This window comes from Medicago sativa, chromosome 1 (genome assembly GCF_051527215.1).
Source record: "Medicago sativa cultivar Bolivia chromosome 1, Bolivia_mono, whole genome shotgun sequence".
In the NCBI taxonomy this organism is placed as follows: domain Eukaryota; kingdom Viridiplantae; phylum Streptophyta; class Magnoliopsida; order Fabales; family Fabaceae; genus Medicago; species Medicago sativa.
In genome coordinates, this window is record NC_140749.1 from 1,490,418 (window position 1) to 1,562,506 (window position 72,089).

Sequence of the window (72,089 nt, forward strand, 5' to 3'; positions counted from 1 at the left end):
GCCGAAATTTTAGAGAATGCAAAAATATCCCATGGAAGTCGTAGTTATGTTGTTTACCTATCCAACGAATTGTCACATGCTAAGATTCAATACAAATCGGCCACTTTATGGCCTTCCTAGTAAAAAAGGGTCGAAAACGAGTAATGTCCTAAATTAACGAGGAGATTTTCTTAACCTCCATTTTGGCCAAATTTTTAGAGAATGCAAAAATATACCTTGGAAGTCGTAGCTATGTTGTTTACTTATCCAACAAATTGTCACATGCTAAGATTCAATACAAACCGGCCACATTATGGCCTTCCTAGTAAAAAATGGTATAAAACGAGTAATGTCTTAAATTAACGAGGAGATTTTCTTAACCTCCATTTTGGCCGAAATTTTAGAGAATGCAAAAATATCCCATGGAAGTCGTAGTTATGTTGTTTACCTATCCAACGAATTGTCACATGCTAAGATTCAATACAAACCGGCCACATTATGGCCTTCCTAGTAAAAAATGGTATAAAACGAGTAATGACCTAAATTAACGAGGAGATTTTCTTAACCTCCATTTTGGCCGAAATTTTAGAGAATGCAAAAATATCCCATGGAAGTCGTAGTTATGTTGTTTACCTATCCAACGAATTGTCAGATGCTAAGATTCAATACAAATCGGCCACTTTATGGCCTTCCTAGTAAAAAAGGGTCGAAAACGAGTAATGTCCTAAATTAACGAGGAGATTTTCTTAACTTCCATTTTGGCCAAATTTTTAGAGAATGCAAAAATATACCTTGGAAGTCGTAGCTATGTTGTTTACTTATCCAACAAATTGTCACATGCTAAGATTCAATACAAACCGGCCACATTATGGCCTTCCTAGTAAAAAATGGTATAAAACGAGTAATGTCTTAAATTAACGAGGAGATTTTCTTAACCTCCATTTTGGCCGAAATTTTAGAGAATGCAAAAATATCCCATGGAAGTCGTAGTTATGTTGTTTACCTATCCAACGAATTGTCACATGCTAAGATTCAATACAAATCGGCCACTTTATGGCCTTCCTAGTAAAAAAGGGTCGAAATCGAGTAATGTCCCCTCCATTTTGGCCGAAATTTTAGAGAATGCAAAAAGATCCCATGGAAGTCATAGTTATGTTGTTTACCTATCCAACGAATTGTCACATGCTAAGATTCAATACAAATCCGCCACTTTATGGCCTTCCTAGTAAAAAAGGGACGAAAACGAGTAATGTCCTAAATTAACGAGGAGATTTTCTTAACCTCCATTTTGGCCGTATTTTTAGAGAATGCAAAAATATCACATGGAAGTCGTAGTTATGTTGTTTACCTATCCAACGAATTGTCACATGCTAAGATTCAATACAAATCGGCCACTTTATGGCCTTGCTAGTAAAAAAGGGTCGACAACGAGTAATGTCCTAAATTAACGAGGAGATTTTCTTAACCTCCATTTTGGCCGAATTTTTAGAGAATGCAAAAATATACCATGGAAGTCGTAGCTTTGTTGTTTACCTATCCGACAAATTGTCACATGCTAAGATTCAATACAAACCGGCCACATTATGGCCTTCCTAGTAAAAAATGGTCGAAAACGAGTAATGTCCTTAATTAACGAGGAGATTTTCTTAACCTCCATTTTGGCCGAATTTTTAGAGAATGCAAAAATATACCTTGGAAGTCGTAGCTATGTTGTTTACTTATCCAACAAATTGTCACATGCTAAGATTCAATACAAACCGGCCACATTATGGCCTTCCTAGTAAAAAATGGTATAAAACGAGTAATGTCCTAAATTAACGAGGAGATTTTCTTAACCTCCATTTTGGCCGAATTTTTAGAGAATGCAAAAATATACCATGGAAGTCGTAGCTTTGTTGTTTACCTATCCAACAAATTGTCACATGCTAAGATTCAATACAAACCGGCCACATTATGGCCTTCCTAGTAAAAAATGGTCAAAAACGAGTAATGTCCTAAATTAACGAGGAGATTTTCTTAACCTCCATTTTGGCCGAATTTTTAGAGAATGCAAAAATATACCTTGGAAGTCGTAGCTATGTTGTTTACTTATCCAACAAATTGTCACATGCTAAGATTCAATACAAACCGGCCACATTATGGCCTTCCTAGTAAAAAATGGTATAAAACGAGTAATGTCCTAAATTAACGAGGAGATTTTCTTAACCTCCATTTTGGCCGAAATTTTAGAGAATGCAAAAATATCCCATGGAAGTCGTAGTTATGTTGTTTACCTATCCAACGAATTGTCACATGCTAAGATTCAATACAAATCGGCCACTTTATGGCCTTCCTAGTAAAAAAGGGTCGAAAACGAGTAATGTCCTAAATTAACGAGGAGATTTTCTTAACCTCCATTTTGGCCAAATTTTTAGAGAATGCAAAAATATACCTTGGAAGTCGTAGCTATGTTGTTTACTTATCCAACAAATTGTCACATGCTAAGATTCAATACAAACCGGCCACATTATGGCCTTCCTAGTAAAAAATGGTATAAAACGAGTAATGTCTTAAATTAACGAGGAGATTTTCTTAACCTCCATTTTGGCCGAAATTTTAGAGAATGCAAAAATATCCCATGGAAGTCGTAGTTATGTTGTTTACCTATCCAACGAATTGTCACATGCTAAGATTCAATACAAATCGGCCACTTTATGGCCTTCCTAGTAAAAAAGGGTCGAAAACGAGTAATGTCCCCTCCATTTTGGCCGAAATTTTAGAGAATGCAAAAAGATCCCATGGAAGTCATAGTTATGTTGTTTACCTATCCAACGAATTGTCACATGCTAAGATTCAATACAAATCGGCCACTTTATGGCCTTCCTAGTAAAAAAGGGTCGAAAACGAGTAATGTCCTAAATTAACGAGGAGATTTTCTTAACCTCCATTTTGGCCAAATTTTTAGAGAATGCAAAAATATACCATGGAAGTCGTAGCTATGTTGTTTACTTATCCAACAAATTGTCACATGCTAAGATTCAATACAAACCGGCCACATTATGGCCTTCCTAGTAAAAAATGGTATAAAACGAGTAATGTCCAAAATTAACGAGGAGATTTTCTTAACCTCCATTTTGGCCGAAATTTTAGAGAATGCAAAAATATCCCATGGAAGTCATAGTTATGTTGTTTACCTATCCAACGAATTGTCACATGCTAAGATTCAATACAAATCGGCCACTTTATGGCCTTCCTAGTAAAAAAGGGACGAAAACGAGTAATGTCCTAAATTAACGAGGAGATTTTGTTAACCTCCATTTTGGCCGAATTTTTAGAGAATGCAAAAATATCACATGGAAGTCATAGTTATGTTGTTTACCTATCCAACGAATTGTCACATGCTAAGATTCAATACAAATCGGCCACTTTATGGCCTTGCTAGTAAAAAAGGGTCGACAACGAGTAATGTCCTAAATTAACGAGGAGATTTTCTTAACCTCCATGTTGGCCAAATTTTTAGAGAATGCAAAAATATCCCATGGAAGTCGTAGTTATGTTGTTTACCTATCCAACGAATTGTCACATGCTAAGATTCAATGCAAATCGGCCACGTTATGGCCTTCCTAGTAAAAAAGGGTCGAAAACGAGTAATGTCCTAAATTAACGAGGAGATTTTCTTAACCTCCATTTTGGCCGAATTTTTAGAGAATGCAAAAATATACCTTGGAAGTCGTAGCTATGTTGTTTACTTATCCAACAAATTGTCACATGCTAAGATTCAATACAAACCGGCCACATTATGGCCTTCCTAGTAAAAAATGGTATAAAACGAGTAATGTCCTAAATTAACGAGGAGATTTTCTTAACCTCCATTTTGGCCGAATTTTTAGAGAATGCAAAAATATACCATGGAAGTCGTAGCTTTGTTGTTTACCTATCCAACAAATTGTCACATGCTAAGATTCAATACAAACCGGCCACATTATGGCCTTCCTAGTAAAAAATGGTCGAAAACGAGTAATGTCCTAAATTAACGAGGAGATTTTCTTAACCTCCATTTTGGCCGAATTTTTAGAGAATGCAAAAATATACCTTGGAAGTCGTAGCTATGTTGTTTACTTATCCAACAAATTGTCACATGCTAAGATTCAATACAAACCGGCCACATTATGGCCTTCCTAGTAAAAAATGGTATAAAACGAGTAATGTCCTAAATTAACGAGGAGATTTTCTTAACCTCCATTTTGGCCGAAATTTTAGAGAATGCAAAAATATCCCATGGAAGTCGTAGTTATGTTGTTTACCTATCCAACGAATTGTCACATGCTAAGATTCAATACAAATCGGCCACTTTATGGCCTTCCTAGTAAAAAAGGGTCGAAAACGAGTAATGTCCTAAATTAACGAGGAGATTTTCTTAACCTCCATTTTGGCCAAATTTTTAGAGAATGCAAAAATATACCTTGGAAGTCGTAGCTATGTTGTTTACTTATCCAACAAATTGTCACATGCTAAGATTCAATACAAACCGGCCACATTATGGCCTTCCTAGTAAAAAATGGTATAAAACGAGTAATGTCTTAAATTAACGAGGAGATTTTCTTAACCTCCATTTTGGCCGAAATTTTAGAGAATGCAAAAATATCCCATGGAAGTCGTAGTTATGTTGTTTACCTATCCAACGAATTGTCACATGCTAAGATTCAATACAAATCGGCCACTTTATGGCCTTCCTAGTAAAAAAGGGTCGAAAACGAGTAATGTCCCCTCCATTTTGGCCGAAATTTTAGAGAATGCAAAAAGATCCCATGGAAGTCATAGTTATGTTGTTTACCTATCCAACGAATTGTCACATGCTAAGATTCAATACAAATCGGCCACTTTATGGCCTTCCTAGTAAAAAAGGGTCGAAAACGAGTAATGTCCTAAATTAACGAGGAGATTTTCTTAACCTCCATTTTGGCCAAATTTTTAGAGAATGCAAAAATATACCATGGAAGTCGTAGCTATGTTGTTTACTTATCCAACAAATTGTCACATGCTAAGATTCAATACAAACCGGCCACATTATGGCCTTCCTAGTAAAAAATGGTATAAAACGAGTAATGTCCAAAATTAACGAGGAGATTTTCTTAACCTCCATTTTGGCCGAAATTTTAGAGAATGCAAAAATATCCCATGGAAGTCATAGTTATGTTGTTTACCTATCCAACGAATTGTCACATGCTAAGATTCAATACAAATCGGCCACTTTATGGCCTTCCTAGTAAAAAAGGGACGAAAACGAGTAATGTCCTAAATTAACGAGGAGATTTTGTTAACCTCCATTTTGGCCGAATTTTTAGAGAATGCAAAAATATCACATGGAAGTCATAGTTATGTTGTTTACCTATCCAACGAATTGTCACATGCTAAGATTCAATACAAATCGGCCACTTTATGGCCTTGCTAGTAAAAAAGGGTCGACAACGAGTAATGTCCTAAATTAACGAGGAGATTTTCTTAACCTCCATGTTGGCCAAATTTTTAGAGAATGCAAAAATATCCCATGGAAGTCGTAGTTATGTTGTTTACCTATCCAACGAATTGTCACATGCTAAGATTCAATGCAAATCGGCCACGTTATGGCCTTCCTAGTAAAAAAGGGTCGAAAACGAGTAATGTCCTAAATTAACGAGGAGATTTTCTTAACCTCCATTTTGGCCGAATTTTTAGAGAATGCAAAAATATACCTTGGAAGTCGTAGCTATGTTGTTTACTTATCCAACAAATTGTCACATGCTAAGATTCAATACAAACCGGCCACATTATGGCCTTCCTAGTAAAAAATGGTATAAAACGAGTAATGTCCTAAATTAACGAGGAGATTTTCTTAACCTCCATTTTGGCCGAAATTTTAGAGAATGCAAAAATATCCCATGGAAGTCGTAGTTATGTTGTTTACCTATCCAACGAATTGTCACATGCTAAGATTCAATACAAATCGGCCACTTTATGGCCTTCCTAGTAAAAAAGGGTCGAAAACGAGTAATGTCCTAAATTAACGAGGAGATTTTCTTAACCTCCATTTTGGCCAAATTTTTAGAGAATGCAAAAATATACCTTGGAAGTCGTAGCTATGTTTTTTACTTATCCAACAAATTGTCACATGCTAAGATTCAATACAAACCGGCCACATTATGGCCTTCCTAGTAAAAAATGGTATAAAACGAGTAATGTCTTAAATTAACGAGGAGATTTTCTTAACCTCCATTTTGGCCGAAATTTTAGAGAATGCAAAAATATCCCATGGAAGTCGTAGTTATGTTGTTTACCTATCCAACGAATTGTCACATGCTAAGATTCAATACAAATCGGCCACTTTATGGCCTTCCTAGTAAAAAAGGGTCGAAAACGAGTAATGTCCCCTCCATTTTGGCCGAAATTTTAGAGAATGCAAAAAGATCCCATGGAAGTCATAGTTATGTTGTTTACCTATCCAACGAATTGTCACATGCTAAGATTCAATACAAATCGGCCACTTTATGGCCTTCCTAGTAAAAAAGGGTCGAAAACGAGTAATGTCCTAAATTAACGAGGAGATTTTCTTAACCTCCATTTTGGCCAAATTTTTAGAGAATGCAAAAATATACCATGGAAGTCGTAGCTATGTTGTTTACTTATCCAACAAATTGTCACATGCTAAGATTCAATACAAACCGGCCACATTATGGCCTTCCTAGTAAAAAATGGTATAAAACGAGTAATGTCCAAAATTAACGAGGAGATTTTCTTAACCTCCATTTTGGCCGAAATTTTAGAGAATGCAAAAATATCCCATGGAAGTCATAGTTATGTTGTTTACCTATCCAACGAATTGTCACATGCTAAGATTCAATACAAATCGGCCACTTTATGGCCTTCCTAGTAAAAAAGGGACGAAAACGAGTAATGTCCTAAATTAACGAGGAGATTTTGTTAACCTCCATTTTGGCCGAATTTTTAGAGAATGCAAAAATATCACATGGAAGTCATAGTTATGTTGTTTACCTATCCAACGAATTGTCACATGCTAAGATTCAATACAAATCGGCCACTTTATGGCCTTGCTAGTAAAAAAGGGTCGACAACGAGTAATGTCCTAAATTAACGAGGAGATTTTCTTAACCTCCATGTTGGCCAAATTTTTAGAGAATGCAAAAATATCCCATGGAAGTCGTAGTTATGTTGTTTACCTATCCAACGAATTGTCACATGCTAAGATTCAATGCAAATCGGCCACGTTATGGCCTTCCTAGTAAAAAAGGGTCGAAAACGAGTAATGTCCTAAATTAACGAGGAGATTTTCTTAACCTCCATTTTGGCCGAATTTTTAGAGAATGCAAAAATATACCTTGGAAGTCGTAGCTATGTTGTTTACTTATCCAACAAATTGTCACATGCTAAGATTCAATACAAACCGGCCACATTATGGCCTTCCTAGTAAAAAATGGTATAAAACGAGTAATGTCCTAAATTAACGAGGAGATTTTCTTAACCTCCATTTTGGCCGAATTTTTAGAGAATGCAAAAATATACCATGGAAGTCGTAGCTTTGTTGTTTACCTATCCAACAAATTGTCACATGCTAAGATTCAATACAAACCGGCCACATTATGGCCTTCCTAGTAAAAAATGGTCGAAAACGAGTAATGTCCTAAATTAACGAGGAGATTTTCTTAACCTCCATTTTGGCCGAATTTTTAGAGAATGCAAAAATATACCTTGGAAGTCGTAGCTATGTTGTTTACTTATCCAACAAATTGTCACATGCTAAGATTCAATACAAACCGGCCACATTATGGCCTTCCTAGTAAAAAATGGTATAAAACGAGTAATGTCCTAAATTAACGAGGAGATTTTCTTAACCTCCATTTTGGCCGAAATTTTAGAGAATGCAAAAATATCTCATGGAAGTCGTAGTTATGTTGTTTACCTATCCAACGAATTGTCACATGCTAAGATTCAATACAAATCGGCCACTTTATGGCCTTCCTAGTAAAAAAGGGTCGAAAACGAGTAATGTCCTAAATTAACGAGGAGATTTTCTTAACCTCCATTTTGGCCAAATTTTTAGAGAATGCAAAAATATACCTTGGAAGTCGTAGCTATGTTGTTTACTTATCCAACAAATTGTCACATGCTAAGATTCAATACAAACCGGCCACATTATGGCCTTCCTAGTAAAAAATGGTATAAAACGAGTAATGTCTTAAATTAACGAGGAGATTTTCTTAACCTCCATTTTGGCCGAAATTTTAGAGAATGCAAAAATATCCCATGGAAGTCGTAGTTATGTTGTTTACCTATCCAACGAATTGTCACATGCTAAGATTCAATACAAATCGGCCACTTTATGGCCTTCCTAGTAAAAAAGGGTCGAAAACGAGTAATGTCCCCTCCATTTTGGCCGAAATTTTAGAGAATGCAAAAAGATCCCATGGAAGTCATAGTTATGTTGTTTACCTATCCAACGAATTGTCACATGCTAAGATTCAATACAAATCGGCCACTTTATGGCCTTCCTAGTAAAAAAGGGTCGAAAACGAGTAATGTCCTAAATTAACGAGGAGATTTTCTTAACCTCCATTTTGGCCAAATTTTTAGAGAATGCAAAAATATACCATGGAAGTCGTAGCTATGTTGTTTACTTATCCAACAAATTGTCACATGCTAAGATTCAATACAAACCGGCCACATTATGGCCTTCCTAGTAAAAAATGGTATAAAACGAGTAATGTCCAAAATTAACGAGGAGATTTTCTTAACCTCCATTTTGGCCGAAATTTTAGAGAATGCAAAAATATCCCATGGAAGTCATAGTTATGTTGTTTACCTATCCAACGAATTGTCACATGCTAAGATTCAATACAAATCGGCCACTTTATGGCCTTCCTAGTAAAAAAGGGACGAAAACGAGTAATGTCCTAAATTAACGAGGAGATTTTGTTAAGCTCCATTTTGGCCGAATTTTTAGAGAATGCAAAAATATCACATGGAAGTCATAGTTATGTTGTTTACCTATCCAACGAATTGTCACATGCTAAGATTCAATACAAATCGGCCACTTTATGGCCTTGCTAGTAAAAAAGGGTCGACAACGAGTAATGTCCTAAATTAACGAGGAGATTTTCTTAACCTCCATGTTGGCCAAATTTTTAGAGAATGCAAAAATATCCCATGGAAGTCGTAGTTATGTTGTTTACCTATCCAACGAATTGTCACATGCTAAGATTCAATGCAAATCGGCCACGTTATGGCCTTCCTAGTAAAAAAGGGTCGAAAACGAGTAATGTCCTAAATTAACGAGGAGATTTTCTTAACCTCCATTTTGGCCGAATTTTTAGAGAATGCAAAAATATACCTTGGAAGTCGTAGCTATGTTGTTTACTTATCCAACAAATTGTCACATGCTAAGATTCAATACATACCGGCCACATTATGGCCTTCCTAGTAAAAAATGGTATAAAACGAGTAATGTCCTAAATTAACGAGGAGATTTTCTTAACCTCCATTTTGGCCGAAATTTTAGAGAATGCAAAAATATCCCATGGAAGTCGTAGTTATGTTGTTTACCTATCCAACGAATTGTCACATGCTAAGATTCAATACAAATCAGCCACTTTATGGCCTTCCTAGTAAAAAAGGGTCGAAAACGAGTAATGTCCTAAATTAACGAGGAGATTTTCTTAACCTCCATTTTGGCCAAATTTTTAGAGAATGCAAAAATATACCTTGGAAGTCGTAGCTATGTTGTTTACTTATCCAACAAATTGTCACATGCTAAGATTCAATACAAACCGGCCACATTATGGCCTTCCTAGTAAAAAATGGTATAAAACGAGTAATGTCTTAAATTAACGAGGAGATTTTCTTAACCTCTATTTTGGCCGAAATTTTAGAGAATGCAAAAATATCCCATGGAAGTCGTAGTTATGTTGTTTACCTATCCAACGAATTGTCACATGCTAAGATTCAATACAAATCGGCCACTTTATGGCCTTCCTAGTAAAAAAGGGTCGAAAACGAGTAATGTCCCCTCCATTTTGGCCGAAATTTTAGAGAATGCAAAAAGATCCCATGGAAGTCATAGTTATGTTGTTTACCTATCCAACGAATTGTCACATGCTAAGATTCAATACAAATCGGCCACTTTATGGCCTTCCTAGTAAAAAAGGGTCGAAAACGAGTAATGTCCTAAATTAACGAGGAGATTTTCTTAACCTCCATTTTGGCCAAATTTTTAGAGAATGCAAAAATATACCATGGAAGTCGTAGCTATGTTGTTTACTTATCCAACAAATTGTCACATGCTAAGATTCAATACAAACCGGCCACATTATGGCCTTCCTAGTAAAAAATGGTATAAAACGAGTAATGTCCAAAGTTAACGAGGAGATTTTCTTAACCTCCATTTTGGCCGAAATTTTAGAGAATGCAAAAATATCCCATGGAAGTTATAGTTATGTTGTTTACCTATCCAACGAATTGTCACATGCTAAGATTCAATACAAATCGGCCACTTTATGGCCTTCCTAGTAAAAAAGGGACGAAAACGAGTAATGTCCTAAATTAACGAGGAGATTTTGTTAACCTCCATTTTGGCCGAATTTTTAGAGAATGCAAAAATATCACATGGAAGTCATAGTTATGTTGTTTACCTATCCAACGAATTGTCACATGCTAAGATTCAATACAAATCGGCCACTTTATGGCCTTGCTAGTAAAAAAGGGTCGACAACGAGTAATGTCCTAAATTAACGAGGAGATTTTCTTAACCTCCATGTTGGCCAAATTTTTAGAGAATGCAAAAATATCCCATGGAAGTCGTAGTTATGTTGTTTACCTATCCAACGAATTGTCACATGCTAAGATTCAATGCAAATCGGCCACGTTATGGCCTTCCTAGTAAAAAAGGGTCGAAAACGAGTAATGTCCTAAATTAACGAGGAGATTTTCTTAACCTCCATTTTGGCCGAATTTTTAGAGAATGCAAAAATATACCTTGGAAGTCGTAGCTATGTTGTTTACTTATCCAACAAATTGTCACATGCTAAGATTCAATACAAACCGGCCACATTATGGCCTTCCTAGTAAAAAATGGTATAAAACGAGTAATGTCCTAAATTAACGAGGAGATTTTCTTAACCTCCATTTTGGCCGAATTTTTAGAGAATGCAAAAATATACCATGGAAGTCGTAGCTTTGTTGTTTACCTATCCAACAAATTGTCACATGCTAAGATTCAATACAAACCGGCCACATTATGGCCTTCCTAGTAAAAAATGGTCGAAAACGAGTAATGTCCTAAATTAACGAGGAGATTTTCTTAACCTCCATTTTGGCCGAATTTTTAGAGAATGCAAAAATATACCTTGGAAGTCGTAGCTATGTTGTTTACTTATCCAACAAATTGTCACATGCTAAGATTCAATACAAACCGGCCACATTATGGCCTTCCTAGTAAAAAATGGTATAAAACGAGTAATGTCCTAAATTAACGAGGAGATTTTCTTAACCTCCATTTTGGCCGAAATTTTAGAGAATGCAAAAATATCCCATGGAAGTCGTAGTTATGTTGTTTACCTATCCAACGAATTGTCACATGCTAAGATTCAATACAAATCGGCCACTTTATGGCCTTCCTAGTAAAAAAGGGTCGAAAACGAGTAATGTCCTAAATTAACGAGGAGATTTTCTTAACCTCCATTTTGGCCAAATTTTTAGAGAATGCAAAAATATACCTTGGAAGTCGTAGCTATGTTGTTTACTTATCCAACAAATTGTCACATGCTAAGATTCAATACAAACCGGCCACATTATGGCCTTCCTAGTAAAAAATGGTATAAAACGAGTAATGTCTTAAATTAACGAGGAGATTTTCTTAACCTCCATTTTGGCCAAAATTTTAGAGAATGCAAAAATATCCCATGGAAGTCGTAGTTATGTTGTTTACCTATCCAACGAATTGTCACATGCTAAGATTCAATACAAATCGGCCACTTTATGGCCTTCCTAGTAAAAAAGGGTCGAAAACGAGTAATGTCCCCTCCATTTTGGCCGAAATTTTAGAGAATGCAAAAAGATCCCATGGAAGTCATAGTTATGTTGTTTACCTATCCAACGAATTGTCACATGCTAAGATTCAATACAAATCGGCCACTTTATGGCCTTCCTAGTAAAAAAGGGTCGAAAACGAGTAATGTCCTAAATTAACGAGGAGATTTTCTTAACCTCCATTTTGGCCAAATTTTTAGAGAATGCAAAAATATACCATGGAAGTCGTAGCTATGTTGTTTACTTATCCAACAAATTGTCACATGCTAAGATTCAATACAAACCGGCCACATTATGGCCTTCCTAGTAAAAAATGGTATAAAACGAGTAATGTCCAAAATTAACGAGGAGATTTTCTTAACCTCCATTTTGGCCGAAATTTTAGAGAATGCAAAAATATCCCATGGAAGTCATAGTTATGTTGTTTACCTATCCAACGAATTGTCACATGCTAAGATTCAATACAAATCGGCCACTTTATGGCCTTCCTAGTAAAAAAGGGACGAAAACGAGTAATGTCCTAAATTAACGAGGAGATTTTGTTAACCTCCATTTTGGCCGAATTTTTAGAGAATGCAAAAATATCACATGGAAGTCATAGTTATGTTGTTTACCTATCCAACGAATTGTCACATGCTAAGATTCAATACAAATCGGCCACTTTATGGCCTTGCTAGTAAAAAAGGGTCGACAACGAGTAATGTCCTAAATTAACGAGGAGATTTTCTTAACCTCCATGTTGGCCAAATTTTTAGAGAATGCAAAAATATCCCATGGAAGTCGTAGTTATGTTGTTTACCTATCCAACGAATTGTCACATGCTAAGATTCAATGCAAATCGGCCACGTTATGGCCTTCCTAGTAAAAAAGGGTCGAAAACGAGTAATGTCCTAAATTAACGAGGAGATTTTCTTAACCTCCATTTTGGCCGAATTTTTAGAGAATGCAAAAATATACCTTGGAAGTCGTAGCTATGTTGTTTACTTATCCAACAAATTGTCACATGCTAAGATTCAATACAAACCGGCCACATTATGGCCTTCCTAGTAAAAAATGGTATAAAACGAGTAATGTCCTAAATTAACGAGGAGATTTTCTTAACCTCCATTTTGGCCGAAATTTTAGAGAATGCAAAAATATCCCATGGAAGTCGTAGTTATGTTGTTTACCTATCCAACGAATTGTCACATGCTAAGATTCAATACAAATCGGCCACTTTATGGCCTTCCTAGCAAAAAAGGGTCGAAAACGAGTAATGTCCTAAATTAACGAGGAGATTTTCTTAACCTCCATTTTGGCCAAATTTTTAGAGAATGCAAAAATATACCTTGGAAGTCGTAGCTATGTTGTTTACTTATCCAACAAATTGTCACATGCTAAGATTCAATACAAACCGGCCACATTATGGCCTTCCTAGTAAAAAATGGTATAAAACGATTAATGTCTTAAATTAACGAGGAGATTTTCTTAACCTCCATTTTGGCCGAAATTTTAGAGAATGCAAAAATATCCCATGGAAGTCGTAGTTATGTTGTTTACCTATCCAACGAATTGTCACATGCTAAGATTCAATTCAAATCGGCCACTTTATGGCCTTCCTAGTAAAAAAGGGTCGAAACGAGTAATGTCCTAAATTAACGAGGAGATTTTCTTAACCTCCATTTTGGCCAAATTTTTAGAGAATGCAAAAATATACCTTGGAAGTCATAGCTATGTTGTTTACTTATCCAACAAATTGTCACATGCTAAGATTCAATACAAACCGGCCACATTATGGCCTTCCTAGTAAAAAATGGTATAAAACGAGTAATGTCCAAAATTAACGAGGAGATTTTCTTAACCTCCATTTTGGCCGAAATTTTAGAGAATGCAAAAATATCCCATGGAAGTCATAGTTATGTTGTTTACCTATCCAACGAATTGTCACATGCTAAGATTCAATACAAACCGGCCACATTATGGCCTTCCTAGTAAAAAATGGTCGAAAACGAGTAATGTCCTAAATTAACGAGGAGATTTTTTTAACCTCCATTTTGGCCGAATTTTTAGAGAATGCAAAAATATCACATGGAAGTCGTAGTTATGTTGTTTACCTATCCAATGAATTGTCACATGCTAAGATTCAATACAAATCGGCCACTTTATGGCCTTCCTAGTAAAAAAGGGTCGAAAACGAGTAATGTCCTAAATTAACGAGGAGATTTTCTTAACCTCCATTTTGGCCAAATTTTTAGAGAATGGAAAAATATACCTTGGAAGTCGTAGCTATGTTGTTTACTTATCCAACAAATTGTCACATGCTAAGATTCAATACAAACCGGCCACATTATGGCCTTCCTAGTAAAAAATGGTATAAAACGAGTAATGTCTTAAATTAACGAGGAGATTTTCTTAACCTCCATTTTGGCCGAAATTTTAGAGAATGCAAAAATATCCCATGGAAGTCGTAGTTATGTTGTTTACCTATCCAACGAATTGTCACATGCTAAGATTCAATACAAATCGGCCACTTTATGGCCTTCCTAGTAAAAAAGGGTCGAAAACGAGTAATGTCCCCTCCGTTTTGGCCGAAATTTTAGAGAATGCAAAAAGATCCCATGGAAGTCATAGTTATGTTGTTTACCTATCCAACGAATTGTCACATGCTAAGATTCAATACAAATCCGCCACTTTATGGCCTTCCTAGTAAAAAAGGGACGAAAACGAGTAATGTCCTAAATTAACGAGGAGATTTTCTTAACCTCCATTTTGGCCGAATTTTTAGAGAATGCAAAAATATCACATGGAAGTCGTAGTTATGTTGTTTACCTATCCAACGAATTGTCACATGCTAAGATTCAATACAAATCGGCCACTTTATGGCCTTGCTAGTAAAAAAGGGTCGACAACGAGTAATGTCCTAAATTAACGAGGAGATTTTCTTAACCTCCATTTTGGCCGAATTTTTAGAGAATGCAAAAATATACCATGGAAGTCGTAGCTTTGTTGTTTACCTATCCAACAAATTGTCACATGCTAAGATTCAATACAAACCGGCCACATTATGGCCTTCCTAGTAAAAAATGGTTGAAAACGAGTAATGTCCTAAATTAACGAGGAGATTTTCTTAACCTCCATTTTGGCCGAATTTTTAGAGAATGCAAAAATATACCTTGGAAGTCGTAGCTATGTTGTTTACTTATCCAACAAATTGTCACATGCTAAGATTCAATACAAACCGGCCACATTATGGCCCTCCTAGTAAAAAATGGTATAAAACGAGTAATGTCCTAAATTAACGAGGAGATTTTCTTAACCTCCATTTTGGCCGAATTTTTAGAGAATGCAAAAATATACCATGGAAGTCGTAGCTTTGTTGTTTACCTATCCAACAAATTGTCACATGCTAAGATTCAATACAAACCGGCCACATTATGGCCTTCCTAGTAAAAAATGGTCGAAAACGAGTAATGTCCTAAATTAACGAGGAGATTTTCTTAACCTCCATTTTGGCCGAATTTTTAGAGAATGCAAAAATATACCTTGGAAGTCGTAGCTATGTTGTTTACTTATCCAACAAATTGTCACATGCTAAGATTCAATACAAACCGGCCACATTATGGCCTTCCTAGTAAAAAATGGTATAAAACGAGTAATGTCCTAAATTAACGAGGAGATTTTCTTAACCTCCATTTTGGCCGAAATTTTAGAGAATGCAAAAATATCCCATGGAAGTCGTAGTTATGTTGTTTACCTATCCAACGAATTGTCACATGCTAAGATTCAATACAAATCGGCCACTTTATGGCCTTCCTAGTAAAAAAGGGTCGAAAACGAGTAATGTCCTAAATTAACGAGGAGATTTTCTTAACCTCCATTTTGGCCAAATTTTTAGAGAATGCAAAAATATACCTTGGAAGTCGTAGCTATGTTGTTTACTTATCCAACAAATTGTCACATGCTAAGATTCAATACAAACCGGCCACATTATGGCCTTCCTAGTAAAAAATGGTATAAAACGAGTAATGTCTTAAATTAACGAGGAGATTTTCTTAACCTCCATTTTGGCCGAAATTTTAGAGAATGCAAAAATATCCCATGGAAGTTGTAGTTATGTTGTTTACCTATCCAACGAATTGTCACATGCTAAGATTCAATACAAATCGGCCACTTTATGGCCTTCCTAGTAAAAAAGGGTCGAAAACGAGTAATGTCCCCTCCATTTTGGCCGAAATTTTAGAGAATGCAAAAAGATCCCATGGAAGTCATAGTTATGTTGTTTACCTATCCAACGAATTGTCACATGCTAAGATTCAATACAAATCCGCCACTTTATGGCCATCCTAGTAAAAAAGGGACGAAAACGAGTAATGTCCTAAATTAACGAGGAGATTTTCTTAACCTCCATTTTGGCCGAATTTTTAGAGAATGCAAAAATATCACATGGAAGTCGTAGTTATGTTGTTTACCTATCCAACGAATTGTCACATGCTAAGATTCAATACAAATCGGCCACTTTATGGCCTTGCTAGTAAAAAAGGGTCGACAACGAGTAATGTACTAAATTAACGAGGAGATTTTCTTAACCTCCATTTTGGCCGAAATTTTAGAGAATGCAAAAATATCCCATGGAAGTCGTAGTTATGTTGTTTACCTATCCAACGAATTGTCACATGCTAAGATTCAATACAAATCGGCCACTTTATGGCCTTCCTAGTAAAAAAGGGTCGAAAACGAGTAATGTCCCCTCCATTTTGGCCGAAATTTTAGAGAATGCAAAAAGATCCCATGGAAGTCATAGTTATGTTGTTTACCTATCCAACGAATTGTCACATGCTAAGATTCAATACAAATCCGCCACTTTATGGCCTTCCTAGTAAAAAAGGGACGAAAACGAGTAATGTCCTAAATTAACGAGGAGATTTTCTTAACCTCCATTTTGGCCGAATTTTTAGAGAATGCAAAAATATCACATGGAAGTCGTAGTTATGTTGTTTACCTATCCAACGAATTGTCACATGCTAAGATTCAATACAAATCGGCCACTTTATGGCCTTGCTAGTAAAAAAGGGTCGACAACGAGTAATGTACTAAATTAACGAGGAGATTTTCTTAACCTCCATTTTGGCCGAATTTTTAGAGAATGCAAAAATATACCATGGAAGTCGTAGCTTTGTTGTTTACCTATCCAACAAATTGTCACATGCTAAGATTCAATACAAACCGGCCACATTATGGCCTTCCTAGTAAAAAATGGTCGAAAACGAGTAATGTCCTAAATTAACGAGGAGATTTTCTTAACCTCCATTTTGGCCGAATTTTTAGAGAATGCAAAAATATACCTTGGAAGTCGTAGCTATGTTGTTTACTTATCCAACAAATTGTCACATGCTAAGATTCAATACAAACCGGCCACATTATGGCCTTCCTAGTAAAAAATGGTATAAAACGAGTAATGTCCTAAATTAACGAGGAAATTTTCTTAACCTCCATTTTGGCCGAAATTTTAGAGAATGCAAAAATATCCCATGGAAGTCGTAGTTATGTTGTTTACCTATCCAACGAATTGTCACATGCTAAGATTCAATACAAATCGGCCACTTTATGGCCTTCCTAGTAAAAAAGGGTCGAAAACGAGTAATGTCCTAAATTAACGAGGAGATTTTCTTAACCTCCATTTTGGCCAAATTTTTAGAGAATGCAAAAATATACCTTGGAAGTCGTAGCTATGTTGTTTACTTATCCAACAAATTGTCACATGCTAAGATTCAATACAAACCGGCCACATTATGGCCTTCCTAGTAAAAAATGGTATAAAACGATTAATGTCTTAAATTAACGAGGAGATTTTCTTAACCTCCATTTTGGCCGAAATTTTAGAGAATGCAAAAATATCCCATGGAAGTCGTAGTTATGTTGTTTACCTATCCAACGAATTGTCACATGCTAAGATTCAATTCAAATCGGCCACTTTATGGCCTTCCTAGTAAAAAAGGGTCGAAACGAGTAATGTCCTAAATTAACGAGGAGATTTTCTTAACCTCCATTTTGGCCAAATTTTTAGAGAATGCAATAATATACCTTGGAAGTCATAGCTATGTTGTTTACTTATCCAACAAATTGTCACATGCTAAGATTCAATACAAACCGGCCACATTATGGCCTTCCTAGTAAAAAATGGTATAAAACGAGTAATGTCCAAAATTAACGAGGAGATTTTCTTAACCTCCATTTTGGCCGAAATTTTAGAGAATGCAAAAATATCCCATGGAAGTCATAGTTATGTTGTTTACCTATCCAACGAATTGTCACATGCTAAGATTCAATACAAACCGGCCACATTATGGCCTTCCTAGTAAAAAATGGTCGAAAACGAGTAATGTCCTAAATTAACGAGGAGATTTTTTTAACCTCCATTTTGGCCGAATTTTTAGAGAATGCAAAAATATCACATGGAAGTCGTAGTTATGTTGTTTACCTATCCAACGAATTGTCACATGCTAAGATTCAATACAAATCGGCCACTTTATGGCCTTCCTAGTAAAAAAGGGTCGAAAACGAGTAATGTCCTAAATTAACGAGGAGATTTTCTTAACCTCCATTTTGGCCAAATTTTTAGAGAATGCAAAAATATACCTTGGAAGTCGTAGCTATGTTGTTTACTTATCCAACAAATTGTCACATGCTAAGATTCAATACAAACCGGCCACATTATGGCCTTCCTAGTAAAAAATGCTATAAAACGAGTAATGTCTTAAATTAACGAGGAGATTTTCTTAACCTCCATTTTGGCCGAAATTTTAGAGAATGCAAAAATATCCCATGGAAGTCGTAGTTATGTTGTTTACCTATCCAACGAATTGTCACATGCTAAGATTCAATACAAATCGGCCACTTTATGGCCTTCCTAGTAAAAAAGGGTCGAAAACGAGTAATGTCCCCTCCATTTTGGCCGAAATTTTAGAGAATGCAAAAAGATCCCATGGAAGTCATAGTTATGTTGTTTACCTATCCAACGAATTGTCACATGCTAAGATTCAATACAAATCCGCCACTTTATGGCCTTCCTAGTAAAAAAGGGACGAAAACGAGTAATGTCCTAAATTAACGAGGAGATTTTCTTAACCTCCATTTTGGCCGAATTTTTAGAGAATGCAAAAATATCACATGGAAGTCGTAGTTATGTTGTTTACCTATCCAACGAATTGTCACATGCTAAGATTCAATACAAATCGGCCACTTTATGGCCTTGCTAGTAAAAAAGGGTCGACAACGAGTAATGTCCTAAATTAACGAGGAGATTTTCTTAACCTCCATTTTGGCCGAATTTTTAGAGAATGCAAAAATATACCATGGAAGTCGTAGCTTTGTTGTTTACCTATCCAACAAATTGTCACATGCTAAGATTCAATACAAACCGGCCACATTATGGCCTTCCTAGTAAAAAATGGTCGAAAACGAGTAATGTCCTAAATTAACGAGGAGATTTTCTTAACCTCCATTTTGGCCGAATTTTTAGAGAATGCAAAAATATACCTTGGAAGTCGTAGCTATGTTGTTTACTTATCCAACAAATTGTCACATGCTAAGATTCAATACAAACCGGCCACATTATGGCCCTCCTAGTAAAAAATGGTATAAAACGAGTAATGTCCTAAATTAACGAGGAGATTTTCTTAACCTCCATTTTGGCCGAATTTTTAGAGAATGCAAAAATATACCATGGAAGTCTTAGCCTTGTTGTTTACCTATCCAACAAATTGTCACATGCTAAGACTCAATCAAACCGGCCACATTATGGCCCTCCTAGTAAAAAATGGTCGAAAACGAGTAATGTCCTAAATTAACGAGGAGATTTTCTTAACCTCCATTTTGGCCGAATTTTTAGAGAATGCAAAAATATACCTTGGAAGTCGTAGCTATGTTGTTTACTTATCCAACAAATTGTCACATGCTAAGATTCAATACAAACCGGCCACATTATGGCCTTCCTAGTAAAAAATGGTATAAAACGAGTAATGTCCTAAATTAACGAGGAGATTTTCTTAACCTCCATTTTGGCCGAAATTTTAGAGAATGCAAAAATATCCCATGGAAGTCGTAGTTATGTTGTTTACCTATCCAACGAATTGTCACATGCTAAGATTCAATACAAATCGGCCACTTTATGGCCTTCCTAGTAAAAAAGGGTCGAAAACGAGTAATGTCCTAAATTAACGAGGAGATTTTTTTAACCTCCATTTTGGCCAAATTTTTAGAGAATGCAAAAATATACCTTGGAAGTCGTAGCTATGTTGTTTACTTATCCAACAAATTGTCACATGCTAAGATTCAATACAAACCGGCCACATTATGGCCTTCCTAGTAAAAAATGGTATAAAACGAGTAATGTCTTAAATTAACGAGGAGATTTTCTTAACCTCCATTTTGGCCGAATTTTTAGAGAATGCAAAAATATACCTTGGAAGTCGTAGCTATGTTGTTTACTTATCGAACAAATTGTCACATGCTAAGATTCAATACAAACCGGCCACATTATGGCCCTCCTAGTAAAAAATGGTATAAAACGAGTAATGTCCTAAATTAACGAGGAGATTTTCTTAACCTCCATTTTGGCCGAATTTTTAGAGAATGCAAAAATATACCATGGAAGTCTTAGCCTTGTTGTTTACCTATCCAACAAATTGTCACATGCTAAGACTCAATACAAACCGGCCACATTATGGCCCTCCTAGTAAAAAATGGTCGAAAACGAGTAATGTCCTAAATTAACGAGGAGATTTTCTTAACCTCCATTTTGGCCGAATTTTTAGAGAATGCAAAAATATACCTTGGAAGTCGTAGCTATGTTGTTTACTTATCCAACAAATTGTCACATGCTAAGATTCAATACAAACCGGCCACATTATGGCCTTCCTAGTAAAAAATGGTATAAAACGAGTAATGTCCTAAATTAACGAGGAGATTTTCTTAACCTCCATTTTGGCCGAAATTTTAGAGAATGCAAAAATATCCCATGGAAGTCGTAGTTATGTTGTTTACCTATCCAACGAATTGTCACATGCTAAGATTCAATACAAATCGGCCACTTTATGGCCTTCCTAGTAAAAAAGGGTCGAAAACGAGTAATGTCCTAAATTAACGAGGAGATTTTTTTAACCTCCATTTTGGCCAAATTTTTAGAGAATGCAAAAATATACCTTGGAAGTCGTAGCTATGTTGTTTACTTATCCAACAAATTGTCACATGCTAAGATTCAATACAAACCGGCCACATTATGGCCTTCCTAGTAAAAAATGGTATAAAACGAGTAATGTCTTAAATTAACGAGGAGATTTTCTTCACCTCCATTTTGGCCGAAATTTTAGAGAATGCAAAAATATCCCATGGAAGTCGTAGTTATGTTGTTTACCTATCCAACGAATTGTCACATGCTAAGATTCAATACAAATCGGCCACTTTATGGCCTTCCTAGTAAAAAAGGGTCGAAAACGAGTAATGTCCCCTCCATTTTGGCCGAAATTTTAGAGAATGCAAAAAGATCCCATGGAAGTCATAGTTATGTTGTTTACCTATCCAACGAATTGTCACATGCTAAGATTCAATACAAATCCGCCACTTTATGGCCTTCCTAGTAAAAAAGGGACGAAAACGAGTAATGTCCTAAATTAACGAGGAGATTTTCTTAACCTCCATTTTGGCCGAATTTTTAAAGAATGCAAAAATATCACATGGAAGTCGTAGTTATGTTGTTTACCTATCCAACGAATTGTCACATGCTAAGATTCAATACAAATCGGCCACTTTATGGCCTTGCTAGTAAAAAAGGGTCGACAACGAGTAGTGTCCTAAATTAACGAGGAGATTTTCTTAACCTCCATTTTGGCCGAATTTTTAGAGAATGCAAAAATATACCATGGAAGTCGTAGCTTTGTTGTTTACCTATCCAACAAATTGTCACATGCTAAGATTCAATACAAACCGGCCACATTATGGCCTTCCTAGTAAAAAATGGTCGAAAACGAGTAATGTCCTAAATTAACGAGGAGATTTTCTTAACCTCCATTTTGGCCGAATTTTTAGAGAATGCAAAAATATACCTTGGACGTCGTAGCTATGTTGTTTACTTATCCAACAAATTGTCACATGCTAAGATTCAATACAAACCGGCCACATTATGGCCCTCCTAGTAAAAAATGGTATAAAACGAGTAATGTCCTAAATTAACGAGGAGATTTTCTTAACCTCCATTTTGGCCGAATTTTTAGAGAATGCAAAAATATACCATGGAAGTCGTAGCCTTGTTGTTTACCTATCCAACAAATTGTCACATGCTAAGACTCAATACAAACCGGCCACATTATGGCCTTCCTAGTAAAAAATGGTCGAAAACGAGTAATGTCCTAAATTAACGAGGAGATTTTCTTAACCTCCATTTTGGCCGAATTTTTAGAGAATGCAAAAATATACCTTGGAAGTCGTAGCTATGTTGTTTACTTATCCAACAAATTGTCACATGCTAAGATTCAATACAAACCGGCCACATTATGGCCTTCCTAGTAAAAAATGGTATAAAACGAGTAATGTCCTAAATTAACGAGGAGATTTTCTTAACCTCCATTTTGGCCGAAATTTTAGAGAATGCAAAAATATCCCATGGAAGTCGTAGTTATGTTGTTTACCTATCCAACGAATTGTCACATGCTAAGATTCAATACAAATCGGCCACTTTATGGCCTTCCTAGTAAAAAAGGGTCGAAAACGAGTAATGTCCTAAATTAACGAGGAGATTTTTTTAACCTCCATTTTGGCCAAATTTTTAGAGAATGCAAAAATATACCTTGGAAGTCGTAGCTATGTTGTTTACTTATCCAACAAATTGTCACATGCTAAGATTCAATACAAACCGGCCACATTATGGCCTTCCTAGTAAAAAATGGTATAAAACGAGTAATGTCTTAAATTAACGAGGAGATTTTCTTAACCTCCATTTTGGCCGAAATTTTAGAGAATGCAAAAATATCCCATGGAAGTCGTAGTTATGTTGTTTACCTATCCAACGAATTGTCACATGCTAAGATTCAATACAAATCGGCCACTTTATGGCCTTCCTAGTAAAAAAGGGTCGAAAACGAGTAATGTCCCCTCCATTTTGGCCGAAATTTTAGAGAATGCAAAAAGATCCCATGGAAGTCATAGTTATGTTGTTTACCTATCCAACGAATTGTCACATGCTAAGATTCAATACAAATCCGCCACTTTATGGCCTTCCTAGTAAAAAAGGGACGAAAACGAGTAATGTCCTAAATTAACGAGGAGATTTTCTTAACCTCCATTTTGGCCGAATTTTTAGAGAATGCAAAAATATCACATGGAAGTCGTAGTTATGTTGTTTACCTATCCAACGAATTGTCACATGCTAAGATTCAATACAAATCGGCCACTTTATGGCCTTGCTAGTAAAAAAGGGTCGACAACGAGTAATGTCCTAAATTAACGAGGAGATTTTCTTAACCTCCATTTTGGCCGAATTTTTAGAGAATGCAAAAATATACCATGGAAGTCGTAGCTTTGTTGTTTACCTATCCAACAAATTGTCACATGCTAAGATTCAATACAAACCGGCCACATTATGGCCTTCCTAGTAAAAAATGGTCGAAAACGAGTAATGTCCTAAATTAACGAGGAGATTTTCTTAACCTCCATTTTGGCCGAATTTTTAGAGAATGCAAAAATATACCTTGGAAGTCGTAGCTATGTTGTTTACTTATCCAACAAATTGTCACATGCTAAGATTCAATACAAACCGGCCACATTATGGCCCTCCTAGTAAAAAATGGTATAAAACGAGTAATGTCCTAAATTAACGAGGAGATTTTCTTAACCTCCATTTTGGCCGAATTTTTAGAGAATGCAAAAATATACCATGGAAGTCGTAGCCTTGTTGTTTACCTATCCAACAAATTGTCACATGCTAAGACTCAATACAAACCGGCCACATTATGGCCTTCCTAGTAAAAAATGGTCGAAAACGAGTAATGTCCTAAATTAACGAGGAGATTTTCTTAACCTCCATTTTGGCCGAATTTTTAGAGAATGCAAAAATATACCTTGGAAGTCGTAGCTATGTTGTTTACTTATCCAACAAATTGTCACATGCTAAGATTCAATACAAACCGGCCACATTATGGCCTTCCTAGTAAAAAATGGTATAAAACGAGTAATGTCCTAAATTAACGAGGAGATTTTCTTAACCTCCATTTTGGCCGAAATTTTAGAGAATGCAAAAATATCCCATGGAAGTCGTAGTTATGTTGTTTACCTATCCAACGAATTGTCACATGCTAAGATTCAATACAAATCGGCCACTTTATGGCCTTCCTAGTAAAAAAGGGTCGAAAACGAGTAATGTCCTAAATTAACGAGGAGATTTTTTTAACCTCCATTTTGGCCAAATTTTTAGAGAATGCAAAAATATACCTTGGAAGTCGTAGCTATGTTGTTTACTTATCCAACAAATTGTCACATGCTAAGATTCAATACAAACCGGCCACATTATGGCCTTCCTAGTAAAAAATGGTATAAAACGAGTAATGTCTTAAATTAACGAGGAGATTTTCTTAACCTCCATTTTGGCCGAAATTTTAGAGAATGCAAAAATATCCCATGGAAGTCGTAGTTATGTTGTTTACCTATCCAACGAATTGTCACATGCTAAGATTCAATACAAATCGGCCACTTTATGGCCTTCCTAGTAAAAAAGGGTCGAAAACGAGTAATGTCCCCTCCATTTTGGCCGAAATTTTAGAGAATGCAAAAAGATCCCATGGAAGTCATAGTTATGTTGTTTACCTATCCAACGAATTGTCACATGCTAAGATTCAATACAAATCCGCCACTTTATGGCCTTCCTAGTAAAAAAGGGACGAAAACGAGTAATGTCCTAAATTAACGAGGAGATTTTCTTAACCTCCATTTTGGCCGAATTTTTAGAGAATGCAAAAATATCACATGGAAGTCGTAGTTATGTTGTTTACCTATCCAACGAATTGTCACATGCTAAGATTCAATACAAATCGGCCACTTTATGGCCTTGCTAGTAAAAAAGGGTCGACAACGAGTAATGTCCTAAATTAACGAGGAGATTTTCTTAACCTCCATTTTGGCCGAATTTTTAGAGAATGCAAAAATATACCTTGGAAGTCGTAGCTATGTTGTTTACTTATCCAACAAATTGTCACATGCTAAGATTCAATACAAACCGGCCACATTATGGCCTTCCTAGTAAAAAATGGAATAAAACGAGTAATGTCCTAAATTAACGAGGAGATTTTCTTAACCTCCATTTTGGCCGAATTTTTAGAGAATGCAAAAATATACCATGGAAGTCGTAGCTTTGTTGTTTACCTATCCAACAAATTGTCACATGCTAAGATTCAATACAAACCGGCCACATTATGGCCTTCCTAGTAAAAAATGGTCGAAAACGAGTAATGTCCTAAATTAACGAGGAGATTTTCTTAACCTCCATTTTGGCCGAATTTTTAGAGAATGCAAAAATATACCTTGGAAGTCGTAGCTATGTTGTTTACTTATCCAACAAATTGTCACATGCTAAGATTCAATACAAACCGGCCACATTATGGCCTTCCTAGTAAAAAACGGTATAAAACGAGTAATGTCTTAAATTAACGAGGAGATTTTCTTAACCTCCATTTTGGCCGAAATTTTAGAGAATGCAAAAATATCCCATGGAAGTCGTAGTTATGTTGTTTACCTATCCAACGAATTGTCACATGCTAAGATTCAATACAAATCGGCCACTTTATGGCCTTCCTAGTAAAAAAGGGTCGAAAACGAGTAATGTCCCCTCCATTTTGGCCGAAATTTTAGAGAATGCAAAAAGATCCCATGGAAGTCATGGTTATGTTGTTTACCTATCCAACGAATTGTCACATGCTAAGATTCAATACAAATCCGCCACTTTATGGCCTTCCTAGTAAAAAAGGGACGAAAACGAGTAATGTCCTAAATTAACGAGGAGATTTTCTTAACCTCCATTTTGGCCGAATTTTTAGAGAATGCAAAAATATCACATGGAAGTCGTAGTTATGTTGTTTACCTATCCAACGAATTGTCACATGCTAAGATTCAATACAAATCGGCCACTTTATGGCCTTGCTAGTAAAAAAGGGTCGACAACGAGTAATGTCCTAAATTAACGAGGAGATTTTCTTAACCTCCATTTTGGCCGAATTTTTAGAGAATGCAAAAATATACCATGGAAGTCGTAGCTTTGTTGTTTACCTATCCAACAAATTGTCACATGCTAAGATTCAATACAAACCGGCCACATTATGGCCTTCCTAGTAAAAAATGGTCGAAAACGAGTAATGTCCTAAATTAACGAGGAGATTTTCTTAACCTCCATTTTGGCCGAATTTTTAGAGAATGCAAAAATATACCTTGGAAGTCGTAGCTATGTTGTTTACTTATCCAACAAATTGTCACATGCTAAGATTCAATACAAACCGGCCACATTATGGCCCTCCTAGTAAAAAATGGTATAAAACGAGTAATGTCCTAAATTAACGAGGAGATTTTCTTAACCTCCATTTTGGCCGAATTTTTAGAGAATGCAAAAATATACCATGGAAGTCGTAGCCTTGTTGTTTACCTATCCAACAAATTGTCACATGCTAAGACTCAATACAAACCGGCCACATTATGGCCTTCCTAGTAAAAAATGGTCGAAAACGAGTAATGTCCTAAATTAACGAGGAGATTTTCTTAACCTCCATTTTGGCCGAATTTTTAGAGAATGCAAAAATATACCTTGGAAGTCGTAGCTATGTTGTTTACTTATCCAACAAATTGTCACATGCTAAGATTCAATACAAACCGGCCACATTATGGCCTTCCTAGTAAAAAATGGTATAAAACGAGTAATGTCCTAAATTAACGAGGAGATTTTCTTAACCTCCATTTTGGCCGAAATTTTAGAGAATGCAAAAATATCCCATGGAAGTCGTAGTTATGTTGTTTACCTATCCAACGAATTGTCACATGCTAAGATTCAATACAAATCGGCCACTTTATGGCCTTCCTAGTAAAAAAGGGTCGAAAACGAGTAATGTCCTAAATTAACGAGGAGATTTTTTTAACCTCCATTTTGGCCAAATTTTTAGAGAATGCAAAAATATACCTTGGAAGTCGTAGCTATGTTGTTTACTTATCCAACAAATTGTCACATGCTAAGATTCAATACAAACCGGCCACATTATGGCCTTCCTAGTAAAAAATGGTATAAAACGAGTAATGTCTTAAATTAACGAGGAGATTTTCTTAACCTCCATTTTGGCCGAAATTTTAGAGAATGCAAAAATATCCCATGGAAGTCGTAGTTATGTTGTTTACCTATCCAACGAATTGTCACATGCTAAGATTCAATACAAATCGGCCACTTTATGGCCTTCCTAGTAAAAAAGGGTCGAAAACGAGTAATGTCCCCTCCATTTTGGCCGAAATTTTAGAGAATGCAAAAAGATCTCATGGAAGTCATAGTTATGTTGTTTACCTATCCAACGAATTGTCACATGCTAAGATTCAATACAAATCCGCCACTTTATGGCCTTCCTAGTAAAAAAGGGACGAAAACGAGTAATGTCCTAAATTAACGAGGAGATTTTCTTAACCTCCATTTTGGCCGAATTTTTAGAGAATGCAAAAATATACCATGGAAGTCGTAGCTTTGTTGTTTACCTATCCAACAAATTGTCACATGCTAAGATTCAATACAAACCGGCCACATTATGGCCTTCCTAGTAAAAAATGGTCGAAAACGAGTAATGTCCTAAATTAACGAGGAGATTTTCTTAACCTCCATTTTGGCCGAATTTTTAGAGAATGCAAAAATATACCTTGGAAGTCGTAGCTATGTTGTTTACTTATCCAACAAATTGTCACATGCTAAGATTCAATACAAACCGGCCACATTATGGCCTTCCTAGTAAAAAATGGAATAAAACGAGTAATGTCCTAAATTAACGAGGAGATTTTCTTAACCTCCATTTTGGCCGAATTTTTAGAGAATGCAAAAATATACCATGGAAGTCGTAGCTTTGTTGTTTACCTATCCAACAAATTGTCACATGCTAAGATTCAATACAAACCGGCCACATTATGGCCTTCCTTGTAAAAAATGGTCGAAAACGAGTAATGTCCTAAATTAACGAGGAGATTTTCTTAACCTCCATTTTGGCCGAATTTTTAGAGAATGCAAAAATATACCTTGGAAGTCGTAGCTATGTTGTTTACTTATCCAACAAATTGTCACATGCTAAGATTCAATACAAACCGGCCACATTATGGCCTTCCTAGTAAAAAACGGTATAAAACGAGTAATGTCTTAAATTAGCGAGGAGATTTTCTTAACCTCCATTTTGGCCGAAATTTTAGAGAATGCAAAAATATCCCATGGAAGTCGTAGTTATGTTGTTTACCTATCCAACGAATTGTCACATGCTAAGATTCAATACAAATCGGCCACTTTATGGCCTTCCTAGTAAAAAAGGGTCGAAAACGAGTAATGTCCCCTCCATTTTGGCCGAAATTTTAGAGAATGCAAAAAGATCCCATGGAAGTCATGGTTATGTTGTTTACCTATCCAACGAATTGTCACATGCTAAGATTCAATACAAATCCGCCACTTTATGGCCTTCCTAGTAAAAAAGGGACGAAAACGAGTAATGTCCTAAATTAACGAGGAGATTTTCTTAACCTCCATTTTGGCCGAATTTTTAGAGAATGCAAAAATATCACATGGAAGTCGTAGTTATGTTGTTTACCTATCCAACGAATTGTCACATGCTAAGATTCAATACAAATCGGCCACTTTATGGCCTTGCTAGTAAAAAAGGGTCGACAACGAGTAATGTCCTAAATTAACGAGGAGATTTTCTTAACCTCCATTTTGGCCGAATTTTTAGAGAATGCAAAAATATACCATGGAACTCGTAGCTTTGTTGTTTACCTATCCAACAAATTGTCACATGCTAAGATTCAATACAAACCGGCCACATTATGGCCTTCCTAGTAAAAAATGGTCGAAAACGAGTAATGTCCTAAATTAACGAGGAGATTTTCTTAACCTCCATTTTGGCCGAATTTTTAGAGAATGCAAAAATATACCTTGGAAGTCGTAGCTATGTTGTTTACTTATCCAACAAATTGTCACATGCTAAGATTCAATACAAACCGGCCACATTATGGCCCTCCTAGTAAAAAATGGTATAAAACGAGTAATGTCCTAAATTAACGAGGAGATTTTCTTAACCTCCATTTTGGCCGAATTTTTAGAGAATGCAAAAATATACCATGGAAGTCGTAGCTTTGTTGTTTACCTATCCAACAAATTGTCACATGCTAAGATTCAATACAAACCGGCCACATTATGGCCTTCCTAGTAAAAAATGGTCGAAAACGAGTAATGTCCTAAATTAACGAGGAGATTTTCTTAACCTCCATTTTGGCTGAATTTTTAGAGAATGCAAAAATATACCTTGGAAGTCGTAGCTATGTTGTTTACTTATCCAACAAATTGTCACATGCTAAGATTCAATACAAACCGGCCACATTATGGCCTTCCTAGTAAAAAATGGTATAAAACGAGTAATGTCCTAAATTAACGAGGAGATTTTCTTAACCTCCATTTTGGCCGAAATTTTAGAGAATGCAAAAATATCCCATGGAAGTCGTAGTTATGTTGTTTACCTATCCAACGAATTGTCACATGCTAAGATTCAATACAAATCGGCCACTTTATGGCCTTCCTAGTAAAAAAGGGTCGAAAACGAGTAATGTCCTAAATTAACGAGGAGATTTTCTGTAACACCCATACTAGACGTATCTAGAATGTCTAGCACGTGCGTTAAGTTTAGTATTTGATACATTAAAAATTTACAACAATAAACTACGAATGAATATATATGTACAACCAAATGCGTTCGTACAAAGAACATAACTCAACTTCTCTAAACAAAATATAATAAATGCATCCTTGAATATCCATCTCATCCTGCAGCGGGTACGAACGAACACTTGTCGCATCATCCATTCGGCTACTAGCTTGCTAATCCAACCTGTTTATCTGAAACAAAAAGGATTGGGATGAGACATAATGTCTCAGTGAGTTCCCCTAAATCCTAGGCTATAGGCAACCTCAGGGAAAACCTACGGTCACCACGTGTCTAAAATACAACCTGCCGGTTGATTATACGTGTGTGGGGACATTGCATACTTAGACGGTGTGCATACTAGGGCCGTCATAGCCTTATCTCACTTGTTATAGGCTTCACTTCCTATACGTGTCATGGCGGTCGAGGGGAATCTAAAACCGCAACGCCAAGAATACGCTCTACGTATCGAGGCCTAAACATACTATAATCATGACACAATTCTAAACCGGACGATTAGGGGAAACCTAAAATCGTCATCGGCATATCTTTCTCTATACTCGCTCTATGCATAGCTATGTTGTATCTAACAACATATTCTATCTTGCTATCATACTAGTCATTGACGATCTACGTCTATGTTCTACTATTCTTGACGATCTACGTCAAGGCACTGCTATTCTTGACGATCTACGTCAAGGTTCTATGACATAACATAAATATATCTAATAAATATGCATAGTCAAGTTTATTCATAAAGTTAGCATTTAACAAACAATTATTATCTGAGTTCATTTTACGGAAAGCCCCGAGTGGAGTAACCCCGAGCGCAATCCCTATCTATCCGATGGAAACCTATCTAAGGTATAAACCAACGGTACTCCTGCAGTGACGTGCGGGATCCTTACGGCTAACCCCATTTCACCTAATGGAAACCTCTTGAACCAACCTAGTGTGGACACAAGAGACACGACCACCACATCTTACTTACTAAGTGACATGCGGGTTCCTTACGGCTAACCCCGTTTCACCTAATGGAAACCCCCTGAGCCAACCTAGTGTGGACACAAGAGACATGACACCTTTAACTTTAAAGTTTGGGTCTATAAATGCATGAGTATTAAATCTATGCTAGCTATCTCTTTTACCTCGGATGCCTATACGATCCGACTAGAGGTAAATTATATGCTTGCTTAACTTGCTATGTGAAGAGATATCTAATCAATTCACGTCTTGCCATACTCGTATGGCACTCTAGTTTTTATTCGAAGAGATTACTCTATGCCACTTCGCAACTAGTCAAGCATACTACTCATGCCTAACATTCTATTCTCTACTAACTATTCTAGTTCTTGACAAGCTATGTCAAGGCTCTACTTTCATCCCATGCCTAGTTCTTTGCTACCCGAATAAGTCGGCTAAAACTCTCTTGAGCCATCCTTGTAATACATGCTAAGATTGCCATGATTAATGGTGCAAGGATCAATTGACGATGTGTGCAAATTTTCAATACTTTCTGAAGACCGAAAATGCCATAAACCCAAGTTACGAGCCGTTTATAAATTTCATGATTTGATAAAGCTAAGCTTGTACCAGTAGAAAGATAAGTAAAAACAGTACAAGAATACACCGAAACGATCGCTACGGACCCCCACGCGACTGCCCCCAAGCACCCGAGCGCAGAACAACGCGAACGTTGTCCTGTCTGGGGCGCCTGGCGCCAGAGGGAGGGCGCCTAGCGCTGGCTCCCTGACTTGTGGGCGCCTAGCGCCCTTGTACAGGCGCAGCGCTGCGAATTTTTGCGTTTTCGGTGCTTTCGGCTACGGGTTTTCGCCATTTTCGACCCAAAACTCGACCAATTGGACCCTGTAATGCACCAATACATCCAACAACATATATAGCTTCATTTAAACATATCTCATGGCAATTTTTAGCATGTAAACAACAAGAATTACCTTGGGGTTACTTAAATTTCATAAAAGCAAAACTAACATAAAACATGATTTTTCTACAAGATTACACAAACCCAAAGGTGGCTATTCTATCTATGGAACTCACCTAACATGATCCTTGCATATTCTTCAAGTTCCAAGCTCAAACTCTAGCTTTCGATCCTTAGCCCTTTTTCACCAAACCATACTTTAATCTCTTCCTCTACTTGTTTCTTGCTTGCTAAGCCATGCTTGATCATGTATTGAAGAAGTTTGGATGACTTAGAGAGGAGAGGGAGGCGCAATTCTTAGAGAGAAGGGGGAGAGAAAGGTTTTCCAAAACCTAGAGAGAGAAGTGAAATGGGAAAATGAATATTTTGGCCCCAAAAACACTTATATACTCCCTTGTGCGAGTTTACTTAAATGCCCTTCGTCTTGGTCACGCTTAACCTGACACTGATACATAAACCCCTGCTTGACTGATATTTCATAAAAACATTCTTCCGTCGTACTTGACGTTCTGTAACACTTAATCTCTGATATCTAGTTCATAAATGACTTATGCCATTAATAGACATATCCATGAATATTTGTCCTCTGACACGTCTGATGGGTAATATTCCGTTACTGATAAGCGGGATATTACACTCTACCCCCCTTAAAGAAATTTCGTCCTCGAAATTTAGAAATCATCTATCAATCACAGTAACTAAAATCTATTTCCTTTGGTTTCTGCTAAATGGTATCTGATCAAAACCACTCTAGAGAGGTTGAAGAATATTTTTCTCAACAAAGAATGTAATTCATCCTCTTTCTTATTCTGCATATGATTGAATATGGTCTCTTCAATCTTACTATATTTATCAAAATCACAGAACTATCTGAGAACACAGTGATTAAAATTGACTTTTGTTATATGCGGATTGCTTGTCTCGGATCTATTCCTTCTCTGCGTAGCATGAACTCTGCATCTACGTAACTTTTCTTTATCTGAAACACTCAGGATTTGCCTTTAGACTGGAGTTCTACTGATATCCAGGTTTGCCCTGCAGTGCTTACGTGTATCTAACACATCTTCCATGTATACATCTTATCATGCATACATAATCTGTTTTACCGCACATTGCGATTTATGCTTCTTACTGATGCTACTTATCTTGATGATTCTACTCATCTCTAATCATAATCTTATGAAACCTGTCTATCCTTTCATAATATCCATGTACTGCAATTCATGGGTGACTTGTTCTAGCTTAGCATGAAGAAGTAAAATCAACTACACTGATTCATCTGACAATCTATTAACCTGTCTGACGATTCACAAGCTCTTGAAACTTTCTACTAAGTCCATTTGCACTTGCATTGAACGCTCTTAGCATAAATCCGTGCATCCCTTATGTCATTAGTATCACATGGGCATTGTCATCCATAAAACTTTACCTTCTATAGTTTCTGCATACTCTCTAGCGCCACTGCTTGTTAGTTAATAACGATACTCATTCTAGCTTTTGTTTCTAAGAGTTTCTAAACTTTGGTACATAGGTTCTTGGAACGAATAAATACATGACTAGAAAAATATCATTTTTTTTTTAAAACTGAGTCTATACTAGTACTGCAGAACCACAGGACGAGTCTCTATATCTAAAAAAAGGTTTTATGACTCTCCTTCACACTTGTCTCTAACAAGCTGGTCCTGAAGTCTGTACGTCTTAAGTGAGCTTACTCGCTTACGACGTATCTCATCAGTTTTAACAATGTGAAATTTCATGTTTTTAAAATAAACATCGTTCCCAAGTTCCTCAGTACCAATCTTAACTTTAAAAGTTATAAAATCATGGCTTGACACCATTCTGGAAAGTATCGTTATCATTTAACAAATATGGTGTAAGAGGGTATGTACTTCGTCAGGCATAACCCATAAATCGTACTCCATTAACATAGCACATACTATTTCTGACTAGCCAACAGCTCTTCTACACATTCGACATCACCAAAAAGGTAACTCGATTAATTCATCTGTGCTAACTCTAGTCTTTCTCATCTTATCTGAGTGAAGATACTTCCTTTAAACTTTCACTTTAATTAATACTGGCTGCATAAGCATCTATACTTACTTAACATAACGAGAACTTCCTGCTCGTTTCATAATACTTCTCATTAAAACTGCATTTCTATCCTGAACTTCCTTCACGAAGTTTCTTACTACCAATTTTCCATGTTCCATGGCTACTGTTCGCAACTTAAGTAATTAACTTCCGTTGCGCTACTCTGATTTCCACCGGTTGGCCTCAACCAATACTCTGATCCGTTGAGACGAGGGAAATTTTATTCTTCTTCTATCATTACATTAATATCTGCTTAAGCTCTGCTTGATACTTCTATGTTGCATGCTACTCTGCAACCTTGCTATACTCTTTGCTGGTAAGATTGAATCTCAAGGAAACTTACCTCTGGACATATCAATGTCATACTTACTCTTATTCCTGAGCAACTTAACTCAAGGAGCACATCTTTGCTATTACATAACTACTATTCCATAAATCGTTCTTACAACGTCCGATGGTAGACTCATCTTGTACTCGGGCATACTTCCTTATGCATCTAACATTGTAGCTTCACATCTCGCATACTATGTTTTGCTTGATCTTTCCTATGCTCGCTCGTTAATTTTTCTTTAATAGAAACTTCATAAATTAACACACGGGTCATTGACGTTGATGATTTTTTTTTCTACTAAATAAAAACATATACTGAACCTAGGTCCCAGTTGTTACTCTAATTTCACATGACGAGTTGACAACACATACGTGCCATCAAATCTTAGTCCTAGTGAGTTTAGCCCAACTATACGAGTCGTAACAACCCGGTACCTACAAAAAATTCATCTTGCTTTCAAAAAAAATGTCAACTTCAATCACCCTTATGTATATATTTTCTAAAATCATGTAAACTTTACGATTTGACATCCTAACGAGCCTTCGCAAATTCATCAAGCAAAACATAGATTCGAGGGGTACTCTTAACTTCGCAAAGTCCCAAAATCCTTGTGATTTCATATGACTCTGCACCATTTAACTTCTTGCTTCATGCTTTCACATCTGTGACTTCTATTCTAAATACGGGTGCCTCTAAACTCTTGGTCTAAACTCATTCTTATCTCTTGTCACATTAACTTCCAAAGTCACGTCAAACCGAATCGATTTTCGTTGATGGTTACCCATGCCTTTTTCCCTTTTGAAAACTTTAGGGGGTGATATGCATTCGTCACTCGATATAAAAAAAAAACAATTTCTCATTGCATAAAGATGGTGAAGACAACTCTCCAATAGTCACTGCATTTCCTAGAGACGAACTGAAAAATTTCGCTCCGGGTTCGCTATTGATGAGTTTCTTCAGCTCATTTTTTTTTCAAAACATACTTTGCATAAATTTTTTTTTTATTTCTCAAGTAAATCAATGCACATCGATCATTCCCAATATCTAAAATATCCTACTATATATGCATGGCAAACATCAACCTAATTCGATACAATTTTCGGCACTTTAGAAACTAATGCTTCATTCCTGATAACATAAAACTTTCACTGAATCCTTCTCTACTACGAGTAGCTTACTTCTCTGCGTTGCCGCTTAACGTAGCTTCCTGAACACTAGAACCTTGTTCACTTTGAACATTCAAGTCCGTAACTTCAATAACATAATACTAATCCTGAGAGTCCACTAATTCCATAAACATACGTCGACTGCTCTCTATCTTGTAGCCTTGCGCTTACTTTCTGGAATACAATTCCATTCTAACTATGACCCTTACTGAAGCTTCAGGTCCTGCTATGATATTTTCATATCCTTCTCTTATGGGTATACGAAGTATCATCAACAACTTACCCAACGCTGTCTAAACGTCCCTTCTCAACATTGCCTTACATTCCCGGAGGATTCATACTTCTACTTGCTTAGTTTACCGGCCACCTACTGGCACGATCAACTTCTTACTAATACTCATTTTGAGTTCTTGCTTCTAAGTTCACACTTTCCGGTGCATCTTCTTCACATGCTTCGTTCCTCCAGGGTCCTATTCAGCTCTCAGGCATCCATTCTAATCGTCGAATGCTAAATTGAGTTGATCAGACTCAACTAACAACAACAACTAGAACATCTACCCGGAACCCAATGGTCCCACTACCTTTGTTGTAACTTAATGACCCAAGGCACGATCTGAATCGACCTGCTCTGATACCAAATGTAACACCCATACTAGACGTATCTAGAATGTCTAGCACGTGCGTTAAGTTTAGTATTGGATACATTAAAAATTTACAACAATAAACTACGAATGAATATATATGTACAACCAAATGCGTTCGTACAAAGAACATAACTCAACTTCTCTAAACAAAATATAATAAATGCATCCTTGAATATCCATCTCATCCTGCAGCGGGTACGAACGAACACTTGTCGCATCATCCATTCGGCTACTAGCTTGCTAATCCAACCTGTTTATCTGAAACAAAAAGGATTGGGATGAGACATAATGTCTCAGTGAGTTCCCCTAAATCCTAGGCTATAGGCAACCTCAGGGAAAACCTACGGTCACCACGTGTCTAAAATACAACCTGCCGGTTGATTATACGTGTGTGGGGACATTGCATACTTAGACGGTGTGCATACTAGGGCCGTCATAGCCTTATCTCACTTGTTATAGGCTTCACTTCCTATACGTGTCATGGCGGTCGAGGGGAATCTAAAACCGCAACGCCAAGAATACGCTCTACGTATCGAGGCCTAAACATACTATAATCATGACACAATTCTAAACCGGACGATTAAGGGAAACCTAAAATCGTCATCGGCATATCTTTCTCTATACTCGCTCTATGCATAGCTATGTTGTATCTAACAACATATTCTATCTTGCTATCATACTAGTCATTGACGATCTACGTCTATGTTCTACTATTCTTGACGATCTACGTCAAGGCACTGCTATTCTTGACGATCTACGTCAAGGTTCTATGACATAACATAAATATATCTAATAAATATGCATAGTCAAGTTTATTCATAAAGTTAGCGTTTAACAAACAATTATTATCTGAGTTCATTTTACGGAAAGCCCCGAGTGGAGTAACCCCGAGCGCAATCCCTATCTATCCGATGGAAACCTATCTAAGGTATAAACCAACGGTACTCCTGCAGTGACGTGCGGGATCCTTACGGCTAACCCCATTTCACCTAATGGAAACCTCTTGAACCAACCTAGTGTGGACACAAGAGACACGACCACCACATCTTACTTACTAAGTGACATGCGGGTTCCTTACGGCTAACCCCGTTTCACCTAATGGAAACCCCCTGAGCCAACCTAGTGTGGACACAAGAGACATGACACCTTTAACTTTAAAGTTTGGGTCTATAAATGCATGAGTATTAAATCTATGCTAGCTATCTCTTTTACCTCGGATGCCTATACGATCCGACTAGAGGTAAATTATATGCTTGCTTAACTTGCTATGTGAAGAGATATCTAATCAATTCACGTCTTGCCATACTCGTATGGCACTCTAGTTTTTATTCGAAGAGATTACTCTATGCCACTTCGCAACTAGTCAAGCATACTACTCATGCCTAACATTCTATTCTCTACTAACTATTCTAGTTCTTGACAAGCTATGTCAAGGCTCTACTTTCATCCCATGCCTAGTTCCTTGCTACCCGAATAAGTCGGCTAAAACTCTCTTGAGCCATCCTTGTAATACATGCTAAGATTGCCATGATTAATGGTGCAAGGATCAATTGACGATGTGTGCAAATTTTCAATACTTTCTGAAGACCGAAAATGCCATAAACCCAAGTTACGAGCCGTTTATAAATTTCATGATTTGATAAAGCTAAGCTTGTACCAGTAGAAAGATAAGTAAAAACAGTACAAGAATACACCGAAACGATCGCTACGGACCCCCACGCGACTGCCCCCAAGCACCCGAGCGCAGAACAACGCGAACGTTGTCCTGTCTGGGGCGCCTGGCGCCAGAGGGAGGGCGCCTAGCGCTGGCTCCCTGACTTGTGGGCGCCTAGCGCCCTTGTACAGGCGCAGCGCTGCGAATTTTTGCGTTTTCGGTGCTTTCGGCTACGGGTTTTCGCCATTTTCGACCCAAAACTCGACCAATTGGACCCTGTAATGCACCAATACATCCAACAACATATATAGCTTCATTTAAACATATCTCATGGCAATTTTTAGCATGTAAACAACAAGAATTACCTTGGGGTTACTTAAATTTCATAAAAGCAAAACTAACATAAAACATGATTTTTCTACAAGATTACACAAACCCAAAGGTGGCTATTCTATCTATGGAACTCACCTAACATGATCCTTGCATATTCTTCAAGTTCCAAGCTCAAACTCTAGCTTTCGATCCTTAGCCCTTTTTCACCAAACCATACTTTAATCTCTTCCTCTACTTGTTTCTTGCTTGCTAAGCCATGCTTGATCATGTATTGAAGAAGTTTGGATGACTTAGAGAGGAGAGGGAGGCGCAATTCTTAGAGAGAAGGGGGAGAGAAAGGTTTTCCAAAACCTAGAGAGAGAAGTGAAATGGGAAAATGAATATTTTGGCCCCAAAAACACTTATATACTCCCTTGTGCGAGTTTACTTAAATGCCCTTCGTCTTGGTCACGCTTAACCTGACACTGATACATAAACCCCTGCTTGACTGATATTTCATAAAAACATTCTTCCGTCGTACTTGACGTTCTGTAACACTTAATCTCTGATATCTAGTTCATAAATGACTTATGCCATTAATAGACATTTCCATGAATATTTGTCCTCTGACACGTCTGATGGGTAATATTCCGTTACTGATAAGCGGGATATTACATTTTCTTAACCTCCATTTTGGCCAAATTTTTAGAGAATGCAAAAATATACCTTGGAAGTCGTAGCTATGTTGTTTACTTATCCAACAAATTGTCACATGCTAAGATTCAATACAAACCGGCCACATTATGGCCTTCCTAGTAAAAAATGGTATAAAACGAGTAATGTCTTAAATTAACGAGGAGATTTTCTTAACCTCCATTTTGGCCGAAATTTTAGAGAATGCAAAAATATCCCATGGAAGTCGTAGTTATGTTGTTTACCTATCCAACGAATTGTCACATGCTAAGATTCAATACAAATCGGCCACTTTATGGCCTTCCTAGTAAAAAAGGGTCGAAAACGAGTAATGTCCCCTCCATTTTGGCCGAAATTTTAGAGAATGCAAAAAGATCCCATGGAAGTCATAGTTATGTTGTTTACCTATCCAACGAATTGTCACATGCTAAGATTCAATACAAATCCGCCACTTTATGGCCTTCCTAGTAAAAAAGGGACGAAAACGAGTAATGTCCTAAATTAACGAGGAGATTTTCTTAACCTCCATTTTGGCCGAATTTTTAGAGAATGCAAAAATATCACATGGAAGTCGTAGTTATGTTGTTTACCTATCCAACGAATTGTCACATGCTAAGATTCAATACAAATCGGCACTTTATGGCCTTGCTAGTAAAAAAGGGTCGACAACGAGTAATGTCCTAAATTAACGAGGAGATTTTCTTAACCTCCATTTTGGCCGAATTTTTAGAGAATGCAAAAATATACCATGGAAGTCGTAGCTTTGTTGTTTACCTATCCAACAAATTGTCACATGCTAAGATTCAATACAAACCGGCCACATTATGGCCTTCCTAGTAAAAAATGGTCGAAAACGAGTAATGTCCTAAATTAACGAGGAGATTTTCTTAACCTCCATTTTGGCCGAATTTTTAGAGAATGCAAAAATATACCTTGGAAGTCGTAGCTATGTTGTTTACTTATCCAACAAATTGTCACATGCTAAGATTCAATACAAACCGGCCACATTATGGCCTTCCTAGTAAAAAATGGTATAAAACGAGTAATGTCCTAAATTAACGAGGAGATTTTCTTAACCTCCATTTTGGCCGAAATTTTAGAGAATGCAAAAATATCCCATGGAAGTCGTAGTTATGTTGTTTACCTATCCAACGAATTGTCACATGCTAAGATTCAATACAAATCGGCCACTTTATGGCCTTCCTAGTAAAAAAGGGTCGAAAACGAGTAATGTCCTAAATTAACGAGGAGATTTTCTTAACCTCCATTTTGGCCGAATTTTTAGAGAATGCAAAAATATACCTTGGAAGTCGTAGCTATGTTGTTTACTTATCCAACAAATTGTCACATGCTAAGATTCAATACAAACCGGCCACATTATGGCCTTCCTAGTAAAAAATGGTATAAAACGAGTAATGTCCTAAATTAACGAGGAGATTTTCTTAACCTCCATTTTGGCCGAAATTTTAGAGAATGCAAAAATATCCCATGGAAGTCGTAGTTATGTTGTTTACCTATCCAACGAATTGTCACATGCTAAGATTCAATACAAATCGGCCACTTTATGGCCTTCCTAGTAAAAAAGGGTCGAAAACGAGTAATGTCCTAAATTAACGAGGAGATTTTCTTAACCTCCATTTTGGCCAAATTTTTAGAGAATGCAAAAATATACCTTGGAAGTCGTAGCTATGTTGTTTACTTATCCAACAAATTGTCACATGCTAAGATTCAATACAAACCGGCCACATTATGGCCTTCCTAGTAAAAAATGGTATAAAACGAGTAATGTCTTAAATTAACGAGGAGATTTTCTTAACCTCCATTTTGGCCGAAATTTTAGAGAATGCAAAAATATCCCATGGAAGTCGTAGTTATGTTGTTTACCTATCCAACGAATTGTCACATGCTAAGATTCAATACAAATCGGCCACTTTATGGCCTTCCTAGTAAAAAAGGGTCGAAAACGAGTAATGTCCCCTCCATTTTGGCCGAAATTTTAGAGAATGCAAAAAGATACCATGGAAGTCATAGTTATGTTGTTTACCTATCCAACGAATTGTCACATGCTAAGATTCAATACAAATCCGCCACTTTATGGCCTTCCTAGTACAAAAGGGACGAAAACGAGTAATGTCCTAAATTAACGAGGAGATTTTCTTAACCTCCATTTTGGCCGAATTTTTAGAGAATGCAAAAATATCACATGGAAGTCGTAGTTATGTTGTTTACCTATCCAACGAATTGTCACATGCTAAGATTCAATACAAATCCGCCACTTTATGGCCTTCCTAGTAAAAAAGGGACGAAAACGAGTAATGTCCTAAATTAACGAGGAGATTTTCTTAACCTCCATTTTGGCCGAATTTTTAGAGAATGCAAAAATATCACATGGAAGTCGTAGTTATGTTGTTTACCTATCCAACGAATTGTCACATGCTAAGATTCAATACAAATCGGCCACTTTATGGCCTTGCTAGTAAAAAAGGGTCGACAACGAGTAATGTCCTAAATTAACGAGGAGATTTTCTTAACCTCCATTTTGGCCGAATTTTTAGAGAATGCAAAAATATACCATGGAAGTCGTAGCTTTGTTGTTTACCTATCCAACAAATTGTCACATGCTAAGATTCAATACAAACCGGCCACATTATGGCCTTCCTAGTAAAAAATGGTCGAAAACGAGTAATGTCCTAAATTAACGAGGAGATTTTCTTAACCTCCATTTTGGCCGAATTTTTAGAGAATGCAAAAATATACCTTGGAAGTCGTAGCTATGTTGTTTACTTATCCAACAAATTGTCACATGCTAAGATTCAATACAAACCGGCCACATTATGGCCCTCCTAGTAAAAAATGGTATAAAATGAGTAATGTCCTAAATTAACGAGGAGATTTTCTTAACCTCCATTTTGGCCGAATTTTTAGAGAATGCAAAAATATACCATGGAAGTGGTAGCTTTGTTGTTTACCTATCCAACAAATTGTCACATGCTAAGATTCAATACAAACCGGCCACATTATGGCCTTCCTAGTAAAAAATGGTCGAAAACGAGTAATGTCCTAAATTAACGAGGAGATTTTCTTAACCTCCATTTTGGCCGAATTTTTAGAGAATGCAAAAATATACCTTGGAAGTCGTAGCTATGTTGTTTACTTATCCAACAAATTGTCACATGCTAAGATTCAATACAAACCGGCCACATTATGGCCTTCCTAGTAAAAAATGGTATAAAACGAGTAATGTCCTAAATTAACGAGGAGATTTTCTTAACCTCCATTTTGGCCGAAATTTTAGAGAATGCAAAAATATCCCATGGAAGTCGTAGTTATGTTGTTTACCTATCCAACGAATTGTCACATGCTAAGATTCAATACAAATCGGCCACTTTATGGCCTTCCTAGTAAAAAGAGGTCGAAAACGAGTAATGTCCTAAATTAACGAGGAGATTTTCTTAACCTCCATTTTGGCCAAATTTTTAGAGAATGCAAAAATATACCTTGGAAGTCGTAGCTATGTTGTTTACTTATCCAACAAATTGTCACATGCTAAGATTCAATACAAACCGGCCACATTATGGCCTTCCTAGTAAAAAATGGTATAAAACGAGTAATGTCTTAAATTAACGAGGAGATTTTCTTAACCTCCATTTTGGCCGAAATTTTAGAGAATGCAAAAATATCCCATGGAAGTCGTAGTTATGTTGTTTACCTATCCAACGAATTGTCACATGCTAAGATTCAATACAAATCGGCCACTTTATGGCCTTCCTAGTAAAAAAGGGTCGAAAACGAGTAATGTCCCCTCCATTTTGGCCGAAATTTTAGAGAATGCAAAAAGATCCCATGGAAGTCATAGTTATGTTGTTTACCTATCCAACGAATTGTCACATGCTAAGATTCAATACAAATCCGCCACTTTATGGCCTTCCTAGTAAAAAAGGGACGAAAACGAGTAATGTCCTAAATTAACGAGGAGATTTTCTTAACCTCCATTTTGGCCGAATTTTTAGAGAATGCAAAAATATCACATGGAAGTCGTAGTTATGTTGTTTACCTATCCAACGAATTGTCACATGCTAAGATTCAATACAAATCCGCCACTTTATGGCCTTCCTAGTAAAAAAGGGACGAAAACGAGTAATGTCCTAAATTAACGAGGAGATTTTCTTAACCTCCATTTTGGCCGAATTTTTAGAGAATGCAAAAATATCACATGGAAGTCGTAGTTATGTTGTTTACCTATCCAACGAATTGTCACATGCTAAGATTCAATACAAATCGGCCACTTTATGGCCTTGCTAGTAAAAAAGGGTCGACAACGAGTAATGTCCTAAATTAACGAGGAGATTTTCTTAACCTCCATTTTGGCCGAATTTTTAGAGAATGCAAAAATATACCATGGAAGTGGTAGCTTTGTTGTTTACCTATCCAACAAATTGTCACATGCTAAGATTCAATACAAACCGGCCACATTATGGCCTTCCTAGTAAAAAATGGTCGAAAACGAGTAATGTCCTAAATTAACGAGGAGATTTTCTTAACCTCCATTTTGGCCGAATTTTTAGAGAATGCAAAAATATACCTTGGAAGTCGTAGCTATGTTGTTTACTTATCCAACAAATTGTCACATGCTAAGATTCAATACAAACCGGCCACATTATGGCCTTCCTAGTAAAAAATGGTATAAAACGAGTAATGTCCTAAATTAACGAGGAGATTTTCTTAACCTCCATTTTGGCCGAAATTTTAGAGAATGCAAAAATATCCCATGGAAGTCGTAGTTATGTTGTTTACCTATCCAACGAATTGTCACATGCTAAGATTCAATACAAATCGGCCACTTTATGGCCTTCCTAGTAAAAAGAGGTCGAAAACGAGTAATGTCCTAAATTAACGAGGAGATTTTCTTAACCTCCATTTTGGCCAAATTTTTAGAGAATGCAAAAATATACCTTGGAAGTCGTAGCTATGTTGTTTACTTATCCAACAAATTGTCACATGCTAAGATTCAATACAAACCGGCCACATTATGGCCTTCCTAGTAAAAAATGGTATAAAACGAGTAATGTCTTAAATTAACGAGGAGATTTTCTTAACCTCCATTTTGGCCGAAATTTTAGAGAATGCAAAAATATCCCATGGAAGTCGTAGTTATGTTGTTTACCTATCCAACGAATTGTCACATGCTAAGATTCAATACAAATCGGCCACTTTATGGCCTTCCTAGTAAAAAAGGGTCGAAAACGAGTAATGTCCCCTCCATTTTGGCCGAAATTTTAGAGAATGCAAAAAGATCCCATGGAAGTCATAGTTATGTTGTTTACCTATCCAACGAATTGTCACATGCTAAGATTCAATACAAATCCGCCACTTTATGGCCTTCCTAGTAAAAAAGGGACGAAAACGAGTAATGTCCTAAATTAACGAGGAGATTTTCTTAACCTCCATTTTGGCCGAATTTTTAGAGAATGCAAAAATATCACATGGAAGTCGTAGTTATGTTGTTTACCTATCCAACGAATTGTCACATGCTAAGATTCAATACAAATCCGCCACTTTATGGCCTTCCTAGTAAAAAAGGGACGAAAACGAGTAATGTCCTAAATTAACGAGGAGATTTTCTTAACCTCCATTTTGGCCGAATTTTTAGAGAATGCAAAAATATCACATGGAAGTCGTAGTTATGTTGTTTACCTATCCAACGAATTGTCACATGCTAAGATTCAATACAAATCGGCCACTTTATGGCCTTGCTAGTAAAAAAGGGTCGACAACGAGTAATGTCCTAAATTAACGAGGAGATTTTCTTAACCTCCATTTTGGCCGAATTTTTAGAGAATGCAAAAATATACCATGGAAGTCGTAGCTTTGTTGTTTACCTATCCAACAAATTGTCACATGCTAAGATTCAATACAAACCGGCCACATTATGGCCTTCCTAGTAAAAAATGGTCGAAAACGAGTAATGTCCTAAATTAACGAGGAGATTTTCTTAACCTCCATTTTGGCCGAATTTTTAGAGAATGCAAAAATATACCTTGGAAGTCGTAGCTATGTTGTTTACTTATCCAACATATTGTCACATGCTAAGATTCAATACAAACCGGCCACATTATGGCCCTCCTAGTAAAAAATGGTATAAAACGAGTAATGTCCTAAATTAACGAGGAGATTTTCTTAACCTCCATTTTGGCCGAATTTTTAGAGAATGCAAAAATATACCATGGAAGTCGTAGCTTTGTTGTTTACCTATCCAACAAATTGTCACATGCTAAGATTCAATACAAACCGGCCACATTATGGCCTTCCTAGTAAAAAATGGTCGAAAACGAGTAATGTCCTAAATTAACGAGGAGATTTTCTTAACCTCCATTTTGGCCGAATTTTTAGAGAATGCAAAAATATACCTTGGAAGTCGTAGCTATGTTGTTTACTTATCCAACAAATTGTCACATGCTAAGATTCAATACAAACCGGCCACATTATGGCCTTCCTAGTAAAAAATGGTATAAAACGAGTAATGTCCTAAATTAACGAGGAGATTTTCTTAACCTCCATTTTGGCCGAAATTTTAGAGAATGCAAAAATATCCCATGGAAGTCGTAGTTATGTTGTTTACCTATCCAACGAATTGTCACATGCTAAGATTCAATACAAATCGGCCACTTTATGGCCTTCCTAGTAAAAAAGGGTCGAAAACGAGTAATGTCCTAAATTAACGAGGAGATTTTCTTAACCTCCATTTTGGCCAAATTTTTAGAGAATGCAAAAATATACCTTGGAAGTCGTAGCTATGTTGTTTACTTATCCAACAAATTGTCACATGCTAAGATTCAATACAAACCGGCCACATTATGGCCTTCCTAGTAAAAAATGGTATAAAACGAGTAATGTCTTAAATTAACGAGGAGATTTTCTTAACCTCCATTTTGGCCGAATTTTTAGAGAATGCAAAAATATACCATGGAAGTCGTAGCTTTGTTGTTTACCTATCCAACAAATTGTCACATGCTAAGATTCAATACAAACCGGCCACATTATGGCCTTCCTAGTAAAAAATGGTCGAAAACGAGTAATGTCCTAAATTAACGAGGAGATTTTCTTAACCTCCATTTTGGCCGAATTTTTAGAGAATGCAAAAATATACCTTGGAAGTCGTAGCTATGTTGTTTACTTATCCAACAAATTGTCACATGCTAAGATTCAATACAAACCGGCCACATTATGGCCTTCCTAGTAAAAAATGGTATAAAACGAGTAATGTCCTAAATTAACGAGGAGATTTTCTTAACCTCCATTTTGGCCGAAATTTTAGAGAATGCAAAAATATCCCATGGAAGTCGTAGTTATGTTGTTTACCTATCCAACGAATTGTCACATGCTAAGATTCAATACAAATCGGCCACTTTATGGCCTTCCTAGTAAAAAAGGGTCGAAAACGAGTAATGTCCTAAATTAACGAGGAGATTTTCTTAACCTCCATTTTGGCCAAATTTTTAGAGAATGCAAAAATATACCTTGGAAGTCGTAGCTATGTTGTTTACTTATCCAACAAATTGTCACATGCTAAGATTCAATACAAACCGGCCACATTATGGCCTTCCTAGTAAAAAATGGTATAAAACGAGTAATGTCTTAAATTAACGAGGAGATTTTCTTAACCTCCATTTTGGCCGAAATTTTAGAGAATGCAAAAATATCCCATGGAAGTCGTAGTTATGTTGTTTACCTATCCAACGAATTGTCACATGCTAAGATTCAATACAAATCGGCCACTTTATGGCCTTCCTAGTAAAAAAGGGTCGAAAACGAGTAATGTCCCCTCCATTTTGGCCGAAATTTTAGAGAATGCAAAAAGATCCCATGGAAGTCATGGTTATGTTGTTTACCTATCCAACGAATTGTCACATGCTAAGATTCAATACAAATCCGCCACTTTATGGCCTTCCTAGTAAAAAAGGGACGAAAACGAGTAATGTCCTAAATTAACGAGGAGATTTTCTTAACCTCCATTTTGGCCGAATTTTTAGAGAATGCAAAAATATCACATGGAAGTCGTAGTTATGTTGTTTACCTATCCAACGAATTGTCACATGCTAAGATTCAATACAAATCCGCCACTTTATGGCCTTCCTAGTAAAAAAGGGACGAAAACGAGTAATGTCCTAAATTAACGAGGAGATTTTCTTAACCTCCATTTTGGCCGAATTTTTAGAGAATGCAAAAATATCACATGGAAGTCGTAGTTATGTTGTTTACCTATCCAACGAATTGTCACATGCTAAGATTCAATACAAATCGGCCACTTTATGGCCTTGCTAGTAAAAAAGGGTCGACAACGAGTAATGTCCTAAATTAACGAGGAGATTTTCTTAACCTCCATTTTGGCCGAATTTTTAGAGAATGCAAAAATATACCATGGAAGTCGTAGCTTTGTTGTTTACCTATCCAACAAATTGTCACATGCTAAGATTCAATACAAACCGGCCACATTATGGCCTTCCTAGTAAAAAATGGTCGAAAACGAGTAATGTCCTAAATTAACGAGGAGATTTTCTTAACCTCCATTTTGGCCGAATTTTTAGAGAATGCAAAAATATACCTTGGAAGTCGTAGCTATGTTGTTTACTTATCCAACAAATTGTCACATGCTAAGATTCAATACAAACCGGCCACATTATGGCCCTCCTAGTAAAAAATGGTATAAAACGAGTAATGTCCTAAATTAACGAGGAGATTTTCTTAACCTCCATTTTGGCCGAATTTTTAGAGAATGCAAAAATATACCATGGAAGTCGTAGCTTTGTTGTTTACCTATCCAACAAATTGCCACATGCTAAGATTCAATACAAACCGGCCACATTATGGCCTTCCTAGTAAAAAATGGTCGAAAACGAGTAATGTCCTAAATTAACGAGGAGATTTTCTTAACCTCCATTTTGGCCGAATTTTTAGAGAATGCAAAAATATACCTTGGAAGTCGTAGCTATGTTGTTTACTTATCCAACAAATTGTCACATGCTAAGATTCAATACAAACCGGCCACATTATGGCCTTCCTAGTAAAAAATGGTATAAAACGAGTAATGTCCTAAATTAACGAGGAGATTTTCTTAACCTCCATTTTGGCCGAAATTTTAGAGAATGCAAAAATATCCCATGGAAGTCGTAGTTATGTTGTTTACCTATCCAACGAATTGTCACATGCTAAGATTCAATACAAATCGGCCACTTTATGGCCTTCCTAGTAAAAAAGGGTCGAAAACGAGTAATGTCCTAAATTAACGAGGAGATTTTCTTAACCTCCATTTTGGCCAAATTTTTAGAGAATGCAAAAATATACCTTGGAAGTCGTAGCTATGTTGTTTACTTATCCAACAAATTGTCACATGCTAAGATTCAATACAAACCGGCCACATTATGGCCTTCCTAGTAAAAAATGGTATAAAACGAGTAATGTCTTAAATTAACGAGGAGATTTTCTTAACCTCCATTTTGGCCGAAATTTTAGAGAATGCAAAAATATCCCATGGAAGTCGTAGTTATGTTGTTTACCTATCCAACGAATTGTCACATGCTAAGATTCAATACAAATCGGCCACTTTATGGCCTTCCTAGTAAAAAAGGGTCGAAAACGAGTAATGTCCCCTCCATTTTGGCCGAAATTTTAGAGAATGCAAAAAGATCCCATGGAAGTCATAGTTATGTTGTTTACCTATCCAACGAATTGTCACATGCTAAGATTCAATACAAATCCGCCACTTTATGGCCTTCCTAGTAAAAAAGGGACGAAAACGAGTAATGTCCTAAATTAACGAGGAGATTTTCTTAACCTCCATTTTGGCCGAATTTTTAGAGAATGCAAAAATATCACATGGAAGTCGTAGTTATGTTGTTTACCTATCCAACGAATTGTCACATGCTAAGATTCAATACAAATCGGCCACTTTATGGCCTTGCTAGTAAAAAAGGGTCGACAACGAGTAATGTACTAAATTAACGAGGAGATTTTCTTAACCTCCATTTTGGCCGAATTTTTAGAGAATGCAAAAATATACCATGGAAGTCGTAGCTTTGTTGTTTACCTATCCAACAAATTGTCACATGCTGAGATTCAATACAAACCGGCCACATTATGGCCTTCCTAGTAAAAAATGGTCGAAAACGAGTAATGTCCTAAATTAACGAGGAGATTTTCTTAACCTCCATTTTGGCCGAAATTTTAGAGAATGCAAAAATATCCCATGGAAGTCGTAGTTATGTTGTTTACCTATCCAACGAATTGTCACATGCTAAGATTCAATACAAATCGGCCACTTTATGGCCTTCCTAGTAAAAAAGGGTCGAAAACGAGTAATGTCCCCTCCATTTTGGCCGAAATTTTAGAGAATGCAAAAAGATCCCATGGAAGTCATAGTTATGTTGTTTACCTATCCAACGAATTGTCACATGCTAAGATTCAATACAAATCCGCCACTTTATGGCCTTCCTAGTAAAAAAGGGACGAAAACGAGTAATGTCCTAAATTAACGAGGAGATTTTCTTAACCTCCATTTTGGCCGAATTTTTAGAGAATGCAAAAATATCACATGGAAGTCGTAGTTATGTTGTTTACCTATCCAACGAATTGTCACATGCTAAGATTCAATACAAATCGGCCACTTTATGGCCTTGCTAGTAAAAAAGGGTCGACAACGAGTAATGTCCTAAATTAACGAGGAGATTTTCTTAACCTCCATTTTGGCCGAATTTTTAGAGAATGCAAAAATATACCATGGAAGTCGTAGCTTTGTTGTTTACCTATCCAACAAATTGTCACATGCTAAGATTCAATACAAACCGGCCACATTATGGCCTTCCTAGTAAAAAATGGTCGAAAACGAGTAATGTCCTAAATTAACGAGGAGATTTTCTTAACCTCCATTTTGGCCGAATTTTTAGAGAATGCAAAAATATACCTTGGAAGTCGTAGCTATGTTGTTTACTTATCCAACAAATTGTCACATGCTAAGATTCAATACAAACCAGCCACATTATGGCCTTCCTAGTAAAAAATGGTATAAAACGAGTAATGTCCTAAATTAACGAGGAGATTTTCTTAACCTCCATTTTGGCCGAAATTTTAGAGAATGCAAAAATATCCCATGGAAGTCGTAGTTATGTTGTTTACCTATCCAACGAATTGTCACATGCTAAGATTCAATACAAATCGGCCACTTTATGGCCTTCCTAGTAAAAAAGGGTCGAAAACGAGTAATGTCCTAAATTAACGAGGAGATTTTCTTAACCTCCATTTTGGCCAAATTTTTAGAGAATGCAAAAATATACCTTGGAAGTCGTAGCTATGTTGTTTACTTATCCAACAAATTGTCACATGCTAAGATTCAATACAAACCGGCCACATTATGGCCTTCCTAGTAAAAAATGGTATAAAACGAGTAATGTCTTAAATTAACGAGGAGATTTTCTTAACCTCCATTTTGGCCGAAATTTTAGAGAATGCAAAAATATCCCATGGAAGTCGTAGTTATGTTGTTTACCTATCCAACGAATTGTCACATGCTAAGATTCAATACAAATCGGCCACTTTATGGCCTTCCTAGTAAAAAAGGGTCGAAAACGAGTAATGTCCCCTCCATTTTGGCCGAAATTTTAGAGAATGCAAAAAGATCCCATGGAAGTCATAGTTATGTTGTTTACCTATCCAACGAATTGTCACATGCTAAGATTCAATACAAATCCGCCACTTTATGGCCTTCCTAGTAAAAAAGGGACGAAAACGAGTAATGTCCTAAATTAACGAGGAGATTTTCTTAACCTCCATTTTGGCCGAATTTTTAGAGAATGCAAAAATATACCTTGGAAGTCGTAGCTATGTTGTTTACTTATCCAACAAATTGTCACATGCTAAGATTCAATACAAACCGGCCACATTATGGCCTTCCTAGTAAAAAATGGTATAAAACGATTATTGTCTTAAATTAACGAGGAGATTTTCTTAACCTCCATTTTGGCCGAAATTTTAGAGAATGCAAAAATATCCCATGGAAGTCGTAGTTATGTTGTTTACCTATCCAACGAATTGTCACATGCTAAGATTCAATACAAATCGGCCACTTTATGGCCTTGCTAGTAAAAAAGGGTCGACAACGAGTAATGTACTAAATTAACGAGGAGATTTTCTTAACCTCCATTTTGGCCGAATTTTTAGAGAATGCAAAAATATACCATGGAAGTCGTAGCTTTGTTGTTTACCTATCCAACAAATTGTCACATGCTAAGATTCAATACAAACCGGCCACATTATGGCCTTCCTAGTAAAAAATGGTCGAAAACGAGTAATGTCCTAAATTAACGAGGAGATTTTCTTAACCTCCATTTTGGCCGAATTTTTAGAGAATGCAAAAATATACCTTGGAAGTCGTAGCTATGTTGTTTACTTATCCAACAAATTGTCACATGCTAAGATTCAATACAAACCGGCCACATTATGGCCTTCCTAGTAAAAAATGGAATAAAACGAGTAATGTCCTAAATTAACGAGGAGATTTTCTTAACCTCCATTTTGGCCGAATTTTTAGAGAATGCAAAAATATACCATGGAAGTCGTAGCTTTGTTGTTTACCTATCCAACAAATTGTCACATGCTAAGATTCAATACAAACCGGCCACATTATGGCCTTCCTAGTAAAAAATGGTCGAAAACGAGTAATGTCCTAAATTAACGAGGAGATTTTCTTAACCTCCATTTTGGCCGAATTTTTAGAGAATGCAAAAATATACCTTGGAAGTCGTAGCTATGTTGTTTACTTATCCAACAAATTGTCACATGCTAAGATTCAATACAAACCGGCCACATTATGGCCTTCCTAGTAAAAAACGGTATAAAACGAGTAATGTCTTAAATTAACGAGGAGATTTTCTTAACCTCCATTTTGGCCGAAATTTTAGAGAATGCAAAAATATCCCATGGAAGTCGTAGTTATGTTGTTTACCTATCCAACGAATTGTCACATGCTAAGATTCAATACAAATCGGCCACTTTATGGCCTTCCTAGTAAAAAAGGGTCGAAAACGAGTAATGTCCTAAATTAACGAGGAGATTTTCTTAACCTCCATTTTGGCCAAATTTTTAGAGAATGCAAAAATATACCTTGGAAGTCGTAGCTATGTTGTTTACTTATCCAACAAATTGTCACATGCTAAGATTCAATACAAACCGGCCACATTATGGCCTTCCTAGTAAAAAATGGTATAAAACGAGTAATGTCTTAAATTAACGAGGAGATTTTCTTAACCCCCATTTTCGCCGAAATTTTAGAGAATGCAAAAATATCCCGTGGAAGTCGTAGTTATGTTGTTTACCTATCCAACGAATTGTCACATGCTAAGATTCAATACAAATCGGCCACTTTATGGCCTTCCTAGTAAAAAAGGGTCGAAAACGAGTAATGTCCCCTCCATTTTATCCGAAATTTTAGAGAATGCAAAAAGATCCCATGGAAGTCATAGTTATGTTGTTTACCTATCCAACGAATTGTCACATGCTAAGATTCAATACAAATCCGCCACTTTATGGCCTTCCTAGTGAAAAAGGGACGAAAACGAGTAATGTCCTAAATTAACGAGGAGATTTTCTTAACCTCCATTTTGGCCGAATTTTTAGAGAATGCAAAAATATCACATGGAAGTCGTAGTTATGTTGTTTACCTATCCAACGAATTGTCACATGCTAAGATTCAATACAAATCGGCCACTTTATGGCCTTGCTAGTAAAAAAGGGTCGACAACGAGTAATGTACTAAATTAACGAGGAGATTTTCTTATCCTCCATTTTGGCCGAATTTTTAGAGAATGCAAAAATATACCATGGAAGTCGTAGCTTTGTTGTTTACCTATCCAACAAATTGTCACATGCTAAGATTCAATACAAACCGGCCACATTATGGCCTTCCTAGTAAAAAATGGTCGAAAACGAGTAATGTCCTAAATTAACGAGGAGATTTTCTTAACCTCCATTTTGGCCGAATTTTTAGAGAATGCAAAAATATACCTTGGAAGTCGTAGCTATGTTGTTTACTTATCCAACAAATTGTCACATGCTAAGATTCAATACAAACCGGCCACATTATGGCCTTCCTAGTAAAAAATGGAATAAAACGAGTAATGTCCTAAATTAACGAGGAGATTTTCTTAACCTCCATTTTGGCCGAATTTTTAGAGAATGCAAAAATATACCATGGAAGTCGTAGCTTTGTTGTTTACCTGTCCAACAAATTGTCACATGCTAAGATTCAATACAAACCGGCCACATTATGGCCTTCCTAGTAAAAAATGGTCGAAAACGAGTAATGTCCTAAATTAACGAGGAGATTTTCTTAACCTCCATTTTGGCCGAATTTTTAGAGAATGCAAAAATATACCTTGGAAGTCGTAGCTATGTTGTTTACTTATCCAACAAATTGTCACATGCTAAGATTCAATACAAACCGGCCACATTATGGCCTTCCTAGTAAAAAACGGTATAAAACGAGTAATGTCTTAAATTAACGAGGAGATTTTCTTAACCTCCATTTTGGCCGAAATTTTAGAGAATGCAAAAATATCCCATGGAAGTCGTAGTTATGTTGTTTACCTATCCAACGAATTGTCACATGCTAAGATTCAATACAAATCGGCCACTTTATGGCCTTCCTAGTAAAAAAGGGTCGAAAACGAGTAATGTCCTAAATTAACGAGGAGATTTTCTTAACCTCCATTTTGGCCAAATTTTTAGAGAATGCAAAAATATACCTTGGAAGTCGTAGCTATGTTGTTTACCTATCCAACGAATTGTCACATGCTAAGATTCAATACAAATCGGACACTTTATGGCCTTCCTAGTAAAAAAGGGTCGAAAACGAGTAATGTCCCCTCCATTTTGGCCGAAATTTTAGAGAATGCAAAAAGATCCCATGGAAGTCATAGTTATGTTGTTTACCTATCCAACGAATTGTCACATGCTAAGATTCAATACAAATCCGCCACTTTATGGCCTTCCTAGTAAAAAAGGGACGAAAACGAGTAATGTCCTAAATTAACGAGGAGATTTTCTTAACCTCCATTTTGGCCGAATTTTTAGAGAATGCAAAAATATCACATGGAAGTCGTAGTTATGTTGTTTACCTATCCAACGAATTGTCACATGCTAAGATTCAATACAAATCGGCCACTTTATGGCCTTGCTAGTAAAAAAGGGTCGACAACGAGTAATGTAATAAATTAACGAGGAGATTTTCTTAACCTCCATTTTGGCCGAATTTTTAGAGAATGCAAAAATATACCATGGAAGTCGTAGCTTTGTTGTTTACCTATCCAACAAATTGTCACATGCTAAGATTCAATACAAACCGGCCACATTATGGCCTTCCTAGTAAAAAATGGTCGAAAACGAGTAATGTCCTAAATTAACGAGGAGATTTTCTTAACCTCCATTTTGGCCGAATTTTTAGAGAATGCAAAAATATACCTTGGAAGTCGTAGCTATGTTGTTTACTTATCCAACAAATTGTCACATGCTAAGATTCAATACAAACCGGTCACATTATGGCCTTCCTAGTAAAAAATGGAATAAAACGAGTAATGTCCTAAATTAACGAGGAGATTTTCTTAACCTCCACTTTGGCCGAATTTTTAGAGAATGCAAAAATATACCATGGAAGTCGTAGCTTTGTTGTTTACCTATCCAACAAATTGTCACATGCTAAGATTCAATACAAACCGGCCACATTATGGCCTTCCTAGTAAAAAATGGTCGAAAACGAGTAATGTCCTAAATTAACGAGGAGATTTTCTTAACCTCCATTTTGGCCGAATTTTTAGAGAATGCAAAAATATACCTTGGAAGTCGTAGCTATGTTGTTTACTTATCCAACAAATTGTCACATGCTAAGATTCAATACAAACCGGCCACATTATGGCCTTCCTAGTAAAAAACGGTATAAAACGAGTAATGTCTTAAATTAACGAGGAGATTTTCTTAACCTCTATTTTGGCCGAAATTTTAGAGAATGCAAAAATATCCCATGGAAGTCGTAGTTATGTTGTTTACCTATCCAATAAATTGTCACATGCTAAGATTCAATACAAATCGGCCACTTTATGGCCTTCCTAGTAAAAAAGGGTCGAAAACGAGTAATGTCCCCTCCATTTTGGCCGAAATTTTAGAGAATGCAAAAAGATCCCATGGAAGTCATAGTTATGTTGTTTACCTATCCAACGAATTGTCACATGCTAAGATTCAATACAAATCGGCCACTTTATGGCCTTCCTAGTAAAAAAGGGTCGAAAACGAGTAATGTCCTAAATTAACGAGGAGATTTTCTTAACCTCCATTTTGGCCAAATTTTTAGAGAATGCAAAAATATACCTTGGAAGTCGTAGCTATGTTGTTTACTTATCCAACAAATTGTCACATGCTAAGATTCAATACAAACCGGCCACATTATGGCCTTCCTAGTAAAAAATGGTATAAAACGAGTAATGTCCAAAATTAACGAGGAGATTTTCTTAACCTCCATTTTGGCCGAAATTTTAGAGAATGCAAAAATATCCCATGGAAGTCATAGTTATGTTGTTTACCTATCCAACGAATTGTCACATGCTAAGATTCAATACAAATCGGCCACTTTATGGCCTTCCTAGTAAAAAAGGGTCGAAAACGAGTAATGGCCTAAATTAACGAGGAGATTTTCTTAACCTCCATTTTGGCCGAATTTTTAGAGAATGCAAAAATATCACATGGAAGTCGTAGTTATGTTGTTTACCTATCCAACGAATTGTCACATGCTAAGATTCAATACAAATCGGCCACTTTATGGCCTTGCTAGTAAAAAAGGGTCGACAACGAGTAATGTCCTAAATTAACGAGGAGATTTTCTTAACCTTCATTTTGGCCGAATTTTTAGAGAATGCAAAAATATCCCATGGAAGTCGTAGTTATGTTGTTTACCTATCCAACGAATTGTCACATGCTAAGATTCAATACAAATCGGCCACTTTATGGCCTTCCTAGTAAAAAAGGGTCGAAAACGAGTAATGTCCTAAATTAACGAGGAGATTTTCTTAACCTCCATTTTGGCCAAATTTTTAGAGAATGCAAAAATATACCTTGGAAGTCGTAGCTATGTTGTTTACTTATCCAACAAATTGTCACATGCTAAGATTCAATACAAACCGGCCACATTATGGCCTTCCTAGTAAAAAATGGTATAAAACGAGTAATGTCTTAAATTAACGAGGAGATTTTCTTAACCTCCATTTTGGCCGAAATTTTAGAGAATGCAAAAATATCCCATGGAAGTCGTAGTTATGTTGTTTACCTATCCAACGAATTGTCACATGCTAAGATTCAATACAAATCGGCCACTTTATGGCCTTCCTAGTAAAAAAGGGTCGAAAACGAGTAATGTCCTAAATTAACGAGGAGATTTTCTTAACCTCCATTTTGGCCAAATTTTTAGAGAATGCAAAAATATACCTTGGAAGTCGTAGCTATGTTGTTTACTTATCCAACAAATTGTCACATGCTAAGATTCAATACAAACCGGCCACATTATGGCCTTCCTAGTAAAAAATGGTATAAAACGATTAATGTCTTAAATTAACGAGGAGATTTTCTTAACCTCCATTTTGGCCGAAATTTTAGAGAATGCAAAAATATCCCATGGAAGTCGTAGTTATGTTGTTTACCTATCCAACGAATTGTCACATGCTAAGATTCAATTCAAATCGGCCACTTTATGGCCTTCCTAGTAAAAAAGGGTCGAAACGAGTAATGTCCTAAATTAACGAGGAGATTTTCTTAACCTCCATTTTGGCCAAATTTTTAGAGAATGCAAAAATATACCTTGGAAGTCATAGCTATGTTGTTTGCTTATCCAACAAATTGTCACATGCTAAGATTCAATACAAACCGGCCACATTATGGCCTTCCTAGTAAAAAATGGTCGAAAACGAGTAATGTCCTAAATTAACGAGGAGATTTTCTTAACCTCCATTTTGGCCGAATTTTTAGAGAATGCAAAAATATCACATGGAAGTCGTAGTTATGTTGTTTACCTATCCAACGAATTTTCACATGCTAAGATTCAATACAAATCGGCCACTTTATGGCCTTCCTAGTAAAAAAGGGTCAAAAACGAGTAATGTCCTAAATTAACGAGGATCTTTTCTTAACCTCCATTTTGGCCGAATTTTTAGAGAATACAAAAATATCCCATGGAAGTCGTAGTTTTGTTGTTTACCTATCCAACGAATTGTCACATGCTAAGATTCAATGCAAATCGGCCACATTATGTCCTTCTTAGTAAAAAAGGGTCGAAAACGAGTAATGTCCTAAATTAACGAGGAGATTTTCTTAACCTCCATTTTGGCCGAATTTTTAGAGAATGCAAAAATATACCATGGAAGTCGTAGCTTTGTTGTTTACCTATCCAACAAATTGTCACATGCTAAGATTCAATACAAACCGGCCACATTATGGCCTTCCTAGTAAAAAATGGTCGAAAACGAGTAATGTCCTAAATTAACGAGGAGATTTTCTTAACCTCCATTTTGGCCGAATTTTTAGAGAATGCAAAAATATCACATGGAAGTCGTAGTTATGTTGTTTACCTATCCAACGAATTGTCACATGCTAAGATTCAATACAAATCGGCCACTTTATGGCCTTGCTAGTAAAAAAGGGTCGACAACGAGTAATGTCCTAAATTAACGAGGAGATTTTCTTAACCTTCATTTTGGCCGAATTTTTAGAGAATGCAAAAATATCCCATGGAAGTCGTAGTTATGTTGTTTACCTATCCAACGAATTGTCACATGCTAAGATTCAATGCAAATCGGCCACATTATGGCCTTCCTAGTAAAAAATGGTATAAAATGAGTAATGTCCTAAATTCACGAGGAGATTTTCTTAACCTCCATTTTGGCCGAAATTTTAGAGAATGCAAAAATATCCCATGGAAGTCGTAGTTATGTTGTTTACCTATCCAACGAATTGTCACATGCTAAGATTCAATACAAATCGGCCACTTTATGGCCTTCCTAGTAAAAAAGGGTCGAAAACGAGTAATGTCCTAAATTAACGAGGAGATTTTCTTAACCTCCATTTTGGCCAAATTTTTAGAGAATGGAAAAATATACCTTGGAAGTCGTAGCTATGTTGTTTACATATCCAACAAATTGTCACATGCTAAGATTCAATACAAACCGGCCACATTATGGCCTTCCTAGTAAAAAATGGTATAAAACGAGTAATGTCTTAAATTAACGAGGAGATTTTCTTAACCTCCATTTTGGCCGAAATTTTAGAGAATGCAAAAATATCCCATGGAAGTCGTAGTTATGTTGTTTACCTATCCAACGAATTGTCACATGCTAAGATTCAATACAAATCGGCCACTTTATGGCCTTCCTAGTAAAAAAGGGTCGAAAACGAGTAATGTCCTAAATTAACGAGGAGATTTTCTTAACCTCCATTATGGCCAAATTTTTAGAGAATGCAAAAATATACCTTGGAAGTCGTAGCTATGTTGTTTACTTATCCAACAAATTGTCACATGCTAAGATTCAATACAAACCGGCCACATTATGGCCTTCCTAGTAAAAAATGGTATAAAACGAGTAATGTCCAAAATTAACGAGGAGATTTTCTTAACCTCCATTTTGGCCGAAATTTTAGAGAATGCAAAAATATCCCATGGAAGTCATAGTTATGTTGTTTACCTATCCAACGAATTGTCACATGCTAAGATTCAATACAAATCGGCCACTTTATGGCCTTCCTAGTAAAAAAGGGTCGAAAACGAGTAATGGCCTAATTTAACGAGGAGATTTTCTTAACCTCCATTTTGGCCGAATTTTTAGAGAATGCAAAAATATCACATGGAAGTCGTAGTTATGTTGTTTACCTATCCAACGAATTGTCACATGCTAAGATTCAATACAAATCGGCTACTTTATGGCCTTGCTAGTAAAAAAGGGTCGACAACGAGTAATGTCCTAAATTAACGAGGAGATTTTCTTAACCTTCATTTTGGCCGAATTTTTAGAGAATGCAAAAATATCCCATGGAAGTCGTAGTTATGTTGTTTACCTATCCAACGAATTGTCACATGCTAAGATTCAATACAAATCGGCCACTTTATGGCCTTCCTAGTAAAAAAGGGTCGAAAACGAGTAATGTCCTAAATTAACGAGGAGATTTTCTTAACCTTCATTTTGGCCGAATTTTTAGAGAATGCAAAAATATACCTTGGAAGTCGTAGCTATGTTGTTTACTTATCCAACAAATTGTCACATGCTAAGATTCAATACAAACCGGCCACATTATGGCCTTCCTAGTAAAAAATGGTATAAAACGAGTAATGTCCAAAATTAACGAGGAGATTTTCTTAACCTCCATTTTGGCCGAAATTTTAGAGAATGCAAAAATATCCCATGGAAGTCATAGTTATGTTGTTTACCTATCCAACGAATTGTCACATGCTAAGATTCAATACAAATCGGCCACTTTATGGCCTTCCTAGTAAAAAAGGGTCGAAAACGAGTAATGGCCTAAATTAACGAGGAGATTTTCTTAACCTCCATTTTGGCCGAATTTTTAGAGAATGCAAAAATATCACATGGAAGTCGTAGTTATGTTGTTTACCTATCCAACGAATTGTCACATGCTAAGATTCAATACAAATCGGCCACTTTATGGCCTTGCTAGTAAAAAAGGGTCGACAACGAGTAATGTCCTAAATTAACGAGGAGATTTTCTTAACCTTCATTTTGGCCGAATTTTTAGAGAATGCAAAAATATCCCATGGAAGTCGTAGTTATGTTGTTTACCTATCCAACGAATTGTCACATGCTAAGATTCAATACAAATCGGCCACTTTATGGCCTTCCTAGTAAAAAAGGGTCGAAAACGAGTAATGTCCTAAATTAACGAGGAGATTTTCTTAACCTCCATTTTGGCCAAATTTTTAGAGAATGCAAAAATATACCTTGGAAGTCGTAGCTATGTTGTTTACTTATCCAACAAATTGTCACATGCTAAGATTCAATACAAACCGGCCACATTATGGCCTTCCTAGTAAAAAATGGTATAAAACGATTAATGTCTTAAATTAACGAGGAGATTTTCTTAACCTCCATTTTGGCCGAAATTTTAGAGAATGCAAAAATATCCCATGGAAGTCATAGTTATGTTGTTTACCTATCCAACGAATTGTCACATGCTAAGATTCAATACAAATCGGCCACTTTATGGCCTTCCTAGTAAAAAAGGGTCGAAAACGAGTAATGGCCTAAATTAACGAGGAGATTTTCTTAACCTCCATTTTGGCCGAATTTTTAGAGAATGCAAAAATATCACATGGAAGTCGTAGTTATGTTGTTTACCTATCCAACGAATTGTCACATGCTAAGATTCAATACAAATCGGCTACTTTATGGCCTTGCTAGTAAAAAAGGGTCGACAACGAGTAATGTCCTAAATTAACGAGGAGATTTTCTTAACCTTCATTTTGGCCGAATTTTTAGAGAATGCAAAAATATCCCATGGAAGTCGTAGTTATGTTGTTTACCTATCCAACGAATTGTCACATGCTAAGATTCAATACAAATCGGCCACTTTATGGCCTTCCTAGTAAAAAAGGGTCGAAAACGAGTAATGTCCTAAATTAACGAGGAGATTTTCTTAACCTCCATTTTGGCCAAATTTTTAGAGAATGCAAAAATATACCTTGGAAGTCGTAGCTATGTTGTTTACTTATCCAACAAATTGTCACATGCTAAGATTCAATACAAACCGGCCACATTATGGCCTTCCTAGTAAAAAATGGTATAAAACGATTAATGTCTTAAATTAACGAGGAGATTTTCTTAACCTCCATTTTGGCCGAAATTTTAGAGAATGCAAAAATATCCCATGGAAGTCATAGTTATGTTGTTTACCTATCCAACGAATTGTCACATGCTAAGATTCAATACAAATCGGCCACTTTATGGCCTTCCTAGTAAAAAAGGGTCGAAAACGAGTAATGGCCTAAATTAACGAGGAGATTTTCTTAACCTCCATTTTGGCCGAATTTTTAGAGAATGCAAAAATATCACATGGAAGTCGTAGTTATGTTGTTTACCTATCCAACGAATTGTCACATGCTAAGATTCAATACAAATCGGCTACTTTATGGCCTTGCTAGTAAAAAAGGGTCGACAACGAGTAATGTCCTAAATTAACGAGGAGATTTTCTTAACCTTCATTTTGGCCGAATTTTTAGAGAATGCAAAAATATCCCATGGAAGTCGTAGTTATGTTGTTTACCTATCCAACGAATTGTCACATGCTAAGATTCAATACAAATCGGCCACTTTATGGCCTTCCTAGTAAAAAAGGGTCGAAAACGAGTAATGTCCTAAATTAACGAGGAGATTTTCTTAACCTTCATTTTGGCCGAATTTTTAGAGAATGCAAAAATATACCTTGGAAGTCGTAGCTATGTTGTTTACTTATCCAACAAATTGTCACATGCTAAGATTCAATACAAACCGGCCACATTATGGCCTTCCTAGTAAAAAATGGTATAAAACGAGTAATGTCCAAAATTAACGAGGAGATTTTCTTAACCTCCATTTTGGCCGAAATTTTAGAGAATGCAAAAATATCCCATGGAAGTCATAGTTATGTTGTTTACCTATCCAATGAATTGTCACATGCTAAGATTCAATACAAATCGGCCACTTTATGGCCTTCCTAGTAAAAAAGGGTCGAAAACGAGTAATGGCCTAAATTAACGAGGAGATTTTCTTAACCTCCATTTTGGCCGAATTTTTAGAGAATGCAAAAATATCACATGGAAGTCGTAGTTATGTTGTTTACCTATCCAACGAATTGTCACATGCTAAGATTCAATACAAATCGGCCACTTTATGGCCTTGCTAGTAAAAAAGGGTCGACAACGAGTAATGTCCTAAATTAACGAGGAGATTTTCTTAACCTTCATTTTGGCCGAATTTTTAGAGAATGCAAAAATATCCCATGGAAGTCGTAGTTATGTTGTTTACCTATCCAACGAATTGTCACATGCTAAGATTCAATACAAATCGGCCACTTTATGGCCTTCCTAGTAAAAAAGGGTCGAAAACGAGTAATGTCCTAAATTAACGAGGAGATTTTCTTAACCTCCATTTTGGCCAAATTTTTAGAGAATGCAAAAATATACCTTGGAAGTCGTAGCTATGTTGTTTACTTATCCAACAAATTGTCACATGCTAAGATTCAATACAAACCGGCCACATTATGGCCTTCCTAGTAAAAAATGGTATAAAACGATTAATGTCTTAAATTAACGAGGAGATTTTCTTAACCTCCATTTTGGCCGAAATTTTAGAGAATGCAAAAATATCCCATGGAAGTCATAGTTATGTTGTTTACCTATCCAACGAATTGTCACATGCTAAGATTCAATACAAATCGGCCACTTTATGGCCTTCCTAGTAAAAAAGGGTCGAAAACGAGTAATGGCCTAAATTAACGAGGATATTTTCTTAACCTCCATTTTGGCCGAATTTTTAGAGAATGCAAAAATATCACATGGAAGTCGTAGTTATGTTGTTTACCTATCCAACGAATTGTCACATGCTAAGATTCAATACAAATCGGCCACTTTATGGCCTTCCTAGTAAAAAAGGGTCGAAAACGAGTAATGGCCTAAATTAACGAGGAGATTTTCTTAACCTCCATTTTGGCCGAATTTTTAGAGAATGCAAAAATATCACATGGAAGTCGTAGTTATGTTGTTTACCTATCCAACGAATTGTCACATGCTAAGATTCAATACAAATCGGCTACTTTATGGCCTTGCTAGTAAAAAAGGGTCGACAACGAGTAATGTCCTAAATTAACGAGGAGATTTTCTTAACCTTCATTTTGGCCGAATTTTTAGAGAATGCAAAAATATCCCATGGAAGTCGTAGTTATGTTGTTTACCTATCCAACGAATTGTCACATGCTAAGATTCAATACAAATCGGCCACTTTATGGCCTTCCTAGTAAAAAAGGGTCGAAAACGAGTAATGTCCTAAATTAACGAGGAGATTTTCTTAACCTTCATTTTGGCCGAATTTTTAGAGAATGCAAAAATATACCTTGGAAGTCGTAGCTATGTTGTTTACTTATCCAACAAATTGTCACATGCTAAGATTCAATACAAACCGGCCACATTATGGCCTTCCTAGTAAAAAATGGTATAAAACGAGTAATGTCCAAAATTAACGAGGAGATTTTCTTAACCTCCATTTTGGCCGAAATTTTAGAGAATGCAAAAATATCCCATGGAAGTCATAGTTATGTTGTTTACCTATCCAATGAATTGTCACATGCTAAGATTCAATACAAATCGGCCACTTTATGGCCTTCCTAGTAAAAAAGGGTCGAAAACGAGTAATGGCCTAAATTAACGAGGAGATTTTCTTAACCTCCATTTTGGCCGAATTTTTAGAGAATGCAAAAATATCACATGGAAGTCGTAGTTATGTTGTTTACCTATCCAACGAATTGTCACATGCTAAGATTCAATACAAATCGGCCACTTTATGGCCTTGCTAGTAAAAAAGGGTCGACAACGAGTAATGTCCTAAATTAACGAGGAGATTTTCTTAACCTTCATTTTGGCCGAATTTTTAGAGAATGCAAAAATATCCCATGGAAGTCGTAGTTATGTTGTTTACCTATCCAACGAATTGTCACATGCTAAGATTCAATACAAATCGGCCACTTTATGGCCTTCCTAGTAAAAAAGGGTCGAAAACGAGTAATGTCCTAAATTAACGAGGAGATTTTCTTAACCTCCATTTTGGCCAAATTTTTAGAGAATGCAAAAATATACCTTGGAAGTCGTAGCTATGTTGTTTACTTATCCAACAAATTGTCACATGCTAAGATTCAATACAAACCGGCCACATTATGGCCTTCCTAGTAAAAAATGGTATAAAACGATTAATGTCTTAAATTAACGAGGAGATTTTCTTAACCTCCATTTTGGCCGAAATTTTAGAGAATGCAAAAATATCCCATGGAAGTCATAGTTATGTTGTTTACCTATCCAACGAATTGTCACATGCTAAGATTCAATACAAATCGGCCACTTTATGGCCTTCCTAGTAAAAAAGGGTCGAAAACGAGTAATGGCCTAAATTAACGAGGATATTTTCTTAACCTCCATTTTGGCCGAATTTTTAGAGAATGCAAAAATATCACATGGAAGTCGTAGTTATGTTGTTTACCTATCCAACGAATTGTCACATGCTAAGATTCAATACAAATCGGCCACTTTATGGCCTTGCTAGTAAAAAAGGGTCGACAACGAGTAATGTCCTAAATTAACGAGGAGATTTTCTTAACCTTCATTTTGGCCGAATTTTTAGAGAATGCAAAAATATCCCATGGAAGTCGTAGTTATGTTGTTTACCTATCCAACGAATTGTCACATGCTAAGATTCAATACAAATCGGCCACTTTATGGCCTTCCTAGTAAAAAAGGGTCGAAAACGAGTAATGTCCTAAATTAACGAGGAGATTTTCTTAACCTCCATTTTGGCCGAATTTTTAGAGAATGCAAAAATATCCCATGGAAGTCGTAGTTATGTTGTTTACCTATCCAACGAATTGTCACATGCTAAGATTCAATACAAATCGGCCACTTTATGGCCTTCCTAGTAAAAAAGGGTCGAAAACGAGTAATGGCCTAAATTAACGAGGAGATTTTCTTAACCTCCATTTTGGCCGAATTTTTAGAGAATGCAAAAATATCACATGGAAGTCGTAGTTATGTTGTTTACCTATCCAACGAATTGTCACATGCTAAGATTCAATACAAATCGGCCACTTTATGGCCTTCCTAGTAAAAAAGGGTCGAAAACGAGTAATGGCCTAAATTAACGAGGAGATTTTCTTAACCTCCATTTTGGCCGAATTTTTAGAGAATGCAAAAATATCACATGGAAGTCGTAGTTATGTTGTTTACCTATCCAACGAATTGTCACATGCTAAGATTCAATACAAATCGGCTACTTTATGGCCTTGCTAGTAAAAAAGGGTCGACAACGAGTAATGTCCTAAATTAACGAGGAGATTTTCTTAACCTTCATTTTGGCCGAATTTTTAGAGAATGCAAAAATATCCCATGGAAGTCGTAGTTATGTTGTTTACCTATCCAACGAATTGTCACATGCTAAGATTCAATACAAATCGGCCACTTTATGGCCTTCCTAGTAAAAAAGGGTCGAAAACGAGTAATGTCCTAAATTAACGAGGAGATTTTCTTAACCTTCATTTTGGCCGAATTTTTAGAGAATGCAAAAATATACCTTGGAAGTCGTAGCTATGTTGTTTACTTATCCAACAAATTGTCACATGCTAAGATTCAATACAAACCGGCCACATTATGGCCTTCCTAGTAAAAAATGGTATAAAACGAGTAATGTCCAAAATTAACGAGGAGATTTTCTTAACCTCCATTTTGGCCGAAATTTTAGAGAATGCAAAAATATCCCATGGAAGTCATAGTTATGTTGTTTACCTATCCAATGAATTGTCACATGCTAAGATTCAATACAAATCGGCCACTTTATGGCCTTCCTAGTAAAAAAGGGTCGAAAACGAGTAATGGCCTAAATTAACGAGGAGATTTTCTTAACCTCCATTTTGGCCGAATTTTTAGAGAATGCAAAAATATCACATGGAAGTCGTAGTTATGTTGTTTACCTATCCAACGAATTGTCACATGCTAAGATTCAATACAAATCGGCCACTTTATGGCCTTGCTAGTAAAAAAGGGTCGACAACGAGTAATGTCCTAAATTAACGAGGAGATTTTCTTAACCTTCATTTTGGCCGAATTTTTAGAGAATGCAAAAATATCCCATGGAAGTCGTAGTTATGTTGTTTACCTATCCAACGAATTGTCACATGCTAAGATTCAATACAAATCGGCCACTTTATGGCCTTCCTAGTAAAAAAGGGTCGAAAACGAGTAATGTCCTAAATTAACGAGGAGATTTTCTTAACCTCCATTTTGGCCAAATTTTTAGAGAATGCAAAAATATACCTTGGAAGTCGTAGCTATGTTGTTTGCTTATCCAACAAATTGTCACATGCTAAGATTCAATACAAACCGGCCACATTATGGCCTTCCTAGTAAAAAATGGTATAAAACGATTAATGTCTTAAATTAACGAGGAGATTTTCTTAACCTCCATTTTGGCCGAAATTTTAGAGAATGCAAAAATATCCCATGGAAGTCATAGTTATGTTGTTTACCTATCCAACGAATTGTCACATGCTAAGATTCAATACAAATCGGCCACTTTATGGCCTTCCTAGTAAAAAAGGGTCGAAAACGAGTAATGGCCTAAATTAACGAGGAGATTTTCTTAACCTCCATTTTGGCCGAATTTTTAGAGAATGCAAAAATATCACATGGAAGTCGTAGTTATGTTGTTTACCTATCCAACGAATTGTCACATGCTAAGATTCAATACAAATCGGCCACTTTATGGCCTTGCTAGTAAAAAAGGGTCGACAACGAGTAATGTCCTAAATTAACGAGGAGATTTTCTTAACCTTCATTTTGGCCGAATTTTTAGAGAATGCAAAAATATCCCATGGAAGTCGTAGTTATGTTGTTTACCTATCCAACGAATTGTCACATGCTAAGATTCAATACAAATCGGCCACTTTATGGCCTTCCTAGTAAAAAAGGGTCGAAAACGAGTAATGTCCTAAATTAACGAGGAGATTTTCTTAACCTCCATTTTGGCCGAATTTTTAGAGAATGCAAAAATATCCCATGGAAGTCGTAGTTATGTTGTTTACCTATCCAACGAATTGTCACATGCTAAGATTCAATACAAATCGGCCACTTTATGGCCTTCCTAGTAAAAAAGGGTCGAAAACGAGTAATGGCCTAAATTAACGAGGAGATTTTCTTAACCTCCATTTTGGCCGAATTTTTAGAGAATGCAAAAATATCACATGGAAGTCGTAGTTATGTTGTTTACCTATCCAACGAATTGTCACATGCTAAGATTCAATACAAATCGGCCACTTTATGGCCTTGCTAGTAAAAAAGGGTCGACAACGAGTAATGTCCTAAATTAACGAGGAGATTTTCTTAACCTTCATTTTGGCCGAATTTTTAGAGAATGCAAAAATATCCCATGGAAGTCGTAGTTATGTTGTTTACCTATCCAACGAATTGTCACATGCTAAGATTCAATACAAATCGGCCACTTTATGGCCTTCCTAGTAAAAAAGGGTCGAAAACGAGTAATGTCCTAAATTAACGAGGAGATTTTCTTAACCTTCATTTTGGCCGAATTTTTAGAGAATGCAAAAATATACCTTGGAAGTCGTAGCTATGTTGTTTACTTATCCAACAAATTGTCACATGCTAAGATTCAATACAAACCGGCCACATTATGGCCTTCCTAGTAAAAAATGGTATAAAACGAGTAATGTCCAAAATTAACGAGGAGATTTTCTTAACCTCCATTTTGGCCGAAATTTTAGAGAATGCAAAAATATCCCATGGAAGTCATAGTTATGTTGTTTACCTATCCAACGAATTGTCACATGCTAAGATTCAATACAAATCGGCCACTTTATGGCCTTCCCAGTAAAAAAGGGTCGAAAACGAGTAATGGCCTAAATTAACGAGGAGATTTTCTTAACCTCCATTTTGGCCGAATTTTTAGAGAATGCAAAAATATCACATGGAAGTCGTAGTTATGTTGTTTACCTATCCAACGAATTGTCACATGCTAAGATTCAATACAAATCGGCCACTTTATGGCCTTGCTAGTAAAAAAGGGTCGACAACGAGTAATGTCCTAAATTAACGAGGAGATTTTCTTAACCTTCATTTTGGCCGAATTTTTAGAGAATGCAAAAATATCCCATGGAAGTCGTAGTTATGTTGTTTACCTATCCAACGAATTGTCACATGCTAAGATTCAATACAAATCGGCCACTTTATGGCCTTCCTAGTAAAAAAGGGTCGAAAACGAGTAATGTCCTAAATTAACGAGGAGATTTTCTTAACCTCCATTTTGGCCAAATTTTTAGAGAATGCAAAAATATACCTTGGAAGTCGTAGCTATGTTGTTTACTTATCCAACAAATTGTCACATGCTAAGATTCAATACAAACCGGCCACATTATGGCCTTCCTAGTAAAAAATGGTATAAAACGAGTAATGTCTTAAATTAACGAGGAGATTTTCTTAACCTCCATTTTGGCCGAAATTTTAGAGAATGCAAAAATATCCCATGGAAGTCGTAGTTATGTTGTTTACCTATCCAACGAATTGTCACATGCTAAGATTCAATACAAATCGGCCACTTTATGGCCTTCCTAGTAAAAAAGGGTCGAAAACGAGTAATGTCCCCTCCATTTTGGCCGAATTTTTAGAGAATGCAAAAATATCCCATGGAAGTCGTAGTTATGTTGTTTACCTATCCAACGAATTGTCACATGCTAAGATTCAATACAAATCGGCCACTTTATGGCCTTCCTAGTAAAAAAGGGTCGAAAACGAGTAATGTCCTAAATTAACGAGGAGATTTTCTTAACCTCCATTTTGGCCAAATTTTTAGAGAATGCAAAAATATACCTAGGAAGCCGTAGCTATGTTGTTTACTTATCCAACAAATTGTCACATGCTAAGATTCAATACAAACCGGCCACATTATGGCCTTCCCAGTAAAAAATGGTATAAAACGATTAATGTCTTAAATTAACGAGGAGATTTTCTTAACCTCCATTTTGGCCGAAATTTTAGAGAATGCAAAAATATCCCATGGAAGTCATAGTTATGTTGTTTACCTATCCAACGAATTGTCACATGCTAAGATTCAATACAAATCGGCCACTTTATGGCCTTCCTAGTAAAAAAGGGTCGAAAACGAGTAATGGCCTAAATTAACGAGGAGATTTTCTTAACCTCCATTTTGGCCGAATTTTTAGAGAATGCAAAAATATCACATGGAAGTCGTAGTTATGTTGTTTACCTATCCAACGAATTGTCACATGCTAAGATTCAATACAAATCGGCCACTTTATGGCCTTGCTAGTAAAAAAGGGTCGACAACGAGTAATGTCCTAAATTAACGAGGAGATTTTCTTAACCTTCATTTTGGCCGAATTTTTAGAGAATGCAAAAATATCCCATGGAAGTCGTAGTTATGTTGTTTACCTATCCAACGAATTGTCACATGCTAAGATTCAATACAAATCGGCCACTTTATGGCCTTCCTAGTAAAAAAGGGTCGAAAACGAGTAATGTCCTAAATTAACGAGGAGATTTTCTTAACCTCCATTTTGGCCAAATTTTTAGAGAATGCAAAAATATACCTTGGAAGTCGTAGCTATGTTGTTTACTTATCCAACAAATTGTCACATGCTAAGATTCAATACAAACCGGCCACATTATGGCCTTCCTAGTAAAAAATGGTATAAAACGAGTAATGTCTTAAATTAACGAGGAGATTTTCTTAACCTCCATTTTGGCCGAAATTTTAGAGAATGCAAAAATATCCCATGGAAGTCGTATTTATGTTGTTTACCTATCCAACGAATTGTCACATGCTAAGATTCAATACAAATCGGCCACTTTATGGCCTTCCTAGTAAAAAAGGGTCGAAAACGAGTAATGTCCCCTCCATTTTGGCCGAATTTTTAGAGAATGCAAAAATATCCCATGGAAGTCGTAGTTATGTTGTTTACCTATCCAACGAATTGTCACATGCTAAGATTCAATACAAATCGGCCACTTTATGGCCTTCCTAGTAAAAAAGGGTCGAAAACGAGTAATGTCCTAAATTAACGAGGAGATTTTCTTAACCTCCATTTTGGCCAAATTTTTAGAGAATGCAAAAATATACCTTGGAAGTCGTAGCTATGTTGTTTACTTATCCAACAAATTGTCACATGCTAAGATTCAATACAAACCGGCCACATTATGGCCTTCCTAGTAAAAAATGGTATAAAACGAGTAATGTCTTAAATTAACGAGGAGATTTTCTTAACCTCCATTTTGGCCGAAATTTTAGAGAATGCAAAAATATCCCATGGAAGTCGTAGTTATGTTGTTTACCTATCCAACGAATTGTCACATGCTAAGATTCAATACAAATCGGCCACTTTATGGCCTTCCTAGTAAAAAAGGGTCGAAAACGAGTAATGTCCCCTCCATTTTGGCCGAATTTTTAGAGAATGCAAAAATATCCCATGGAAGTCGTAGTTATGTTGTTTACCTATCCAACGAATTGTCACATGCTAAGATTCAATACAAATCGGCCACTTTATGGCCTTCCTAGTAAAAAAGGGTCGAAAACGAGTAATGTCCTAAATTAACGAGGAGATTTTCTTAACCTCCATTTTGGCCAAATTTTTAGAGAATGCAAAAATATACCTTGGAAGTCGTAGCTATGTTGTTTACTTATCCAACAAATTGTCACATGCTAAGATTCAATACAAACCGGCCACATTATGGCCTTCCTAGTAAAAAATGGTATAAAACGATTAATGTCTTAAATTAACGAGGAGATTTTCTTAACCTCCATTTTGGCCGAAATTTTAGAGAATGCAAAAATATCCCATGGAAGTCATAGTTATGTTGTTTACCTATCCAACGAATTGTCACATGCTAAGATTCAATACAAATCGGCCACTTTATGGCCTTCCTAGTAAAAAAGGGTCGAAAACGAGTAATGGCCTAAATTAACGAGGAGATTTTCTTAACCTCCATTTTGGCCGAATTTTTAGAGAATGCAAAAATATCACATGGAAGTCGTAGTTATGTTGTTTACCTATCCAACGAATTGTCACATGCTAAGATTCAATACAAATCGGCCACTTTATGGCCTTCCTAGTAAAAAAGGGTCGAAAACGAGTAATGTCCTAAATTAACGAGGAGATTTTCTTAACCTTCATTTTGGCCGAATTTTTAGAGAATGCAAAAATATACCTTGGAAGTCGTAGCTATGTTGTTTACTTATCCAACAAATTGTCACATGCTAAGATTCAATACAAACCGGCCACATTATGGCCTTCCTAGTAAAAAATGGTATAAAACGAGCAATGTCCAAAATTAACGAGGAGATTTTCTTAACCTCCATTTTGGCCGAAATTTTAGAGAATGCAAAAATATCCCATGGAAGTCGTAGTTATGTTGTTTACCTATCCAACGAATTGTCACATGCTAAGATTCAATACAAATCGGCCACTTTATGGCCTTCCTAGTAAAAAAGGGTCGAAAACGAGTAATGTCCTAAATTAACGAGGAGATTTTCTTAACCTCCATTTTGGCCAAATTTTTAGAGAATGCAAAAATATACCTTGGAAGTCGTAGCTATGTTGTTTACATATCCAACAAATTGTCACATGCTAAGATTCAATACAAACCGGCCACATTATGGCCTTCCTAGTAAAAAATGGTATAAAACGAGTAATGTCTTAAATTAACGAGGAGATTTTCTTAACCTCCATTTTGGCCGAAATTTTAGAGAATGCAAAAATATCCCATGGAAGTCGTAGTTATGTTGTTTACCTATCCAACAAATTGTCACATGCTAAGATTCAATACAAATCGGCCACTTTATGGCCTTCCTAGTAAAAAAGGGTCGAAAACGAGTAATGTCCCCTCCATTTTGGCCGAAATTTTAGAGAATGCAAAAAGATCCCATGGAAGTCATAGTTATGTTGTTTACCTATCCAACGAATTGTCACATGCTAAGATTCAATACAAATCGGCCACTTTATGGCCTTCTTAGTAAAAAAGGGTCGAAAACGAGTAATGTCCTAAATTAACGAGGAGATTTTCTTAACCTCCATTTTGGCCAAATTTTTAGAGAATGCAAAAATATACCTTGGAAGTCGTAGCTATGTTGTTTACTTATCCAACAAATTGTCACATGCTAAGATTCAATACAAACCGGCCACATTATGGCCTTCCTAGTAAAAAATGGTATAAAACGAGTAATGTCCAAAATTAACGAGGAGATTTTCTTAACCTCCATTTTGGCCGAAATTTTAGAGAATGCAAAAATATCCCATGGAAGTCATAGTTATGTTGTTTACCTATCCAACGAATTGTCACATGCTAAGATTCAATACAAATCGGCCACTTTATGGCCTTCCTAGTAAAAAAGGGTCGAAAACGAGTAATGGCCTAAATTAACGAGGAGATTTTCTTAACC

At 36.4% G+C, this 72,089-nt stretch overlaps 2 long non-coding RNA genes across 2 annotated transcripts; both read right to left on the reverse strand.

The window, feature by feature from the left end:
* Window positions 1–29,969: 29,969 nt before the first annotated feature.
* LOC146951655 (uncharacterized) lies at window positions 29,970–32,129 on the reverse strand. The gene is made up of 2 exons (XR_015031910.1): window positions 32,025–32,129; window positions 29,970–30,160 (listed from the first exon to the last, which is right to left on the reverse strand). It is a non-coding gene; the product is annotated as an uncharacterized LOC146951655 (long non-coding RNA).
* A 4,009-nt stretch (window positions 32,130–36,138) lies between these two features.
* On the reverse strand, window positions 36,139–38,372 carry LOC146951656 (uncharacterized). The gene is made up of 2 exons (XR_015031915.1): window positions 38,266–38,372; window positions 36,139–36,401 (listed from the first exon to the last, which is right to left on the reverse strand). It is a non-coding gene; the product is annotated as an uncharacterized LOC146951656 (long non-coding RNA).
* Between the last annotated feature and the right edge of the window lie 33,717 nt (window positions 38,373–72,089).